Raw genomic sequence first — 72,089 nt, 5'->3', positions numbered from 1 at the left:
CACATGTTAAATATCAGCCTCTCAACCATGCCATGATAACCTTCAACCTGTTTGACCTAGCAAACCACTGGTTGGCTATGTTACCGCTTGCTTAACCCTGTTGTTAGCGTTGCTAGTTGCTGGTGCAGTTGCTTCCATGTGATAACATGGGTTCCTTGTTATATCACCATATTAATTGCTATTTAATTTAATGCACCTATATAATTGGTAAAAGGTGGAAGACTCGGCCTTTCTAGCCTGGTGTTTTGTTCCACCTTTGCCCCCTTAGTTTCGGCTACCGGTGTTATGTTCCATAAATGAGCGCTCCTTACACGATTGGGGTTGTTATGGGGACCCCCTTGATAATTCGTTTTAGATTAAAGCTGGTCTGGCAAGGCCCAACATTGGTACTATTTGCCCAACATAATAATTTTGTTAATACTGAAAGCATAGGGCGTCATGAACCCGAGGAGTAATTTGACATAGTACAGGGGGACAATGCTGATGGTGCTGGTCCAACACTAGAGCCGTTTGCGGGGCCAACCCGAGGCAACTCGGGAGATTTCTATCAGGCCACCGTACGCTGTGCTGATCCATCCTGTCCTGAGAACGAGATACGCGGCTCCTATCGGGATTGTCGACACGTTGGGCGGCCTTGCTGGATTAGTTTTACCTTTGACGAGATATCTTGTGCATCGGGATTTCGGTGAAGCTTTGGGTAAACTTAGAGTTGACGTTTTCCACTAGGGAATCTGACGAGATCGCGAGCTTCGTGACTGAGGATTTCTATGCGGCTTGTGGTAATTTGTGATGGACTAGTTGGAGCACCACTGCAGGGTTAAATCTTTTCGGAAAGCCGTGCCCGCGGTTATGTGGCAACGTGGAAACTTTTATCACTAGTTCTAGATAACTTGAAGTTAATTTAATTAAAACTTGCCAACTATGTGTGTAACCATGATTGTCTCATTCGTGAGTTCCTTCTCCGATCGAGGACACGGTGGGGTTATGTCTGACGTAGGTAGGTGTTCAGGATCATTCATTTGATCAATAGTAGTTCACGTCTGTTATGCGTAGATCTTCCCACTCTTATTTTCTTGTACTCGTAAGTTTAGGCACCAAATATATGCAACCTCACCACTTAATCATGCCTCACCCATTAAGCTTTGTTATTCTTGATACCTTTGGAAATGAGATTGCTGAGTCCCCTGTGGCTCACAGATTGCTACAACACCAGTTGCAGATACAGGTAAAGGTTACTTGACGCGAGCGCGTTGATTGTTCATTTGGAGTTGCTTCTTCTTGTTCTTCTTCATCGATCTAGGATGGGTTCCCGCCCGGCAGCCTGGGATAGCAAGGATGGACGTCGTTCTTCTTTTCTTGTTTGTTTTCGTCCGTAGATGAACCCTGCTCTTACTCTTGATGATTATGTAATGTACTGATGTGACTCTGATGTAGCTTGTGGCTAGAGTAAGCCAATTCTTTATATATATATCTCTCTTCTTTTCAGTACATGTACTTGTAACGTTATCCATTCTTGCGACACGACGAGATGCGCTTCTATCCCTGACGAGGCCCTCGTGCCAAATTGAGGATAGGGTCACATCTTGGGCGTGACAAGTTGGTATCAAAGCCATACCGACCTAGGAGCCCCCTTGATTGATCGAACATGGCCGAGTCGAGTCTAGTGAAAAACTGCTTTGAGTCTAGTTATATATCGAAGAGTAGGATTCTTTTTTCTCCTCTTCTATGCTCTTGTAAGGAATCTTGACGTAATAATTTATTCTACTCCTCTTCTCACTCAATTTTTTTAGGATCACGCAGATATTCCTGGGATCTATATGATGCCGATGTGACGGAGTTCTGTCTTGGTGCCTCCTGTCTGACTTGATTTTATTCCGGGGAGTTGAGCTCCAGGGGATTCTTGAGCACATCGTTATCATTCAGGTTTCTTAGTATCTCAGAATGAAGGATGTTCGTAATTGCTTCAATAATAGTAGTGGCGAGATAACCCCGATGTCCCAAGTACTCGCGCAGATTGTTCGGGAGTACTTCCATACTTTGTAGATGAAGGTCCGAGATTCTGGTTGTGTGTTGACGGATGTGATACAGGTGACGGGCTAGTATAGGAGTTGTTTGATTATTACTCCTTGTATCCGTGTACCAGATTGCATGACAAGAAATTTCGGGAATTTATAGGTGGGAATTCAAGTAGTTACTTATAGGATAATCTGCCAACAAATGCATGATGTTAGGTTGGGGTTCGACATCTAGTGGATTCATTTGTTGACAGTCAACTTACAACGGTTCTCGTTGTGTCTTAAAGAGTCCTTCTAGCTTGCTACGACTCGGGGATGCTTCGTATGTCGGGTGCACTGCCTTGCACTTGATGTCTACTGTAAGGTTCGAGCCCGTGCGATCCTGTCCACAAAAATATCGAACGGAAATCTTTCTCATGAGTTTGTTATGTCTTGTTTCATAAGCCACATCCCTTTGTTTTGCTGAATATGGTAATCCAAGTTGCTTCGATGTCAGGCGGTGATTTCAGATCTTTTCTAAGTAGTGTTCTCATATTCATATGAGAGTGCTAATCCTTTTGCTTAATCAAATGTCTTACCAATTCTTTTCAACCGAGTCATTGTATCAATTCCATTCAACCGGTGTGCTTCTCTGCAATGGAATTCAACCCTCTCCAATTTTTGCAGATCATTCTCTCAATTCTTTCCGAAGTTTGTCTGATTTGTCTCAAGTTGTCTTTGTTTTTCCCCGCCCTCCCACCCTTTTCTTGAGAGATTCAATTTTCATCCAAGAGTTTTCTCTTCATGTGCTTCCGTTGTCTGTTCTTTTCTCTCTTACCCGGTGATTCATTGTGAAGATTCTCGGGAGTTCTAGTGCATCATTCCTTCAACCTGGTTATTTTTTCCGGTGAATTTAATTCAGTTGTCCGTGTTCATCATATCCTTTTCATCCTTGTAATTCTTTCCTATGTTGGGAATTCTTATCAGCCTATGTTGTTTATTTATTCCTCTCTTTTCGATCCGGAGCATTGAAGTTATCTCAGTATTTCTTGTTTTCAATCCTTTCAATTATTTCGAGGTGCTCAACCTCATCTAGTATTCATTTGTGCCGGTGCAATACCAATCTTTATAGCAATCTTTTCTAAGGGTGGTTTCTTTGAGTGGGCCCATAACCCACACGTTCTTTCCCAGGATCTTACCTGGCTCTTGTAATCTTTTCCGGTGATCTCTCATTCTTTTCAACTATGACGTAAGTATGTATCTCATCAGTCATATTCCTTCTCCAAGTTCTATTCAAATTAATTCATTCTTTGACTCAACCTTTCATTCTTCGTTATTCCGAAGTGTCTCAGTAATTCTTGGTGTTGTTTCTCGTCATCATTCTCAGCTTGCTATTCGAAGGGGTGTTTCTCTCAATCTTGGTTCATTCTCTTGCAGATTCATCATTTCAGCTTTGTGCCATCATCTTAATTGTTGTCGATCATGAGTGATTCATTTCTTGCTATCCGGTGGAGTGCTGAGTTGTTTTTATTTCTCGCTCCTCCGAAGGCCATCATTTTAGAAGATTCTTCGTTCTCAGCTTTCAGCTTTCATCCTCAATTCTTCTCAATGGTTCTCTCTTCGTTCGTCTCTCGATTATTCCATTGCCTTGTTCTAGTTTCTCTTAGGTGATCATGATCTCTTCATTCACATGTATCTCCATTAATTCTTGGTATCCACATTCAATCCAATTCTCACCGGTGCTTCCTTCAATTATGCTTCATGTGGTGCATATCTCCCTCTTTCTTCAAGTTCTTTCTAGAAGAATAAGTTGTATGCTAAATCCGTTGCTTGTCATCAATTTAATTTGATGAAGGATGAGCATAACATAATTCTTATTCTTGCTTCATCAGATGGTTTCAATTCTTTTTCCGGAGTGGCTCATCATATCAATTCCTTTTTTCTCAAGTGTTCTTATCTTTTCTTTTCCGGAGTTCCAAGTTTTTTTCTCAAGTATCTCTTCGTGAGGCTTCATCTAAGTCTTTGCAAGGCTTCAATCTTATTCTTTCATCCTTCTTATCTTGCTTAATCCTTTTGAAACGGAGGCTCGTCATGCTGGTTCTTCAAGGATGTGATTCATTCTCATGTGTTCTTCAAGATTCCTGTTGGAATACCTCAAGTATTCTTTCTCTTCCATTTTCAGTGTGTTTGTTCTTCCGTTATCCTTTGAGGTGGTATTATAGCATTCTTGTTAGTGTAGGAGCCTCGAAGAGGTTTCTTTTCAAGAATGAGATAATTAAACCCACCAATTCTATGACCATGAGATATTTCAACCCATGAATTATTTATTGAGCTATCTTGGTTTAGACTTCACCTAAAGCTTTTCCTATGGATTGTGCTATCATGGTGCTTGTCATTAATCCCAGTTCTCAATGCACCCTCTTGGTGTAAGAATTTTTGATATCTTTGCTTTCAACTATCCTTGTTTCTTTTAGTGGTTGGTTGTCACCTCATAATTGTTGAGATGATTTTCATAAGCCCACTACTATCTTGTTTTTCGTTGTTGGTTTTTCCAACTACTACGTCAATTCTGTGTACGAAGGCTCTTCAATTCTATTGTGATGGTAGTTGTCACTCTTTTCTTGATTCTCTTCTTCCGCTTAAGCTAGTTCGTATTCTCTTGTTCCGGAGGCATTGTGATGTTGCTCTTTTGGGTCTGTTATGTTGTTCTATCAAGATCATGATGTTCCCTTGTTCTATTTAGTTGCTTGTTATGAATATTTTCTAATTCTCTCTTCTTATCGAATTTTTTTGTCCCATTTTCCTACCGAAGTGCTGCCGAAATTTTCCGTGAATTCTTGCTTGTTTCTCATATCAGTCCTCATCTCTTTGCAACCTTCAAGGATCGTTGGTGTCACTCGTTTGTCAAAGAAGCGACTAAGTTTTTACCTCTTGCTCTTTCTCCTCCTCTCCCCCTTTCATTCTTGGATCTCGGGGCGAGATCCTCTTGTAGTGTAGGAGAGTTGTGACAGCCCGAGACCCCCGTTCCAGAACATTCCTCTTCTATTCCGTTTTCGTTGTGTGGTTATTTTTATTTGTTGCATCATCATCGCATCATGCGCATCATCAGCATTGCATCGGCAACCCGTTGCCGCCAGTTTTCAAAACTTGCATCCGTCTGTAGTTGTCATTTCTTCTTGTTTTCTCTTTTGACCGTTTTGAGACCAAGACCTTCTTTATTTTTTTTATGGTTGGCTCATGACTTGCATGCTACGTGAGGTGTGCTTTATTTTTATTTATTTTTTCATTATGCATCATCTCCATCATCTAGTGTTTTTTTCCTTTCCGTTCAAGTCGTGGTGCACCAAATTCCTCTCTTTTGTTTTAAACTCTAGATGTGTGTATTTTAATAAATAGAATAGGAAACCTATTTAAGCTGAGAGAGAGAGAGTCCCACCCAGCAAGGAGCCCAAGCCCACCGCCACCTTTCTCCTTCCTCACGTCACCTCCTTGTACGAACCCATGGAGAACCGTCTGATCTCCTTGGCTCCGTTCTGATTGCTGCCGTACCGCTCCTTCCTCCTCTTAGCCACACCCTTGGGCGCCCGTGCAACCCTAGCTTCCTCCCTTCCCTCCTCGCGCCGCCATCTCAACTCCTGGCCCTCTGGTTCTTCTCCTTCCTCAAGAAAACAGAGGCTAAGAGAAACAGTTGGCGTCCTTTGTCGATCCCACGCCCGGGGGTCATCTTCGGCGCCTTCTGCACCGAGTTTCCGGCATCGACCCATTCTGGGTGCGAACTAGGCAACCCTGCCTTCACACTGACGGCCCCGTCATCGTCTTCCTCGCGGACCGGGAGCTACATCCGTCGCCGTCTTCCTCAGGTTTTGCCACCGCTGGTGGCCAGCGCCTCGCTTCTTCCGCTCCGTCGCCTCCGAGACCTTCGTTTTGTGTCCTACGGGGCCGAGGTGAGCTCCTGCACCTCCCATCTCTGCCCTTTTAAGGATTCTTTCCGCATGCATCAATTCCCTCGTGTCCGAGCCGTGGCTGTCGTGCTATCGCCATGGCCGATTTTGAATGAATTAGATCCTCTTTTCCGCGGTTCCTGCATCCTCTCCGAGCAGGCATAGCACTCACGTATGCGCAGGGGCCACGTCTTGCGCTGATTGCGTCTGTCGCCTGTAGCTTGTACGCCATGGTCGGGGTGTTTGGGCTCTTGCACTCTTGCACCTCCTGCACATACGCGCATGGCACACGTATATCAGAACATGTTTATCAGAACCGGAGTCCCGATTGTTTCAGCAACATGTTTATCAGAACCGGAGTCCCGATTGTTTATCAGAACCGGAGTCCCACGGTCAAAGGCTAGTTTCAGCAACATGTTTATCAGAACCGGAGTCCCGATTGTAGCACATGCAATAATGCATCAGTCTAGCTGGTTAGGTTTCCATGCACTCAGCGAGTAGTTCTTGGGATCAAATCCTAGGGAGTTCTCAATTATTTTTGCATATGTTAGTTAGTTAATTTTTTTTCCATTCGAGCACACACTCAGCCCCTCGGGCTTGATCCAATTATGGGCCTATACACTATGTTGTAATTCGACCGTGCATATTTTTTTTTTCCTTCTGCGATTTTATTAATTTCGAGGCATGCATTGTTGTATGAGTTGTGCTGTCGTCCGTTTCGTATATGCCATGTTAGCTGCACGTTGTTTCCCTTTTGTCGTGCCCCCGACACATGGGAACCCGGTAACCGGGATCACCCCATCATTATATGGCATGTCACGCACGTGCTCCCTAATCGTTAACACCGGTATCTCCTCGAGTTATCGGGACCGGAACGTTGCGTGGCATCGTTTCCATTTTGCCACCAGGGTTCCCTTTCGCTCGCCGTGGCAACACATGCTTCTATCTCTTCTTGCCCGTGTTGTTATCAACTTGCATGCATGACGCATTCATGGCATGATGTCTAGTGTTGCATGTTTCTTGTGACGTAGCTCCGATCTATGTTCCGCGTGTTAGCCGACTAGGATGACAGGTAGAATCACCTGCTTCTCCCCTTATCATGTTAACAACAATTTAATATTGCCGTGTAAATTAAAGGGAGTGAACTAAACAATTAAATGTGGAGTTTTGTCGATATGAAACTCGTTGCATATCGAGCTTCACTTAATGTGTAGTGTTGTGTGAGGTGAATTGCCATGCCATCCCTTGCATTTTGATCTGATCATGCATCATATTAGGGTATGCATCATGTCTTGCTTTTGCCGTGGTGAATATCTATGTTGATGTTTGTTTCCGGTTTGCTCCATCTCAATAGAGTTCCGCAAGCGTGTCAGAATGTGAAGACCCGTTCGACTACGTTGGTTCGCCGACTTCACGGAGTTGTTCTTCTTCCAAGCGGGATCTCAGGCAAGATGACCATTTCCCCAGATACCATTACTATCATTGCCATGCTAGTTTTATTGCTTCTATCGTTTATGTCTCATTGCCTACCACATGTTAAATATCAGCCTCTCAACCATGCCATGATAACCTTCAAGCTGTTCGACCTAGCAAACCACTGATTGGCTATGTTACCGCTTGCTTAACCCTGTTGTTAGCATTGCTAGTTGCAGGTGCAGTTGCTTCCATGTGATAACATGGGTTCCTTGTTATATCACCATATTATTTGCTATTTAATTTAATGCACCTATATACTTGGTAAAAGGTGGAAGGCTCCGCCTTTCTAGCCTGGTGTTTTGTTCCACCTTTGCCCCCTTAGTTTCGGCTACCGGTGTTATGTTCCATAAATGAGCGCTTCTAACACGATCGGGGTTGTTATGGGGATCACCTTGATAATTCGTTTTAGATTAAAGCTGGTCTGACAAGGCCCAATATTGGTACTATTTGCCCAACATAATAATTTTGGTAATACTGAAAGCATAGGGCGTCATGAACCCGAGGAGTAATTTTACATAATACAGGGGGCCAGTGCTGATGGTGTTGATCCAACACTAGAGCCGTTTGCGAGGCCAACCCGAGGCAACACAGGAGATTTCTATCAGGCCACCGTACGTTGTGCTTATCCGTCGTGTCCTGGGAACGAGATACGCGGCTCCTATCGGGATCGTCGACACGTCGGGCGGCCTTGCTGGATAGTTTTACCTTTGACGAGATATCTTGTGCATCGGGATTCCGGTGAAGCTTTGGGTAAACTCAGAGTTGAGGTTTTCCACTAGGGAATCCGACGAGATCGCGAGCTTTGTGATTGAGGATTTCTATGCGGCTAGTGGTAATTTGTGATGGACTACTTGGAGCACCCCTGCAGGGTTAAATCTTTTCGAAAAGTCGTGCCCGCGGTTATGTGGAAACGTGGAAACTTTGTTTAACACTGCTTCTAGATAACTTGAAGTTAATTTAATTAAAACGTGCCAACTATGTGCGTAACCGTGACTGTCTCTTTCGTGAGTTCCTTCTCCGATCGAGGACACGGTGCGGTTATGTCTGACGTAGGTAGGTGTTCAGGATCATTCATTTGATCATTAGTAGTTCACGTCCGTTATGCGTAGATCTTCCCTCTCTTATTTTCTTGTACTCGTAAGTTTAGCCACCAAATATATGGTTAGTCGCTGCTGCAACCTCACCACTTAATAATGCCTCACCCATTAAGCTTTGCTAGTCTTGATACCTTTGGAAATGAGATTGCTGAGTCCCCTGTGGCTCACAGATTACTACAACACCAGTTGCAGGTACAGGTAAAGGTTACTTGACGCGAGCGCGTTGATTGTTCATTTGGAGTTGCTTCTTCTTCTTCTTCTTCTTCTTCATCGATCTAGGATGGGTTCCAGGCCAGCAGCCTGGGATAGCAAGGATGGACGTCGTTCTTCTTTTCTCGTTTGTTTTCGTCCGTAGACGAACCCTGCTCTTACTCTTGATGATTATGTAATGTACTGATGTGACTCTGATGTAGCTTGTGGTGAGTGTAAACCAAATCTATATATATATATATATCTCATCTTTTCAGTACATGTACTTGTAACGATATCCATTCTTGCGACACGACGAGATGCGCTTCTATCCCTGACGAGGCCCTCGTGCCAAATTGAGGATAGGGTCGCATCTTGGGCGTGACAAGAGCGCAGGCTCGTCGATGATAAAGGCTCTGTGGCCCGACGCCGTGGAGCCGGCGTCGATGAGCCGACTCTCCCGCTGGCTTGCGGCCGGCGACGATCGCCTTGACTCCTGGCGCGCCTCAGCCCCGCGTGCTGGAGCCTACATGGCCGTGCGCTTGGCCAAGTCCTGGTACCGGAACCTAGACTTGGGCAAGCTCGTCGCGCAGCGCGACGGCCCGGAGGACGAGCTGCAGGTTGTGGAGGAGCAGCAGCGTGTGAGGGCCAGCGACATTGCCTCGTACGCCGCCTGGGATGAGCTCAACTTGGAGCAGGTGAAGACGGCAATGTGGTCCCTGAGGATCTGCATGGACTTTAGCCCTATGACGCCAATGGCAACTCCGACGAGGCGACCCATGAGGTGGAAGACGCCGCCTCCAGCAGCGAGGCATATGGCGACTCCGCCAAGGACGGAGCCGAAAGCTCTCATGGAGGAGACGGCGCCACCGCCTCAGGAGCAGCCGGGGCAACGAACGAGGCCGCCACCCCTTAGCCGGTCCTGTTTTTGTTTTGCTTGTCTGCAATGTATTGTCAGTCCAACAGTTCCACCCACTGGGGGTGTGTAATGAACTTCGGTCGTGGGCCAATGCTTTTGAATGTATGAATTCTGCATTAAATTCGTAATGCCATGTGTGCTGTTTATGTTTTCATCTTTTGATTCATGCTTGACTTCTTTTTCTCCAACCCCTTTACTCCCTGTAGCGTCTACCCCACCAGCCCGACAGTCGGGAGCCGGTTTGTGACTGGGTCGAGGCTTCTGCCTTTGGGAATATTGGACTTCGATTTTTCGAAGCCATCAAGACATAAAGACTCAAACACAAACCAGCAGAGGCCGCCTAGAATAAGATCATAAAAAGATCAAACCAACCCGAGCCGACAACCTTTTTGTAGTCGAACTTTTTATGCATCCGGCCTTACCTGGCGTCGCCTCGCAATCCGGACAGCCGAGAGCCGGTCTGTAGCTGTTACGAGACGACCATGGATCGATCTGGCGTACACTATGTGTTCTTCTCCAATTTAAGGAAGTCGTTCGAGCGGCTAGCAAACCCCTGAGCCTATTTGAGCCGGACCAAGCAACTCATAAAATGAGTGAAGACTCTAGTCATGAATCTAAAAAGAAGTATATGTGCATGCTCTTTTCATTGCATTCATTAGAAATCCCGAAGAGGGAGAAAGATACATATCTGCATGCTCTTTCCATTATAGTTACTTGCCTTCTAGCAGTAGAACGGGCGAAGCAACGCCGCGTTCCATGGACGTTCCGTGCCTTGTCCGGAGTCATCCCTCTTGCGCTTCCTTGACTTCTGGGCATCGATCAAGTAGTACGCATTGTTGTGCAATGCCCTGCTGATGATGAATGGTCCCTCCCATGGGGATGAGAGCTTGTGCTGGCCGTCCGTTCGCTGGATTCTTCTGAGCACCAAGTCCCCCTCTATGAAAGAGAGGGCTTGATCTTCTTGCTGTGGTAGTACCTCAGCTTCTGTTGATAGATTGCCGTCCGGCTCAAGGCTACGTCCCATGCCTCCTCGAGCAGATCGACGTCGTCTTCTCTTGCCTCCTTCGCTTTTGTTTCTGTGTATAGGGTGACCCGAGGCGAGTCGAACTCGACATCCATAGGGATGATAGGCTCGGACCCATATACCAGAAAGAATGGGTGAAGCTGGTTGATCGGTTAGGCGTGGTGCGGAGGCTCCACAGTACTGCCGGCAGCTCTTCAATCCAGCAGCCGGCTGACCTGGCGAGTGGTGCCACCAGTCTTGGCTGGATGCCGGCCAGGATTAGGCCGTTGGCCCTTTCCACCTGGCCATTGGACTGGGGGTGTGCCACAGATGCCAAGTCGAGCCAGGTGCCTAACTTGGAGCAGTAGAGTGCCAAAGCACCCTTGGCGAAGTTGGTACCGTTGTCGGTGATGATGCAGTGGGGGACGCCGTATCGGATAAAGATGTCCATGATGAACCTGACGGTCGTGGGGCCGTCAAGCTTCTTGATGGGTCTAGCCTCGATCCACTTGGTAAATTTATCAATGGCCACCAAGAGATGAGTCATGCCGCCTCGAAACGTCTTGAATGGTCCCGCCATGTCCAACCCCCAGACGGCGAAAGGCCATGACAAGGGGATGGTTCTGACGGCCGAAGGCGGCATGTGGCTCTGTGCGCCAAAGCGTTGGCAACCCTCGCATTTGTTGACCATGTCCACGGCCTCCTCGAGGGTTGTGGGCCAGTAGAATCCATGGCGGAACGCCTTAGCCACCAGGGTTCTAGAGGCGACATGATGCCCTTACTCCCCCTGGTGAATGTCTCTCAGGATCTCCTGTCCCTTTTCTGATTCGACGCAGTGATGGAACATGCTAGTCATGCTACGTCAAACCAGCTCGCGATCGATGATGGCGTAGGCTGCAGATCGGCACTGGATCTGCCTTGCCTCCGCCTCCTCTTGAGTAAGCTCGCCGCGAAGAAGGAAACCCAGGATGGGTTGAGCCCACGACGGAGCCGACACAAGGGTTGTCTCCGTCTCGACCTGAGTGTCGGGGGCTTCTACAGCCCCCGCGCTTGATGAAGCAGTCGCAGTCTCGATACTCACTATCTCTGATGCCGTCGTGGCAGCCGGCTCGCCGTCTACCTCCATGACGTCCACCCACTGGGTGTCGAGACGAGAGGATTCGAGGTTTGGCCGAGCCGGATTTGTTGTTGTAGCCAGCGAAGTGGTTGTAGCCGGTGCCGCAATTGGAGTCGGCAAAGCCAGTGCAGCCGGCACAGGAGTTGTAGCCGGTGCAGCTGGCATAGCCGACGATGCTTGCACCGAGGAATCAGACGGCATGAAACTTGATGCCGACTCTGGAGACAGCTTGATGGACGGCTTGGGCAGTTGCTCGAGGGAGACGCCGGCTGGAATGGCTTGTCTTGTGGAGCCACTCTTGGCCAATGTATCGGCCGCCTCGTAGTCCGCCCTGGGAACGTGGTGAAACTCGCAACCCTCGAAAGGGCCGCTGAGCTGTTGGATGAGGAAGCGGTAGCTCGCCATGTTGGCATCCCTGGCGTCCCATTCGCCAGAGACTTGCTGCACCACAAGTTCAGAGTCGCTGAAGAAAAGGAGCCGTCAGATGCCAATCTCCTTGGCAAGCCGGAGGCCGTGAGCGAGCGCTTCGTACTCGGCGACGTTGTTGGAGGCGGCGAAGTGAATCTAGAGGGCATACTTGAGCTGGTCTCCATTCGGAGACGTCAAGACAATGCCGGCTCCCAGACCAGTTCGCATCTTCGAGCCGTTGTTCTGCGACAGAAATCTTCTGTCGTCTCTTGATATTGCGTTGGTTTTTCCCTTGAAGAGGAAACGACGATGCATCACAGGAGCAATAAGTATTTCCCTCAGTTTGACAACCAAGGTATCAATCCAGTAGGAGAATCTCGTCAAGTCCAGAGTACCTAAACAAACACAAAAGAACTTGCACCAAACGCTATAAAGGGGTTGTCAATCCCTTCAAGATTGATTGCAAATTGAGATCTGAAGGCGGAAAGTGCAACGAAGAAAAAGTGTAAGGCTGAAAATATGGTGTGAAGTAGACCCGGGGGCCATAGTGTTCACTAGAGGCTTCTCTCAAAATCGCAAATATTAAGGTGGGTGAACAAATTACTGTCGAGCAATTGATAGAACCGCGCAAAGTCATGACGATATCTAAGGCAATGATCATACATATAGGCATCACGTCCGAGACAAGTAGACCGACACTTTCTGCATCTACTACTATTACTCAACACATCGACCGCTATCCAGCATGCATCTAGTGTATTGAGTTCATGACGAACAGAGTAACGTCTTAAGCAAGATGACATGATGTAGAGGGTTAAACTCAAACCAATGATGAAAACCCCATCTTTTTACCCTTGATGGAAACAACATGTTGCGTGCCTCGCTACCCCTTCTGTCACTGGGTGGGGTCACCGCACGGTATGAACCCAAAACCAAGCACTTCTCACAATGAAAGTATCATAGATCAAGCTGGCAAAACAAAACCCACAACTCGAAGAGAATTACAAGGATATGAAATAATGCATAAGAGAGATCAGAAGAAAGTCAAATAAGATTCATAGATAATCTGATCATAAATCCACAATTCATCGGATCTCGACAAACACACCGCAAAAGAAGATTACATCGGATAGATCTCCATGAAGATCATGGAGAACTTTGTATTGAAGATCCAAGAGAGAGAAGAAGCCATCTAGCTACTAGCTATGGACCCATAGGTCTATGGTGAACTACTCACGCATCATCGGAGAGGTCATGGTGTTGATGAAAAAGCCCTCCGTATCTGAATCCCTCCTCCGGCAGGGCACCAGAACGTGCCCCACATGGATCTTGCGGAGACAGAAGCTTGCGGTGGTGGAAAAGTACTTTCGATGATCTCTTGATTTTTTCTGGAATTATTGGGAATATATAGGCGAAAGACCTAGGGCAGAGGTGGCCCAGGAAGCCCACAAGCCTGGGAGGCCCGGGCCCCCCTGGCCGCGGCTAGGGGGCTTGTGGTGTCCCTGGTGGTCCCCTGCCTTGGTTCACAAGTTTCCCGATCTTCTTCTGTTTCGGAAAAAATCTTTTTGGAAGTTTCGTTCCGTTTGGACTCCATTTAAAATCCTCCTCTCAAAGGTGTCAAAAACACGAAAAAAACAGGAACTGGCACTTGGCACTGAGTTAATAAGTTAGTCCCAAAAAGATATAAAAGGCATACAAAACATCCAAAGTTTGATAGGATGATAGGATAATAGCATGAAACCATCAAAAATTATAGATATGTTGGAGACGTATCAAGCATCCCTAAGCTTAACTCATGCTCGTCCTCGAGTGGGGAAGTGATAAAAACTGAATTTTTTATGTGGAATGCTACCTAGCATAGTTGCCCTTTGCAACTTATTTCGTGTAACATGAATGTTCAGATCCGGAAGATTCAAAACAATAGATTGCTATTGACATGAAAACAATAATACTTCAAGCAAACTAGCAAGGTAATCATGAACTTTCAAAATAACAAGGCCAAAGAAAGTTATCCCTACAAAATCATATAGTCTGGCTATGCTCCATCATCCCCACACAACTAATTTAAATCATGCACAACCCTGGTATTGGCCAAGTAATTGTTTTCGCACTCTTACTTTCTCAAACCTTTTATAACTATCATGCAATACATGACCGTGAGCCATGGATATAGCACTATAAGTGGAATAGAGTGTGGTAGTGGTTGTGAGACAAAAAGGGAGGAGATGGTCACATTGACTCGGCGTGTCAAAGGGCTATTGAGATGCCCATTAATAGATATCAATGTGAATGAGTAGGGATTCCCATACAAAGGATGCACTAGAGCTATAAGTATGTGAAAGCTCAAAAGGAGAACTAGTGGGTGTGCATCCAACTTGCTTGCTCACGAAGACCTAGGGCAATTCTGAGGAAGGCCATCATTGGAATATACAAGCCAAGTTATATAATAAAGATTCCCACTAGCATATGGTGGTGACAGAACGAGAGGCTCTCAATCATGAAGAACTTGGTGCTATAATGAAGCACAAGTGTGGAAAAAGATAGTAGCATTGTCCCTTCTCTCTTTTTCTCTTTTTTTATTTAGGCTCTTGGGCCTCTCTTTTTTTCTCTTTTTTTTTATTTGGGATCTTTGGCCTCTTTTGTTTATTTCCTCACATGGGACAATGCTCTAATAATGATGATCATCATACTTTTATTTACTCACAGCTCAAAGCTCAGAACGATGATGACTCTTTAGGAAATGCCTCCGGCAGTGTACCGGGATGTGCAACGATCTAGCTTGGCGTATGACGTTGAAACAACTTGCTAGCTATCTTACGATCATGCAATGGCAATATGCGAGTGACGGCACAAGTGATGAGACGGAACGGTGTGAGTTGCATGGCAATTCATCTCGGAATGGCTATGAAAATGCCATAGTAGGTAGGTATGGTGGCTGTTTCGAGGAAGGCATATGGTGGGTTTGTGCACCGGCGAGAATTGCGCGGCACTAGAGAGGCCAGCAATGGTGGAAGGTGAAAGTGCATCTATAGCATGGACTCACATTAGTCATGAAGAACTCACATACTTGTTGCGAAAGTTTTTATTAGTAATCGAAACAAAGTGCTGAACGCATACTCCTAGGGGAAAGGTTGGTAGGTGTTAACCATCGCGCGATCCCGACCGCAACACAAAGGATGACAATCAATAGATCAATTATGCTCTGACTTCCTAACATAGCGGTTCACCATAGGTGCATGCTACGGGAATCACTACCTTCAACACAAGTATTTATAGATTCACAACACCCTACTAACATAACTCTTAATACTACCAAATCCACGTCTCAAAACTAATTGAGAGGAATCAAACTTCTCTTTCTACTCAATGCACATGAAGGTGGAGGTTTTTGTATCCTCTTTGGATACTTATCACCTTTGGGGACTACTTTCATATCACAAGCCAACTACCAAGTCACGCACCGCCGTGCTCTAAAAGATCTAAGTGAAGCACATAGAGCAAAATTATCTAGCTCAAAAGATAAAAGTTAAGCCCTATGAGTATTCTAGCAAAATCATGATGAGTGCATGTCTCTCTCAAAGGGTGTGCTGCAAGGATTATTGTGACACAACAAAAAGAAAAGACTCCTACGATACAAGACGCTCCAAGAAAAACACATATCATGTGGTGAATAAAAATATAGCTCCAAGTAATGTTACCGATGGATTGAAGACGAAAGAGGTGATGCCTTCCCGGGGCATCCCCTAGATTAGGCTTTTTGGTGTCCTTGAATTTGGCTTGGGATGCCTTGGGCATCCCGAAGCTTGAGCTCTTTCGACTCCTTATCTCTTTGTCCATGAGATTATCAGCCAAAACTTGAAAACTTCACAACAAAAAACTTAAACAGAAACTCGTGATAACATTAGCACAAGAAAACAAACTACCACCTCTTTAGGTACTGTAGCAATCTTGAATTCTATTTATATTTGTGTTATATTACTGTATTCTCACTTTTCCATGGCTAGTACCCCCCGATACTATCCATAGTTTCATCAAAACAAGCAACCAACTCAACAAAAACAAAATCTGTCAAAAACATACCAGTCTCTAGCAATCTGTATACTTCGTATACTTCTGGTACCTAAAAAATGCTAACAAATTACGACTAACTGGGCAAAAGGAATATCAACCAGAAGCAAAAAGAATCAACTCAAAATCTCTTTCTGAATAAAAATGAAAAATAATCTCGGGAGCGAAAAGTTTCTGTCTTTTTCCAGCAGGATCAAACAACCATCACCAAGACTAGTCATAAAGGTTTTGCTTGGCTCAAACACAAAAAGAAACACAAAAGACACAATCACAACAGAATTATGATAGTGTGGATGCAACAAAACAAAAAGAAAAATATAAATTCATTGGGTTGCCTCCCAACAAGCGCTATTGTTTAACGCCCTTAGCTAGGCATAAGGTGATGGAATCACATATCGTCGTCTTTGGTGCTCAAACCATAAGTAGCCCTCATCATGGATTCATAAGGCAATCTTATTTTCTTTCTAGTAAATTGCTCCATTCCCTTCTTTAAAGGAAATTGAAATCTGATATTCCCTTCCTTCATATCGATGATAGCACCGATAGTCCTTAGGAAAGGTCTACCAAGAATAATAGGGCATGTAGGATTGCAATCAATGTCAAGCATAATGAAATCCACGGGTACATAGTTCCTATTTGCAATAATAAGAACATCGTTGATCCTTCCCATGGGTTTCTTGACAGTAGAATCCGCAAGATGCAAACTAAGAGAACACTCCTCAATCTCATTAAGACCCAGAACGTCACATAAAACTTTGGAATCGCGGAAACACTAGCAGCCAAATCACATAAAGCATTGCATTCGTAGTTCTTTATTTTGATTTTGATAGTTGGTCCCCACTCATCATGAAGCTTTCTATGGATAGAGACTTCAAATTCAAGTTTCTCTTCAAGAGACTTTATCATAGCTTTGACGATATGATCGGTAAAGGCCTTGTTTTGGTTATAAGCGTGTGGAGAGTTTAGCATGGATTGCATCAAGGAAATGCATTCAATCAAGGAGCAACTATCATAATTGAATTCCTTGAAATCCAAAGTAGTAATTTCATTACTACTCAAAGTTTTAATATCTTCTACTCCACTTTCAATGCTTTTAGCATCAAGATAGATGGACTCCGAATAATTGGGGCATTTTTCAACCAAGGTGGATTCATATCCAGCCCTATCATCATTAGGTTTCACACAAGAAAACAAAGATTCAATGGGAGTCACACCAAGCACTTTAAGATCTTCGTGATTCTTATCACGAGAACACGCCCTTTTAAGCCATTCATGTCTAGCACAAATTTGGGCGGTTCTTTCTTTGCTCTCACTCATGGAAACACACATAGCTTTCAAATTTTCATCCATATTGATCTTGGGAGGAGCACATCTAACTTTCAAGGCATCAATATCGCTAGACATTCTATCAACGCTCCTAGCCAAATCGTCAATTTTGAGTAGTTTTTCCTCTATGGATGCATTGAAAATCTTTTGTGAGTTAATAAACTCTTTGATATTACTCTCTAGATTAGAGGGTAATCTATTGTAATTTCCATGAGTATTGTTGCAGGAGTTGCCAAAGTTATTAGAGGAGTTACTAGGAACATGCCTAGGAACATAGTTTCCTCTAAAAGCATTCTTGTTGCCAAAATTATTCCTACCCACAAAATTAACGTCCAAGCTAGCGCTGCTACTCTCAATCATGGAAGAGAAGGGCATATCATTAGGATCTAAAGGAGGACTTCTATAGCAACCAAATTCATGAATTCATCCATCTTAGCACTCAACGATTTAATTTCTTCTATAGCATGTACCTTCTTACTAGTAGGTGTCCTTTCAGTGTGCCACTGAGAGTAGTTCGTCATGATATTATCTAGGAGTTTTGCGGAATCTCCTAACATGATTTCCATGATAGTTCCACCGGAGGCGGAGTCCAAGATGTTTCTAGAAGCGAAATTCAAGCCAGCATAGAAGATTTGTATAATAATCCAAAGACTCAAGCCATGAGCGGGACAATTTCTAATCATCAATTTTATCCTCTCCCATGATTGTGCCACATGTTCATGATAAGTTGCTTAAAATTCATGATATCATTACAGAGAGAGATAATCTTAGCCGGCGGAAAATACTTGGATATGTAAGCATCTTTGCACTTATTCCAAGAATCAATACTTTTTTTGGCCAAAGATGAAAACCAAGTTTTTGCTCGATCTTGCAACGAGAAAAGAAAAAGCTTCAATTTAATCACATCATTATCCACATCTTTCTTCTTTTGCATATCGCAAAGCTCAATGAAGGTATTAAGATGAGATGCGGCGTCTTCACTAGGAAGGCCGGAGAATTGCTCTTTCATAACAAGATTCAGCAAAGCCGCATTGATTTCGTATTACTCTGCACTAGTGGCGGGAGCAATTGAAGTACTAATAAAATCATTATTATTAGTATTCGAGAAGTCACAAAGTTTGGTGTTTTCAGTCATGGTGACTTCACTAAGCAAGCAAGCACACAAGCGAACAAAGAGCAAGCGAGAGAAAAGGGCAAACGAAAAAGGCAAACGACAAAGGCAAATATTTGTTTTTGTAAATGTTTGTTTTTAAGAAGTGGGGGAGAGGAAAACGAGAGGCAAAAAAGGTAAATGCAAGAGATGAGTTTGCGACACTTACTTGGATGAGTTCTTGACTTGATCCTCCCCGGCAACGGCGCTAGATTCTTCTGCTACGGCGACAGAAATCTTCTATCATCTCTTGACCTTGCATTGGTTTTTACCTTGAAGAGGAAAGGGCGATGCAGCACAGGAGCAGTAAGTATTTACGTCAGTTTGAGAACCAAGGTTTCAATCCAGTAGGAGAATCTCGTCAAGTCCAGAGTACCTGCACAAACACAAAAGAGCTTGCAACCAACGCTATAAAGGGGTTGTCAATCCATTCAAGATTGATTGCAAAGTGAGATCTGAAGGCGGAAAGTGCAACGAAGAAAAAAGTGTAAGGCTAAAAATATGGTGTGGAGTAGACCCGGGGGCTATAGTGTTCACTAGAGGCTTCTCTCAAAATAGCAAGTATTACGGTGGGTGAACAAATTACTGTCGAGCAATTGATAGAACTGCGCAAAGTCGTGACGATATCTAAGGCAATGATCTAGCATATAGGCATCACGTCCAAGACAAGTAGACCGATACTTTCTGCATCTACTACTATTACTCCACACATCGACCGCTATCCAGCATGCATCTAGTGTATTGACTTCATGATGAACAGAGTAACGCTTTAAGCAAGATGACATGATTGTAGAGGGATAATCTCAAACCAATGATGAAAACCCCATTTTTTTACCCTTGATGGCAACAACACGATACGTGCCTCGCTACCCCTTCTGTCACTGGCTGAGGTCACCGCACGGTATGAACCCAAAACCAAGCACTTATCCCATTGCAAGAATCATAGATCAAGCTGGCCAAACAGAACCCACAACTCGAAGAGAATTACAAGGATATGAAATCATGCATAAGAGAGATCAGAACAAACTCAAATAGGATTCATAGATAATCTGATCATAAATCCACAATTCATCTGATCTCGACAAACACACCGCAAAAGAAGGTTACATCGGATAGATCTCCATGAAGATCATGGAGAACATTGTATTAAAGATCCAAGAGAGAGAAGAAGCCATCTAGCTACTAGCTATGGACCCGTAGGTCTATGGTGAACTACTCACGCATCATCGGAGAGGTCATGGTGTTGATGAAGAAGCCCTCCATATCCGAATCCCCCCTCCGACAGGGCACCAGAACATGCCCTAGATGGGATCTTGCGGAGCCAGAAGCTTGCGTCGCCGGAAAAGACTTTCGATGATCTCCTGATTTTTTCTGGATTTATTGGGAATATATAGGCGAAAGACCTAGGGCAGAGGTGGCCCAGGGAGCCCACAAGCCTGGGAGGCGCCCCCCTGGCCGCGACTAGGGGGTTTGTGGGGTCCCTGGTGGTCCCCTGCCATGGTTCTCAAGTTTCCCGATCTTCTTCTGTTTTGGAAAAAAAATTGGAAGTTTCGTTCCGTTTGGGCTCCGTTTAAAATCCTCCTCTGAAAGGGGTCAAAAACACGGAAAAAACAGGAACTGGCACTTGGCACTGAGTTAATAAGTTAGTTCCAAAAAGATATAAAAGGCATACAAAACATCCAAAGTTTGACAGGATAATAGCATGAAACCATCAAAAATTATAGATACGTTGGAGACGTATCAGCCGTCGAAGTGCATCCGCCAATGAGTGGAATCTGGAGGCGGCGGCTCAAAATGGGTTTCAGCCCAGTCGACAAGGAAGTCAGCCACCACCTGCGACTTGATGGCAGTGCGAGGCTCGTAGCAGATGTCGTGGTCAACCATGGAGATGGACCACTTGGCGATCCTGCCAGTCGCGTCAGGGTTGCCCATGATTTCTGAAAGTGGAGCAGTGCTCACCATAGTGATGGCAAGCTCTTGTAAGTATTGCTTCAACTTCTTTGCGGCAAGGTAAACACCATAACACATTTTTTGGTAGTGGGGCTAGTTTTGATTGGAGGGGGACAAGACCTCGCTGAGGTAGTAGATAGGATGTTGCACTAACAGTACCTTGCCCTCCTCCTTGCGCTAAACTATCAGCACTACACTAACCACGCGAGTGGTCGCTGCATTGTATATGAGAATGGGTTGGCGAACGTCTACCGCAGGTCGTCGAGGAGGCTGAAGTGCTGCTTGTTCTTGACGACTATGTCATCCACATAGACATGGATGTTTCTGCCAATCTGTGGCAGTAAGCACTGCTGCATGCAGCGTTGGAATGTCGCACCAGCATTCTTCAGATCAAACGTCATGGTGGTGTAGTAGTAGGCCCCGAAGGGCGTGATGAAGGAGGTCTTCAGGCGATCAGCTGGATCCATCTTGATTTGATGGTAGCCGGAATAAGCATCCAGAAACGATAGCAGTTCGCAACCGGCTGGGGAGTCGGTCACTTGATCGATCCGGGGCAAGGCAAATGTGTATTTTTGGCATGCCTTATTCAGGCTTGTGTAGTCGATACACATTCGCCAGGTGTTGTTTTTCTTGAGCACCAGGACTAGATTGGCTAACCAGTCTGGGTGGAAAACCTCTATGATGAAGTCGGCTGCAAGGAGCCGGGCAATCTCTTCTCTGATTGTGCGCCGCTTCCCCTCGGCAAAGAGGCGCAAAGGTTGTTTCACCGGCTTTGCATCCGGTCGCACATGAAGTTTGTGCTCGGCGTACTTCCTCTGAACACCAGGCATGTCCTTGGGGGACCATGCAAAGATGTCCCGATTCTCACGGAGGAAGTCGATGAGCTCGTCTTCCTATTTGGGGCTAAGGCCAGCCCCGATGGTGACGCAGTGCTTGGGGTTTGCAGGGTCGCCTGGCACCTGGTTGGTGTGTTTAGCCGGCTTGAAGGAGCCTTCGCCGGCCGACTGGGATGGAGGAGTAGGGATCGCCGGCTACTCGGTAGCCTGAGCCACGAGCCGGTCAATCTGCGTTTTCTCCTCAGCAATCACCATGGCGTCGATGAGGCGGCTCCTATCATGTGCACACTCGAGCGACTTCTTGTAGTCGCCAGCAATGGTGATGATGCCCCTTTGGACCTGGCATCTTCATCTTCAGGTAGGCGTAGTGGGGGATATCCATGAACTTGGCCAGAGTCGGTCTGCCTAGCACCGCGTGATCCGGGCTGCTGAGATCCACCACCTCAAACCATATGGACTCACGGTGAAAGTGAGCCTTGTCACCGAAAAGGATGTCCGGCTGGATTTTGCCGATCGGCGAGCATGACTGTCCCCGCACGATGCTGTGGAAGACAGTGCTGGTCGGCAAGATGTCCTTCTCCTTGAGCCCGAGCTTGAGGAGGGTGTCGAGGTAGAGGATATTGATGCTCCTGCCCACGTCGACCAACACCTCAGAGAACCGGCAGGTAAGCCTCTGCGAGGCGAAGGTTGGGTCGAGGACGAGCGCGTAAGAGCCCGGGTTGGGCATCACCACATGATGGTCGACCCTGCTCCATGTGATGGGCTTTTGAGACCAATGCATGTATTGAGGAACCGAGGGGATCGTGGCATTCACCTCACGCCGGTGCTGGCGCTGGTTATGCTTGTCGTCGCCTTCACTGGTGAAGACGATGAATGCTCCGTCTTGATGAGGGTAGTCGTCATGGAGGCGACCATCGTCCCGAGGTGGCGGTGGTGGAGCCGGAGCGGGACCGGGAGCCGGAGCTTGAGGCGCGGCCTGTGCACCTGGGGCAGCCGGCAGGCCCTCCCCTTGCGACAATCGTTGTGCAAAGCTGCACTATCGATGGGTGTGGGTAGAGGGCTGTGCCCCATAATGCATCTTGCAGGGCGCATCAAGCATCTGCTCGAAGGTCTGCTTGGGCTGCTAGTTGCCTTTGTTGGTCCGCCTCCGTTAGGAGCCGGCCTGAGTAGCCGGCGCCTCTCCCTCCATGTTGGCTACCAGCTTGTTGTTGGATCACGAATCTAGCTGATCCGCCTTGCGCTTGTTGTTGTTCTCGGAGCATCGATTGTCCCCAACCGGCTTGGGAGTAGCCAGTGTGGGAACATCCTTGTCCGAGGCGGTCACCTTGACCCACATTGCGGAGTCGGCCGTGGCGTACTTGTCCGCCATGGCCATGAGCACCGCCAGAGAGGTGGGCTCGGAGCACATGAGCTTGTGCTTGAGGAGAGTGCCATCTCGGCAACCGTCGATGAAGTACTGGATGGCCTGTACCTCATGCACTCCCTCGCAGGGGTTTCGAAGCTCCACCCAGCGCGTGACGTAGTTGCGAAGGGGTTCGTCGGGCCTCTGGACGCACATGGCCAGCTCGCGAGGCAGGCCAGGGCGCTTGTAGGTGCCGGTCAAGTTGCGGACGAACGCCTCCTTGAAGTCAACCCATGAGTTGACGCTGCCGACTGGAAGGTTGTTAAGCCATGTCCGAGCCGAGCCGGCCAGCATGAGTGGCACGTAGCAGACTGCTACGCACTTGTTGCCCCTGGCAATGCCAACGGCGGTGGTGTAGTCGATCAACCAGTCTTCTGGCTGGGCGGTGCCATTGTACTTGGTAGTGTCCCGAGGCAGAGTGAAGCCTCGGGGAAATGGCTCCCCTCGGATCCGGGGGCCGAAGCACGCCGGACCAATGGGACCATCCTCCTCCAGAAGAGCTAGCTGTGCCACTGCATTGAGACGCCTGCGGGCGTCGTGATCGCCCTCGGGGACGCGAGCGCCGATCCGAGCCACGATCGGAAGGGCGCCTTGTGAGCCGGTAGCATGGGTCCTCCCCGGACGAGGAACCTCATACACCGAGTCACTCTCATCACCTGCACGACGTCGGCTCGAAGTATGCTCGCTCTAGCGCTGAGAACGCCTGTCGTGGCTGCCCTCGCCCTTCCGGCCGGAAGTGCGATGCGAGGAAGATCCTTCGGCTTGTTGATGACCGCTCGGGTTCCGACGCCCCCCGGGTTAGGTCCTGGAGACTCCGATTGAGCTTGACTGGGATCAAGCCGTGTCTGCTGCTCATTGGTGGCTTCAAGGAGATCCTTGACCCACTTCTCCTGGAAGGCGCGCTCCTCGCCCTCCAAGCTTGGCATTTCTGCCATGACCGCCTGGGCCGCCCGCAAGTTGACCACAGGAGTCTCGCAGATGGGCTCCTTGCCGCCTAGAATCTGGGCGATGACCCGGTCGTGGCCGCTCATACGTCTCCAATGTATCTATAATTTTTGATGGTTCCATGCTATTATCTTTTCAACTTTGGATGTTTTTTATGCATTTTATATCTTTTTTGGGACTAACCTATTGACTCAGTGCCAAGTGTTAGTTCCTGTTTTTCCGTGTTTTTGACCCTTTTCAGAGGAGAATATTAAACGGAGTCCAAACGGAAGAAAATCTTCGAAATGATTTTTTCCGTAACAGAAGATACACGGGGAACTTGAGAACCAAGGAAAAGGACCCCGGGGGAGGTCACAAGCCCCCTAGGCGTGGCCTGGGGGCCGCCTAGCAGGCTTGTGGGGCTCCCGTGGCTCCTTTGCCCTACCGCTTCCGCCTATGAATTCCCTAAAAATCTGAAACCACGGGAGAGAGCCACGAAAATACTTTTCCACCGCCACAAGGTTGTTTCTCCGCAAGATCCCATCTGGTGCATGTTCTTTGTGCCCTACTGGAGGGGGGATTCGGACACGGAGGGCTTCTTCATCAACACCATTGCCTCTCCGATGATGTGTGAGTAGTTCACCACGGACCTTCGGAAATTACAAGACCTACCCCATGACGTGCCCCAGATAGGATCTTGCGGAGACAAAAGCTTGCGGCGGTGGAAAAGTGATTACGATGCTCCCATGATTTTTTTGGGTATATTTGGGAATTTATAGGCGCAAGATCTAGGTCAGGGGATCTCCAGGGGGCCCACAAGCCTGGATGGCGCAGCCCCCCTGGCCGCGGGGTGGGGGCTTGTGGGGCCCCTGGGGCTCTTCTGGCTTGGCCCCCAAGCTCTCCGATCTTCTTCCGTTCCAAAAAATATCTTTTCGGGGATTTACTTCCGTTTGGACTCCGTTTCAAAACCTCCTTTCAAAGGGGTCAAAAACATGGAAAAAACAGGAAATAGCACTTGGCACTGGCTTAATAAGTTAGTCCCAGAAAATAAATAGAAGGCCTTCAAAACATCCAATGTTTGACAAGATAATAGCATGAAACCATCAAAAATTATAGATACGTTGGAGACGTATCAGTGAACAACCCCGCCGACGATGGAGGGCCGTCGAAGACGAGTACGTTGCTGGGGCACGTCGAATGTAGGCGTCTCAGCGATAGAGAGCCTGCTGAAGCTGGCGCATAACGCCTCAACATCGAAGTCCTAGCCAAAGTAGCGATGACCATCGTTGAGGCGCAGATCGCTAAAGAGAACGTTGAGGTTCTCCATAGCAGCGACGACGACGCTGGGAGGAGCCTCGTCATCAGACTCCCCGTCCGAATCCGTGTGACGGATATGGACGTCGATCATCATCGGTGAAGCGTCATTGAAGGAAGGCTCCATGGGCATGCAGATATGTCCGGACGCGATGTATCCGGTGGAGTAAGCACGCGGCCCCGCCCAGCGCGTGAAGCCAGCCGTTGCCGTGGATGGCCCCACGGTGGGCGCCTAATGTCGGTGAGTACTCACAACATAAGCCATGAGTAGGCTAAAGATGGTGGGAACCGAAGTGGCACTGGAGGGCGCTGGGAACGAGGTTGGTACAAGCATGGAACGCACGATGTACCCAGGTTCACGGCTCTCCGTAGAGATAAGACCCCTAATCCTACCGGAGTGTATGATGTATGAATGGGACTACAAAGTGCTCCTGGAGCTATATTCGGAGGAGGAAGAAGGAGCTCCCGGCTCGTGTCTGCCTCTCCTATGTGGTTGGTGTGTGTGCTAAGTTGACCGACCCTCTGGATGGAGGGGGGCGGGGGGTTTTATAGACGAACCCACCGACCTACAATGTGGATAAAACTACAAGAGTGGGACCCGACTGGCAGCCTTGCCGGCTGGCCACGGGGCCCACAGGGGTCTTGTCTTGTCGCTGGAGGGGCCCGCCGGGTGCGAGGTCCCGTCTGGCTATGGGACCCACCGGCTAGCCAATAAGGCTCTCGCGTAAGGTTGACGCAGGACACGTGTGGTACGTCCGGCGTCGTCCAGCGAGATTCGTCATGGCCGACGGTACGACCTTCTCCACTGTTCCCACGCCGAGTGGAGTAATGGAGTGGGAGTTTGACGGGACGACACTGTGCAGGGTGATGGATCAGAGCCGGAGGAAGTCAGCGGTGTGGCCGCTGACGCTAGTACGTGCCGTGAACTCCCATCCAGTACCTCTGCTGATGCGTAGCCACCTTTAACCGTAGGGTCTCGTCATGACCTACGGTCTGATGTGACTTGAGATCCCCAGCCGGCTAGCTTGCTTGACTAGCCGGCCTAGGCACGACCGTCTCGTCCCTAGCCGGCTCACTTGGCCTAGGGAGCCAGGGGGAGGTAGCCGTCTCGCCTCTGGCCGGCAGGTGCTTCCTGGCCGGGCAGAGAGTTGGCCGCCTCACCCCCCAGCCGGTAGGTGCTTCGTAGCCGGCCAGGGGACTTGGGTTTTGTAGAATTGTTTTGGTTATTCCTTCTTGGTTGAAGGCAAAGGAGCAGGCTCGTTGAGCCTACCCCAGGGTTATCCCCCCTACACATCATGAGCTAGGTTCATGCGTAGATGTTATCTCGAGTAGAACACAAAGGGTTTTGTGGACGGTGATGTTCAATTTGCTGCCCTCCTTAGTCTTTTCTTGATTCGGTGGTATTGTTGGATTGAAGCGGCCTGGACCGACATTATTCGTACGCCTAAGAAAGACCGGTTTCATCGATTGACATGCAACCTCGTTGCATAAACATGACTGGCGGGTGTCAGTTTCTTCAACTATAGTTGAATTGGTTTTGATCGAGGCGGTCCTTGGAAAGGTTAAATAGCAATTTGCACATCTCCGTTGTGGTTTTTACGTAAGTAAGATTCAATCTACTACATACCCATAGCAGCCACGTAAAACATGCAACAACAATTAAGAGGACGTCTAACTTGTTTTTGCAGGGTATGCTTGTGATATGATATGGCCAATGACGTGATGTGATATATTGGATGTATGAGATGATCATGTTGTAATAGTTAATATAGACTTGCACGTCGATGGTACGACAACCGGTAGGAGCCATAGGGTTGTCTTTAAACTAACGTTTGTGTTTGCAGATGCGTTTACTATATTGCTAGGACGTAGCTTTAGTAGTAATTGTTGGAAGTATGCCCTAGAGGAAATAATAAATTAGTTATTATTATATTTCCTTGTTCATAATAATCGTTTATTATCCATGCTAGAATTGTATTGATTGGAAACTCAAGTACATGTGTGGATACATAGACAACACACTGTCCCTAGTGAGCCTCTAGTTGACTAGTTCGTTGATCAAAGATGGTCAAGGTTTCCTGACCATAGGCAAGTGTTTTCACTTGATAATGGGATCACATCATTAGGAGAATCATGTGATGGACAAGACCCAAATTATATACGTAGCATATTGATCGTGTCATTTTATTGCTATTTTTTTCTGTGTGTCAAGTGTTTGTTCCTATGACCATGAGATCATATAACTCACTGGCACCGGAGGAATGCCTTGTGTGTATCAAATGTCAGAACGTAACTGGATGACTATAAAGGTACTCTACAGGTAACTTCGAAGGTATCCATTGAGTTAGAATGGATCAAGACTGGGATTTGTCACTCCGTGTGACGGAGAGGTATCTCGGGGCCCACTCGGTAATACAACATCACACACAAGCCTTGCAAGCAATGTGACTAAGTGTAAGTGACGGGATCTTGTATTACGGAACGAGTAAAGAGATTTCCCGGTAACGATATTGAAATAGGTATGCGGATACCGACGATCGAATCTCGGGCAAGTAACATACCGAAGGACAAAGGGAATGACATACGGGATTATATGAATCCTTGACACTGAGGATCAACCGATAAGATCTTCGGAGAATATGTAGGATCCAATATGGGCATCCAGGTCCCGCTATGGGAGTACCTCGGGGCATGTCTACATAGCTCTCGAACCCACAGGGTCCGCACACTTAAGGTTTGGCGATGTTTTAGTATAGTTGAGTTATATGTGTGGTTACCGAATGTTGTTCAGAGTCCAGGATGAGATCACGGACGTCACGATGGTTTCCGGAATGGTCCGGAGACGAATATTGGTATATAGGATGACCTCATTTCATTACCGGAAGGTTTTCGGGCATTACCGGGTATGTACCGGGAGTGACAAATGGGTTTCGGATGTTCACCGGGAGGGGGCCAGCCCACCCGGGGAAGCCCATAGGCCCTAGGGGTGGCGCACCAGCCCTTGGTGGGCTCGTGGGACAGCCCAAAAGGGCCCTATGTGCCAACGATAGAAAATCAAAGAGAAAGAAAAAAAAGGGGAGGTGGGAAGGAAGGAAGGACTCCACCTTCCAATCCTAGCTGGACTAGGATTGGAGGTGGACTCCTCCACCTCCTAGCCGGCGCACCATAGGGGTCCTTGGCCCTCAGGGCAAGCCTCCCCTCCTCCTATATATACTGGAGTTTTAGGGCGGATTTGAGACAACTTTTGCCACGGCAGCCCGACCACAAACACCACGGTTTTTCCTCTAGATCGTATTTCTGCGGAGCTCGGGCGGAGCCCCGTAGGAGTAGATCCTTCACCACCACCAGAGCGCCGTCATGCTGCCGGAGAACTCATCTACTTCTCCGTCTTGCTTGCTGGATCAACAAGGCCGAGATCATCGTTGAGTTGTATGTGTATTGAACGGGGAGGTGTCGTCCGTTCAGCACTAGATCGGAGCGGATCGTGGGACGGATCGCGGGACGGTTCGTGGGACGGTTCGCGGGGCGGATCGAAGGATGTGAGGATGTTCCACTACATCAACCGAGTTTCTTAACGCTTCCTGCTGTGCGATCTACAAGGGTACGTAGGTCCAAATCTCCTCTCATAGATGGACATCACCATGATAGGTCTTCATGCTTGTAGGAAATTTTTAGTTTCCCATGCGACGTTCCCCAACAGTAATAAGCATAAGTATCACGACAACCCCGATGGCGACACGTTGATGGAGATCATGATGATGGAGATCATGGTGTGGCGCCAGTGACAAGAAGATCGTGTCGGTGCTTTGGTGATGCAGATCAAGAAGCACATAATGATGGCCATATCATGTCACTTATGAATTGCATGTTATGTTAATCCTTTTATGCACCTTATTTTTCTTAGAACGACGGTAGCATTATGAGGTGATCTCTCACTAAAATTTCAAGACGAAATTGTGTTCTTCCCGACTGTGCACCGTTGCTACAGTTCGTCGTTTCGAGACACCACGTGATGATCGGGTGTGATAGACTCGACGTTCACATACAACGGGTGGAAAACAGTTGCACACGCGGAACACTCGGGTTAAGCTTGACGAGCCTATCATGTGTAGACATGGCCTCGTAACACATGAGACCGAAAGGTCGAGCATGAATCGTATAGTTGATATGATTAGCATAGAGATGCTTACCACTGAAACTATTCTCAACTCACGTGATGATAGGACTTGAGTTAGTGAATTTGGATCATGTACCACTCAAATGACTAGAGAGATGTAGTTTTTGAGTGGGAGTTTAGCAAGTAATTTGATTAGTTAAACTCTAATTATCTTAAACTATAGTCTAGGTCCACTTTGAAAATATTTGTGTTGTAGATCAATGGCTCACGCGACAGTCACCTTGAATTTTAATACGTTCCTAGAGAAAGCTAAGTTGAAAGAAGATGGAAGCAACTTTGTAGACTGGGATCGTAATCTTAAGTTGCTCCTGCAAGCTGGGAAGAAGGATTATGTCCTTAATGCTGCGCTAGGAAATGAACCACCCACCGCGGCTGACCAAGATGTTAAGAATGCCTGGTTAGCACACAACGAGGACTACTCAGTAGTTCAATGTGCAGTTTTGTATGGCTTAGAACCCGGACTTCAATGTCGCTTTGAGCGTCATGGAGCATTTGAGATGTTCCAGGAGTTGAAGTTTATGAGACCTCCGATAAATTCTTTGCTTGCAAGATGGAGGAGAATTCATCTATCAGTGAACATGTGCTCAAAATGTCTGGGTACTCAAACCGTATAGCTGAGCTGGGGATTGAACTCCCGCAAGAGGCTATCACTGACCGAATTCATCAATCACTGCCACCAAGCTACAAGAGCTTTGTGTTGAACTATAACATGCAAGGGATGAACAAGTCACCCGACGAGTTATTCACGATGCTGAAAGTCGCAGAGTCAGAACTCCGTAAAGAGCATCAAGTGTTGATGGTGAATAAGACCACTAGTTTCAAGAGAAACGGCAAAGGAAAGAAGGGTAATTCAAAGAATAGCAGCAAGCTTGTTGCCAATCCGATGAAGAAGGCCAAAGCTGGACCTAAGCCTAAAACGAAGTGTTATTATTGCAAGGCTCTGGGTCACTGGAAGCGCAACTGCCCCAATTATCTGGCTGATAAGAAGGCGGCCAAGGAAAAATGAGGTATATTTGATATACATGTTATTGATGTGTACTTAACGATCCCTCGTAGTAGTGCCTGGGTATTCGATACCGGTTCTAGTTCTCATATTTGCAACTTGAAACAGGAACTGCGAAATACACGAATGCTGGCGAAAGATGAAGTGACGATGCGCGTGGGAAATATGCCCTAGAGGCAATGATAAATAGTAATTATTATTTCCTGTTTAAAGATAATCATTTATTATCCATGCTATAATTGTATTAAATGAAAACATAGATACATGTGTGGATACATAGACAAAACAATGTCCCTAGCAAGCCTCTAGTTGGCTAACCAGTTGATCAATGATAGTCAAGGTTTTCTGACTATGTGCAAGTGTTGTCACTTGATAACTGGATCACATCATTAGGAGAATCATGTGATGGACTAGACCCAAACTATGAACGTAGCATATTGATCGTGTCGTTTTATTGCTATTGTTTTATGGATCAAGACTGGGATTTGTCACTCCGTGTGACGGAGAGGTATCTCGGGGCCCACTCGGTAAGACAACATCACACACAAGCCTTGCAAGCAATGTGACTAAATTTAAGTCAATGCATCTTGTATTATGGAACGAGTAAAGAGACTTGTCGGTAACGAGATTGCAATAGGTATGCGGATACCGATGATCAAATCTCAGGCAAGTAACATACCGAAGGACAAAGGGAATGACATACAGGATTATATGAATCCCTGACAGTGAGGTTCAACCCATAAGATCTTCGGAGATTATGTAGGATCCAATATGCGCATCCAGGTCCCTCTATTGGATATTGACTCAGGAGTACCTCGGGGCATGTCTACATAGTTCTCGAACCCGCAGGGTCTGCACACTTAAGGTTCGATGATGTTTTAGTATAGTTGAGTTATATGTGTGGTTACCGAATGTTGTTCAGAGTCCTGGAGGAGATCACAGATGTCACGAGGGTTTCCAGAATGGTCCGGAAACGAATATTGATATATAGGATGGTTTCATTTGGTTACCGGAAAGTTTCGGGCATTTCCGGGAGTGTACCGGGAGTGACGAATGGGTTCCGGGAGTTCACCGGGAGGGGCCCACGCACCCGGGAGTGAGCCCAAGGGCATAGGGTGGCGTCACAAGTCCCTAGTGAGCTGGTGAATTACCCTAAGAGGCCCATGGCGCCACTTATAGAAATACGAAAAAGAAAGAAAAGGAAAAGGAAAAAGGGGAGGTGGGAAGAAAGGAGTGGACTCCTTCCCCCAAACTGAATTTGGGTGGGAGTCCACCTCCCCCTGGCCGGCGCACCCCTTGAGGGCTTGTCCCTCAAGGCAAGCCTGCTCCCCCCTCCCTCCTATATATAGTGGTGTTTTAGGGCTGATTTGAGACAACTTTTGCCACATGCAACTCAGATCTAGACACCATAGTTTTACCTCTAGATCGTATTTCTGCGGAGCTCGGGAGGAGCCATGCAGGAGTAGATCATCACCACCACTGGAGCACCGTCATGCTGCTGGAGAACTCATCTACTTCTCCGTTTTGCTTGCTAGATCAAGAAGTCTGAGATCATCGTTGAGCTGCACGTGTGCTGAACGCAGAGGTGTCATCCGTTCGGCACTAGATCGGAACGGATCGTGGGACGGATCGTGGGACGGTTCGTGGGGCTAATCAAGGGACGTGAAGACATTCAACTACATCAACCACGTTTCTTAACGCTTCCTGCTGTGCGATCTACAAGGGTATGTAGATCCAAATCTCCTCTCGTAGATGGACATCACCATGATAGGTCTTCGTGTGCGTAGGAAATTTTTTGTTTCCCATGCAACATTCCCCAACATTACTTCACTCCCGAGTGGAAAAAATAGTTCAGTCGACTGAATCGCGGCCTGCCGCCCCACCCTACACCCCTGCAGATCTCATCTAATGGTTGATGGAAATAATGTCCATGAAACCAGCAAGATCAATCCCTGAGGAAATTATGTCCATGAAACCAGCACTAAGTTCAAACCCTACACCCCAGCACTACACCTGCAAACGATGGCATGTAGTCTCGGGGACTACACCAAGTGGGTGCACTCAGTGTGCCCCTACTGGATATAAAAACACTCGACCAGGTCCGTCCTGTCCGATACAAAAAAATTCATTGTCTCTATCACACCCCTGCCGATGCAAGCATTCGACAGTGGTCTCGAGGACTACACCCAGTGGGTTCACTCAGCGTGCCCCCACTGGAATAGAATTCACTCGACCTGTCGAGTAATATGTGGCTATAGAAACCACCTAAGACCTGAGCCGATGGCATCACTATTCGACATCGGTCTCGGGGACTACACCCAGTGGGTGCACTCAGCGTGCCCCCACTGGAACAAACTTCAGTCGATCAAGACCTTATCAACTCAAGAAGGAAACACCCGCTGCATGTAAAAGCCAAGATGGACAAAAATTTAATCAGTAACGCACTTACAAATCGCAGTTACTCGAACATTAGCTTGAAGAGCCAAGTTGGCGTTGTAGACCAACTTCCTAGCCTCTTAAGCTTCCTTTGTCCGCATTATTATCTCCTTCGCCTGGATCATGGCCTCCTTGTTGGCTCCAGTCAGGTCCTCTGGGACGCGGTGATTCACTTGACGGTGTCCAATGGGTGCTAAGGCCACAATAGATGAGGCAACCAGTGGGGCACTCGACACAGGTGGGATTTCAAGTTCAGTGAGGGCTCGTGTAGAACTCACAAGTTCATGAGTCGACACAGCAGTCGTCTGTACAGGCTCCCTCCCAAACGATGCCCTCAGAAGCGGACCCTCATCATCATCTAGAAGGATGACTTTGGTGGGGTTGACATCCAAAGCTATCATTCTACAGCATCAACTTATCCAATTGACAAATAGTTTACAAAGAACAGAACAACATAGAATGAATATTTTGTTGTACCTCTTTGAGAAGTGGCCACGTCTGCAGTGTCCACATCCATATTATTGTCATCGGTTCGTGGAGGTTGAGTCACCGAAGTAGCAGCTCTCGCGAGAAGGTTTCACTCGGTCAACAAAGGTGGGAAAGTACACAACAACTAGAGAAAGTGAACAGAGAACTTACATTGAGGCAACAGGCACAACAATCCTCATTGAGGGCAAAGCCTTCTGAGGCTTTGCAGCACAATACTTGGGCTTCTTTGCGGCCTTCTCGGTCGACTCAATAGTGGCAACCCGATCGCCTTTCGGATTTCGAGAGCCCGAAGGGAGGGTCTTGTCCTGAGTACTGGCTGGGTCATGACGCAGCTTAGTTCGAGACTCATTGCATGGAGGGGACTGAATCTCCTCCTCCCTCTCTTCCGGTTCATCTTCATCACCCTCGCTATCATCGGCATAGTCACTGTCTATGCTGCTGCCTTCACTCGCCTCTCTGCCATCAAGATATTCCCCGTTTCGCACCATGGAGTACATATTTGTTATCTCCTGCAAGATGAAAACAAGTGAATCAGTCGACCAAAGGCCCAACCAGTCGACAAGCAATATTAAAGTACTCAACAGATGATGTAACTCATCACATTTGGTGGTTTGTTGTCAGCGGAGAAAGGCAAGACGCGTTTGGCCCCCAAAGGATTATCGACAGTCGCCGTGATGCTCCTAAGCCAATGGGCCACCGTTTCCTCAGAGACATCCTCCGGGTGAGTGTGAGTGGTATTCTGAGGACTTGAGTAGTGCCATGATACGTCTCCAATGTATCTATTATTTTTTTTGTTCCATGCTATTATATTATCTGTTTGGATGTTTTATATTCACTAATATGTTGTTTTATATTATTTTTGGGACTAACCTATTAACCTAGAGCCTAGTGTCACTTTCTGTTTTCTCCTTGTTTTTGGGTTTTTCAGATCAGGAATATTAAACACAGTCCAAATGGAATAAAATCTCCGGAATGATTTTTCCTCGAACGAAAGAGACCTGCGAGGCTTGGAGTAGGGGGCAAGGCGCCTGCTGGGAGGCCACAAGCCTACATGGCGCGACCAGGGGGTAGGACAAGCCCCTGGCTTGTGGGTCCCCTACAGGTCTCCAACCCTAATTCTCGTCCTATAAATTCCCAAAAAATCCATCATTATCAGAACGACACCAACAAATACTTTTCCGCCGGTGGAAACCTCTGTTTCTGAGAAATCCAATCTGGGAGCCTTTTCTGATAATCTACCGGACGGGGATTCGATCACGGAGGGCTTCTACATCAACATCATTGCCTCTCCAATGATGCGTGATTAGTTTACCATAGACCTATGGGTCCATAGCTAGTAGCTAGATGGCTTTTTATCTCTCTTTGATCTTCAATACAATGTTCTCTATGATCTTCATGGAGATCTATGCGATGTAAAACCCTTTTGCGGTGTGTTTGTCGAGATCCAATGAATTGTGAGTTTATGTTCGGATTATCTATGAATATTATATGAGTCTTTCCTGATTTCTTATATGCATGATTTCATATCTTAGCAAGTCTCTTCGAATTATTGGTTTGGTTTGGCCAACTATTTTGGTAGTTCTTGCAATGGGAGAAGTGCTTAGTTTTGGGTTCAATCTTGCGGTGTCGTTACCCAGTGACAAAGTAGGGGTAGCGAGGAACATATTGTATTGCTGCCATCAAGGATGAAAAGATGTGGTTTTCATCATATTGCTTGAGTTAATTCCTCTACATCATGTCATCTTACTTAATGTGTTACTCTGTTCTTCATTAACTTAATACTCTAGATGTAGGCAGGAGTCGATCGATGTGTGGTGTAATAGTAGTAGATGCAGAATCATTTCGGTCTACTTGACACAGACGTTATGCCTATATGCATAATCATGGCCTTAGATATCTTCATGATTATTTACTTTTCCATCAATTGCTCGACAGTAATTTGTTCACCCACCGTATTATTTTCCTTCATGAGAGAATCCTCTAGTGAAACCTATGGCCCCGGGTCTATTTTCCATATATTATTTTCAGATCTATAAACCAAAAACACCAAAAAATACTTTTCTGCAATTTATTTACTTTTTATTTACTTTCCATCCTTTATATCTATCTCTATCACATCTCATCCTTGCAAATAACCGTGAAGGGATTGACAACCCCTTTTTTGCGTTGGGTGCAAGTGTTTGATTATTTGTGTAGGTACTATATTGTGGCTTGCTTGTTCCTCCTACTGGATTGATACCTTGGTTCTCAACAAACTGAGGGAAATACTTATCTACTTCGTTGCATCACCCTTTCCTCTTCAAGGGAAAACCAACGCAAGCTCGAGAAGTGACAAGAATGATACATAGCAAGATCTGGCGCTGTTGTCGGGGAGGATACATAGCAAGATCTTACCAAGTACCCATCACAAACTCATCTCTTGCATTTAAATTATTTGCCTCTCATTTTCCTCTCGCCCACTTCACCAATTTGCCTTTTTTTTCTTCCTTCCTCCACTCGTCTTTCTCGTTTGTTCGTTTCCATGGCTTAGCCCAAAAATTTGATCTGTATCCTAGTAAGTTAGAAGATATTTACAATAATGCTAAGGGATTCATGACAGACCAATTTGACCATAATAATTTCTTTAAGAGTGACCTTAAAGAACAAAGGTTTATGCTGGAATACATGAACAAAGAACTTGATGGTATGACCAAGGAATTTTTTGGTTTGAAATCTCAGTTTGCTCACCTTGAAAATTTGGTAGGCCAAATTTCTGATAAACAAACAACCTTAGTTAATAAAATGGCCGTGAAGCCAGAATTTTTAAATAATGATGAAGATGTAAAAGTGATTGGTCTTACTCCTAATGAATATTTGTTTTATAATATAAAACTTGAAAGGATGGGACTAGAGATGAGTCAACTTTAGCTAAAAGGCGTCGAAATGATTTAGAGTTTTTAGATGTTAATGCTAAAAAGATAAAAGTGGGATTGAAGAGGTCAAAACTTTAAATGGCAATGAACCCACTCTTTTGGATTTCAAACACTTTAATTATGATAGTTTCTCTTAGATTGATTGTATTTCGTTGTTGCAATCCATGTTGAATTCTCCGCATGCTTAAAATCAAAATAAAGCTTTTACCAAACATATCGTGGATGCAATGATGAAATGTTTTGAAGAAAAACTTGAGTTAGAAGTATACCTAGAAAGCTTTATGATGAGTGGGAACCTACTATCAAGATTAAAATTAAAAATTATGAGTGTCATGCTTTGTGTGATTTGGGTGCTAGTGTCTCCATGATTCCAAAAATTATATGTGATGTGCTAGGTTTCCATGAACTTGTTGATTGATCTTTAAATTTGCATCTAGCGGATTCTACCATTAAGAAACCTATGGGAAGGATTAATTATGTTCTTATTGTTGCAAATAGGAATTATGTGCCCGTAGATTTCATTGTTCTTGATATAGATTGCAATCCTACATGTCCTATTATTCTTGGTAGACCCTTCCTTAGAACGATTGGTGCAATTATTGATATGAAGGAAGGAAATATTAGAATCCAATTTCCATTAAGTAAAGGTATGGAAAATTTTCCTAGAAAGAAAATAAAGTTACCTTATGAATCTATTATGAGAGCTACTTATGAATTGCATACCAAGGATGACAATACCTAGATCTATTGCGTTATGCCTAGCTAGGGGCGTTAAACATTAGCGCTTGTTGGGAGGCAACCCAATTTTATTTTATATGTTTTTTGCTTCTGTTTTTGAGTGCTGCACATATTATTACCTCTGTAATAATTGTGTTTTCATGTTTTCTTTGAGCCAAGTAAGACCTTTGGGATGGTCTACGGTGTTTGCAATTTGATTTTGCTGGAAAACCAGAAACTTTCACCCTCAATCTAGGAATTTTGTAAATTTACTAGAACGTTCTTTTGATCTGAAATTTTTACACAAGATTTATATACCAATTTCCAAGATCTTCGTAATTTTTTAGAATGTTTGGAGTTACAGAAGTATTCGAAGTAATCAGATTGCTACAGACTGTTCTATTTTTGATAGGTTCTATTTTCCTTGTGATGTTTGCTTATTTTGATGAAACTATGGGTTGTATCGGCGGGGGGGGGGGTATGAACCATGGAGAAGTTGGAATACAGTAAATATTACATTAATATGAATAAATAATGAGTTCACAACAGTACCTAAGTGGTGATTTCTTTTTCTTATACTAACGGATCTCACGAGTTTTTTGTTGAGTTTTGTATTGTGAACTTTTCAAGTTTTGGGTAAAGATTTGATGGACTACGGAATAAGGAGTTGCAAGAGCCTAAGATTGGGGATTCCCAAGGCACCCCAATCCATATACAAGGATACCAAATAGCCTAAGCTTGGTGATTCCCCGGAAGGCATCCCCTCTTTCGTCTTCCATCCGTCGGTAAATTTACTGAAGGCTATATTTTTATTCACCACATGATATGTGTCTTGCTTGGAGCGTCTTGTATGATATAAGTCTTTACTTTTTAGTTTGCCACAATCATCCTTGCTTCACACATATTTTGAGAGAGACACGCTGAATCGTGAATTCATTAGAATACTCTATGTGTTTCACTTATATCTTTTGAGATATGCAATGTTGCTCTATGTGCTTCACTTATATCTTTTAGAGCATGGCGGTGTTTTATTTTGTAGAAATTATTGAGCTCTCATACCTCGCTTATATTATTTCGAGAGTCTCTAAACAACATGGTAATTGGTTTAGGTGATGAATTTGGTCCTAATATAATAGGCATCCAAGAGGGATATAGTAAAAAAATTCATATTAAGTGCATTGAATAGGATGAGAAGTTTGATTCCTTGCATATAGTTTTGAGATATAAAGATGGTAATATGAGATTAATGCTAGTAAAATAATTTTTAATTATAAGAAATACTTGTGTTAAAGTTTGTGATTCTCGTAGCATGCACGTATGGTGAACCGTTATGTGATGAAGTCGGAGCATGATTTGTTTAATGATTGCCAATCTTTGTGTGAGTCGGGATCGCGTGATGGTTAACTTCTACCAACCCTTCCCCTAGGAGCATGTGTCTAATACTTTGCTTAGATAACTAGCAAAATTTTGCAATAAGTATGCGAGTTCTTTTCGATTAATGATGAGTTCATGGATTATACGCACTCTCACCCTTCCACCATTGCTAGCCTCTCTAGTACCGCGCAGCTTTCGTCGGTGCATTAAACCTACCTTCCTCAAAACAGAAACCATATATTTTCCTCAAAACAACCACCATACCTACCTATTATTGAATTTCCATAGCCATTCCGAGATATATTGCCATGCAACACCACCGTTCCTTATGACACGCACCATCATTGTCATATTGCCTTGCATGATCGTAAGATAGCTAGCATGATGTTTTCATGGCTTGTCCGTCTTTTTGATGCTATTGCTATGCTAAATCGTTGCACATCCCGGTGCACCATCGGAGGCATGCATATAGAGTCATATTTTGTTCTAGGAATCGAGTTATAATTTTTGAGTTGTAAGTAAAAAAAAGTGTGATGATTTGTGTTATTAGAGCATTGTCCCATGTGAGAGAAAAGGATGATGCACAGCTATGATTCCCTCACAAGTTGGGATGAGCATCCGGACTTTACGAAATAAAATAAAAGAGGCTAGCGAAGCCCATAAAAAATAAAAGCGACCAAAAATGCCCACATAAAAAATGAGAGAAAAGAGAGAAGGCACAATGCTACTATCTTTTTCCACACTTGTGCTTCAAAGTAGCACCATGATCTTCATAATAGAGAGTCTCCTATTTTGTCACTTTGATATACTAGTGGAAATTTTTCATTATAGAACCTGGCTTTTATATTCCAATGACGGGCCTCCTAAAAGTGCCCTAGGTCTTCGTGAGCAAGCAAGTTGGATGCACACCCACTTAGTTTCTTTTTGAGCTTTCATACACTTATAGCTCTAGTGCATCCATTGCATGGCAATCCCTACTCACTCACATTAATATCTATTGATGGGCATCTCCATAACATGTTGATATGCCTAGTTTGTGTGAGACTATCTTCTCCTTTTTCGTTTGAAACCTCCACCATATTCTATTCCACCTATAGTGTTATGTACATGGCTCACGCTCATGTATTGCGTGAGAGTTGAAAAGGTTTGAGAACATAAAAAGTGTGAAACAATTGCTTGTCTTTCATCGGGGTTGTGCATGATTTGGATACTTTGTGTGGTGAACATAGAGCATAGCGAGACTATATGAATTTGTAGGGATAACTTTCTAAGGCCATGTTATTTTCAAAGAGACACAATTGCCTTGTTAGTATGCTTGAATTATTACTGTTTTTATGTCAATATTAGACATGTGTTCTGAATCTTATGGATCTGGATATTCATGCCACAATAAAGATTATTACATGGATAAATATGTAAGGTAGCATTCCACATCAAAAAATCTGTTTTTACCATTTACCTACTCGAGGACGAGCAGGAATTAAGCTTGGGGATGCTGATACTTTTCCAACGTATCTATAATTTTTTATTGTCCCATGCTATTATATTATCTGTTTTGGATGTTTTATATGCATTAATATGATGTTTTATATTATTTTTGGAACTAACCTATTAACCTATAGCCTATGCTAGTTTCTGTTTTCCTTGTTTTGGGGGTTTTCAGATAAGGAATATTGAACGGAGTCCAAACGGAATAAAATCCCCGGAAAGTTTTTTTCTCGAACGAAAGAGACCTGACAGGCTTGGAGTAGGGAGCAAGGAGCCTACCTGGAGGCCATAAGCCTGCATTGCGCGACTAGGGGGTAGGTCGCGCCCCCATGGCTTGTGGCCCCCTGCAGGTCTCCTAACCCTAATTCTTGTACTATAAATTCCCAAAAAATTCATCATTATCAGAAAGACACACAGAAATACTATTCTGCCGCGGGAAACCTCTGTTTCCGATAAATCCTATCTGGGAGCCTTTTTCGGTAATCTGCTGAAGGGGGATTCGATCACGGAGGGCTTCTACATCAACACCATTGCCTCTCCGATGATGCGTGAGTAGTTTACCATAGACCTACGGTTCCATAGCTAGTAGCTCACTACTGGAATCTGCTGGTTTGCCGACAGCCAGAGCTGACGGCAAAGGAAAGTTTAACTGATGGCAAAGGCTTTGCCGTCAGTGTGCTGTCGGCAAAGGAACCGGCCAAGACTTTATCGGCAATCACCTTCTTTGCTGTCAGCTGAAGGTCGACTGACGGCAAAGACTTTGCCATCTGCTTTGTGGCACGGGCTGACGGCAAAGAGCAATGGCGGCAACGGCGCAGGCCGAGCCCCGTTAGAAGGTTAACGGCAGGCTTTGCCCACAGTCATAGCAAAGCTGACGGCAAAGCCGAAACCCCTGGGTCCCCTAGGTCCCCTCTTTGCCCACAGCCATAGCAAAGCTGACGGCAAAGCCGAAAACCTGGGTCCCCTTGGTCGCCTCTTTGCCCACAGCTGGAGCACAGCTGACGGCAAAGCCGAAAATGTGGGAAAATTTGTATTCCCAGAGTTGCCAGGATACACAGGCTGCCGCCACGTGTCTTCTTTGCCGTCAGTCCACCGACGGCAAAGCCATTGCCGTCTGTAAGCTGTAGGCAAAGACCCTCTCTGCTTTTTTCTTCATATTTGTTTTCTGTTAATTCCCTGCATTTGCAAAACATAGATACAAACAACAACATATATATATTTGCCCAGCCCCTAAACAGCACCACAAGTGCATCACAAAGTGCAAACAGCACAACACAAGTGCATCACCAAGTGCAAACAACACAAATATATGTAATTAAAGTGCAAACAAGATCACAAAGTATTACAAAGCATCACAAGTGCATCCACAAATACAAGTGCATTACAAAGTTCATCTAAGACTACACAAGTGCATTACAAAGTCCCTCGAGCATCCATCCATATGCCATGCTGCTTTATCAAAAGCTGCATAATGACAAAGAAGTTAGAAGAAGAATACAATAAGAAAGAAGTTATCTAAATTAAGCTAAGCAATTAGAAGAAGAAGTGGAAGAAGAAGAAGAAGAACAAGAACAAGAACAAGAACAAGAAGAAGAAGTGGAAGAAGTGGAAGAAGAAGAAGAAGAAGAAGAAGATGGAGAAAAAGAAAGAAGAGAAGTTATCTTTTTCTCCTCTTTCTTCTTCTCTTATTTCTTCATCTCTTGTTTGTTCTTCTCTTCTGGTTTCTTTTAAAACTTTCTAAACTAATTATATCATTTTTGAGCTCTAATATCAACTAGAATTTACTAAGCTAACTAAAACATGGCTAATATCAACTAGAATTTACTAAGCTAACTAAAGCATGGCATAATCTAAGTTGATCGAAACAATAAGAAGAATAAGAAGGAGAGGAATAACTTACCGAATGCTAAGAAACGGAGGAGAAGCTCCATCTCCGTTGGTCGCTGGGTTGCTAGGGCTCTCACCAGGAGAAGTAAAGGGATCGTGGGATTCAACTCTGGAATGATGCTGCAACAAGGCAAGAGTTAAAATATGTGGTTAGCACGGCGACAGACAATGGTATAAGACCGTGGAAGGTTGGTCATTGAAAGGGAGCTCACCGTTCCCACCGGAGAAGGCATCGGCGGAGGGGGCGGCAAACCTTGCTTCTCACACATAGCCTGCAAATTAGTTTTCGAGGAGTCAAAGAAATAGCCTTGTTGCGTCTCACACATAGCCTTGCTTCTCACACAACTCACTTACCACAACGAAGTCATGCATGGCCTTCGCATGGGCATTATTGCGTGCCCTCTCCTCCTCAAGCAACCTCTGCGTATTCCGGTCCCTCTCCTCCAACAAGAGCCTGGTGGCCTCCCTCTCCTTCATAAGTGCGGCCCGCAACCACTCCTCAAAAGGAATTTTCGTCATCCATCCAGGGACAAAAGAACGAAAGAGTAAATGAAGAAAACTAAACTCGATGGCAAGATCAACTGGCCTCGCGCGTTGTCGTATTACAGGAGCGGAGCTCGTTTGCCTCACCTTGATCTGAGATAGAGTCTCAGTGATAGGGACGAAGCCATCACACATGGCCAGCGTGCCATGACTCTTACCGCCACCAGATATCATTAACGCCTCTGGATCGATAGGATTCTGGCTCGGGTCAAAGTCAGGCCCGCGCAGCTGTTTGACCAACTCAGAATAAGACGTCATCTTGTTGTAGGCGGACAGGCTTGTGTACGCTGACGGCCTGTCCCCCTCAGAATATGCCTTCGCCGTCTTGTATGAGCCCTTATGGGCCATGCTAAACATGGCGTATCCCTCAGGCTCGGGCTGGTTATTGTGTTTGGCCTACACGAAAAGACAAAGAACTAGTACAACAAAAATCATGAACGAATGAATTATTGATGAAACAAAACAAGACACACATACCCATTTTTTGCCGTATTGCTTGATGTTGGCATTGCCTTGGTGGTGTGGCACACCAACCAATTGGGCACGACGGTCCTTGTCCATAGTGTGGGTGCTCAACCAAGCCTGTGTACACCACCTGTCCACTATCATCTCCCAACAATCCATCTTATCGGCCAACCATCTCGGGGGCACCTATGAATGTAAGTTAATGAAGAATGAAACTAAGTATTATAACTAAATAGACCTAACTAGCCCTAAGAATTGATCTTTGGAATGTACATACCTCCATGTACTCGGTCTTATCAAGGAAAATCTTTCGACATTCAGTCTTTGTCTTCAGCTCCCCTTGCTTGGCGTACCAATCTCGAACAGCCTGAACACGCAGCTCGTGCCTCGTGTTATTCAATAAACTCTTGCACTCTTTCACGAGGTTCTTCTTGGCCGCCTCCTCCGTCCCCTCCTCGACCCTAAAGCAACTCTGCAATTATGCCAAATAGATGCACAGATGAATAGTGAAATGATTTGGAAGGAAATAACAATATATAACATTGTATACTTTTTATTGGGTAAAATAATAGTTACCCAAAAATCAGCCAACACCTTGTCGGCCACGCTCACGCAAACAACACCATTGATATGTGTGTTTTCACTTGGTAGTGCTCCCACTTGAGTCCTGGCTCGGGAACCATACCCTCACCGGGCAACTGCACTATCCTGGGGAAGTGCTCCCTAAGTAAAGCACCAAGGAGCCAGTTTGGATTCCGGGTATTCTGCGGGTAATCCCACCCCCTATATAATGATAAGGCAAAGACATTAGCTACATGGTGAAATATAATGATATAAGGTACACAATATATATCAACTTACTTCTCGCCATCTGGCTTAATGAACGCCCTGTGCTGCAACTCCAATCGGTCTGGAATTCGTGTCATACCACATTGGTAGACCGACTTGTTGGCAGCCCCCTCAGCCTCAGCCTCTGCCTCAGCCCCCTCCGCCTCAGCCCCCGCCTCAGCCTCCGCCTGAGCACCCTCCGCCTCAGCACCCTCCGCCTCAGCCTCCGCCTCAGCACCCTCCGCCTCAGCCTCCGCCTTAGCCCCCTGCATCGGTGTCTGCTCCTGGACGGGAGGATCCCGCACCGGTGACACCCTCGTCTGCAAGGGTGAAGTGGCTGAGACAGAAGTAGCCGAGGGTGGTGGGGACTGGCTCCTATCATGCAGCCTCCCTCTCCCACGACCATGTCCTCTGCCTCTCTTCTTTCCTACACCTCTCCCACGGGGCTCCTCGGCAAAGCTCTGCAACAAAGTTCTCCGTAGCTGCCCAGGTGCTATCCTCAACTTATCCCCGCCTGCCATGTCTCACCACCTGTAACGATAAATAGTTAAATAATTAGTACAAATTCAAGGACAATAATTTAATGAACAATAATAAATACATGAATAATTCAACTAATAATTGAATAATTAAACAACAATGTTTGGATGCATACAAAGTACTAATAGTCTGGATCATCTGTCTCTTCTCAATGGTCAATTGAAGCAAAATCATCATCAGTATCACACGTGTCGTCATGACTGATATCGTCATCGGGTTCAGGGACATCATGTGGAAGGCCTTTTTGTAACCGATCAAGCATTGATAGCTCATCGGCATTGGTAACTTCTTCTACTTCCACTTCTTCCTCATCATCACGTGAGTCTTGTTCCTCCGTGTTCAGGGTGGACGTAGAGCAGGTTCGCGTACGACGTCTGATGCCACGTGATTCTTGGAAGAATTCTCCATCATATGTTATTGGGTTAATTTGAGGTTCATAATCGTCTTCATTTGGGGGAGGTGGTCTAAGATGTGGCGGCACATCGAACACGACATACCAACCTTCCAGGTTCTTAACACTTTGACGACAGTACGGCAGATGGAAAACTTGGGTGGCCTGTTGAGCCACAATATAGACATCGGCACCGCTTAACTGCCTGTCTTGTCGAATTTCGACAATCCCAAGATGTTCATGAGTCCGTCTTGTCTTAGTAGGATCGAACCAATGGCATTTGAACACAACAACGTTCGGAGGATTTTCACCATAATAATGAAGTTCGTAGACTTCTTCAAGTCTTCCATAATACTCGACACCTCCCTCGCCTATAGCAGAGACACAGGAATTGTTTGTTTTTGACTGGCCATTGAAAGCTCTTTGCTAGCAGTACGAAAGCGATACCCGTTGATGTCGTACTTCTGAAATGTACGGACCTTAATGTCAAAACCATTAGCTATTTGTCTCAATTCATCGTTGACTTGCTCATCTGAATTAGCCTAGAAGTTAAGAAAAGATAGAGTTTGATGTGTTACTCATGAGTAATAGCAACAAAGGAAATCACTTATTATATATAAGGGAGGTACCGTTTTTTTGAACCAAGAGATGAAACCGGGATAGCCGCCTCCTGTCTTTTCAAGAAGTTCATACTCGAGAATGGATTCTTTTTGAATTGCAACACCATTCGAGAATTGTTCGACGTATCGACTGTATCAATTAATAATAGTTGTTAGACATAAAACTTGTTAAAAGTTGCGAAACAATGTACAGAGCACTTACTCGATGTATGGCCGAACTTCTGTTAAGTTGTTCGATATATACATCGTTAGTGTGCGCCACTCCTCGACGCACAACAACTTTGGTTTTCCCACACCAAAAGGTGCGAGCTTCCCTTTGAAGAGGCTGAGATTGGATTCACGTCGTTTGGGGTCGCCCAGATTGTACCGAGGCTTTGGATTATGCAAGCTGTGCATAGTGGCATCATACTGTGCTGTTACGAAGTTTGCCGCCTCCTTTCAGTTGCGTCTTCCTCGAAGTGTCTTCTGCATTCTCCTCGAAGTGTCTTCTGCATTCTTTCAGTTGCGTAGCACCAATTATTTTGCACAGGGCCACCCAATATTGCCTCGGTTGGGAGATGCAAAATCATGTGTTGCATCGGATTAAAGAAGCCCGGTGGAAAAATCTTCTCTAACTTGTAGAGAAACTCAGGCGCCAACTCTTCCATGTCATCTATCAAGGCACGCGACAACTCTTTAGCACAAAGAACACGGAAGAAATAGCTCAACTCGGCCAATACTAGCCATTCAGCCTCGGGGATATAGCCACGCAACATCACCGGCATTATCCGCTCAAGCCATATGTGCCAATCATGACTCTTGAGCCCAAAAATTTTCATTTTTTCAATGCTCGCTCCCCTTGCTAGATTCGCAGCATACCCATCAGGGAACAACAACTTTTTTTGCACCCACAAGAGGATTTCCCTTATTGCTCCCTTCTCAAGATTCTACCAGGCGGGTGGTTTGGACCAATTTTTTCTTCCTTTCGGTTCTCGCTTGTTTAGTGATGGCCTGTCACACAGAGTCTCCTGGTCAACTCTAGCCTTTGTATTATCTTTGCCCTTATCAGTGCCGAAATATGTGCCAAGAAGGGCCTCGACGATATTCTTTTCAGTGAGCATCATGTCAATGTTGTGTGGAAGTAAGAGGTCTTCGAAGTAGGGGAGATCCCACATGCATGGCTTGTGGGTCCAGGCGTGTTCCTCATAATAACCCAAGAAATACCCTGGACGGTTTGGATCAGACTCCATAGATTTTAACTGTTCATTAATTTGTGCCCCCGTCAACGCAGGTGGTGCTGAGTGTTTGACAACTTTACCTTTCATGAAATTCTTCTTGTCTTTTCTGAATGGATGGTCCATAGGCAAGAACTGTCTATGCAAGTCAAAGCAGGAATACTTCCCACCCGCCGGCAACCAATGAAACTTAAGAGCTGCCTTGCATTGTGGGCATGGGAACCTTCCATGCACAGACCAGGCAACGAAAAGCGCAAATGCTGGCAGATCATGCAACGAGTATTGGTACCAAACATAGATTTGAAAGTTCTCTTTCTTAGCTGCGTCGTATGTGTTGACCCCATTCACCCAAGCTTCTTTCAAGTCATCCATCAGTGGTTGCATGTACACACTCATATTCTTCCTCGGGTAGTTTGGCCCTGGAACTATCAACGTCAGAAATATGTGCTTTCTTTGCATAATGGATGATGGTGGAAGATTGAGGGGAATGACAAATACAGGCCAACAACTATATTGGGTAGCCGTCATACCAAAAGGATTGAACCCATCGAGGCTGATGGTGATTCGACAATTCCTTGGTTCTTTAGCTTTTTCCTTATGTATACTATCGAATGCCTTCCATGCGTCACCATCTGAAGGGTGTACCAACATCGGAACTCCGTGTTCATCTAATTCTTTCCTAATTCCATGTTTGTGCCATGTCATCTATTTGCTGTTTCTTCGAGCATGTAAAGTCGTTGAAGTCTTGGTAGGATCGACAGATACCGTAGGACACTCACGGGGATTTTGCTCTGCTTCTTCTCACCTTCACCGTTTTCTACCTCAACATATCTGGAGGACTTGCAAAATGGACAATATGTTTCGTCCGCATACTCTTTCCTAAATAAGGCACATCCCTTCTCACAAGCATGTATCTGCTCATACGGCATCTTGAGTGCACCAAGGATTTTGTCTCACTCATATAAGTTTGAAGGCATAATATGACCTTCTGGTAGAAAGCGCCCAAAGAGGGTCATCACTGAGTCAAACAGGTCTCGTCCAATGTTGAACTGGGCTTTCGGAGCCATTACTTGTGCGATGGCATCTAGCTGAGAAATCTTAGGGTGCTCGTGAAGAGGACGTTTTGAAGACACCAACATGGCATAAAAGGCTTTCGCGGATTCCTCCATCTCTTCGTCCTTGTTCCGAGCATCATCAAAGTCATTCACCATGTCTTCAATCCCTGTACCATAATCATCGGTGCGCCGACGCAACACCTCGTCTCTGTTACGTTGGGCCGACACACCATGAAATGTCCACAAGGTATAGCCGGGAGTAAAACCACGCATCTGCAGGTGTTTACCCATTACATCCTTTGTCTGTCGCGAATAATTCTTGCACTTAGTGCAGGGGCACCATGTTTTTGGCTGGCCTTTAGAAAACGCCGTTTCCACGAATTCATAGGTTTTGCTCAACCATTCATCGGTCACATCTCTCTGACTATGGTGACCAGTGTACATCCATTCACGACTAGCTACATAGTATCCACGTATAAAACAATATAAATTATCAATTCATCAAGTATGTTAAATTAATTATGGCTATTTTTTAATCATGGTTAATACATTGGGATGCAGGGCATGCACACCTACTAGCTACTAGGTAAAGATGGGTCCTAATCCCACCAGAGTGTGTGTAGATTGGGTCATTTCCCCATGCTCTGCTCTCGACCCAACGCAAAATTTCGGCAGCACCTCCCCGCGGTTCTCCTGATACACGTCTCGGCAACTAACCGAGAGGATGTGTACTGGGAGAACAACAAGGAGGAGCTGTCGAAACTCTGCATGGGATCTGGAGCAAAGCGTGGGAAACGACCCAATCTACACATACCGTGGCTGTTTATGGATAACGTTGGACAATTCGAAAGAATCACCGTTATAAATATGCAAATGCATGCATATTTATGACAGGAACCCTTTCGAACGGGAGACGCATATTGGTTACGCAACACCTTTGCATTTTAATACTAAAAATACCTAGCTAGATAGAGTCATCAGCACGAAGGCCGGAACAGAGCAAAATAAAGGGGGTGGAGGAGGAGTTAACAAATGTGCTCACTTTCGAATGCAGGGGAGGTCGTCGAAAACCAATCCCTCGCGGAGAAGCTACTGCACATTTAAATGCACTCAATCAACACAAATACACACTCACGGTAATTAAATAATTGCTAACTAAATTTAACTTTTCTCCCCCTTCTACTTTCTCTTTTTCCTTTTCTTCTTCTTCTTTCTCTTTTTCTACTCGCGGTAATTAAATAATTGCTAACTAAATAATTCTCCCCCTTCTTCTTTCTCCTTTTCCTTTTCTTCTTCTTCTTCTTCTCTTACAGCGTGTTTGGTTGGGGGAGTTGGAGGTAGGGAATGGGAGTTTAAGATTAACGAGACGAAAAATTTGTTGATTGGTTCAGGGACTTGGGAATTAACCAGGGAAGGAGAAGGGGAATTACTAGGGCCAACTCCCATCGATCTCTACCCTGGGGAGCCCTGGTAATTCAGCGAATGAATGGGAGTTGACGTCTGAAAGCATATTGTTACAGATTTTGTGACCCACCTCCAGAAGCAAAAGAAAGAAAAAACTACGAACAAACTAGCTAAATGCATGCGGCAGCATAATTTCTCCTCTAAACAAACCGGCCAACGCTAACTACTTCGTGATCTACGTCAAATAGGAGCCCATCTCTCGTAACCTACCCTTCCTTTCTTTGTTCATAAGAATTATTCCCACAGATAATTCCCAACCAATACCAAACGCTGGATTGGGACTAAATAGTCCACTACCCATGTAAATCCCTCGGCCAACTCCCTCTCACAAATTCCCAGTCCCTTTCCCATAAACTACCAAACACGCTAAGTATCTCCTTCTAATTGATAACTAAATTTAACTAAAAATCTACCACTGAAAATCTACCATTAAGTAATTGCTAACTAAATTTAACTAAAAATCTACTACTAACACAGCTAACTAACATAGAAAAATAAACTAAATAAAGAAAAAAGGGGAGGAGGAGCTCACCGGCGAGTCGGGCAGGGATGGCTCGGGGCAGCGGCGGGGCGGGGTTGGCGCGGGGTGCGGCTGGGCTGGGCCGGCACGGGGCGGGGCTGGCGCGGGGTGGGGCTGGTGCGGGGCGGCGCGGCGGGGCGGCATGTGGTGGGGCTGGTGCGGGACGGCGCGGCGGGGCTGGGCGGGACGGGGCGGCGCGGCGGGAAGGGGCGGCGCGGGGTGGGGCTGGTGCGGGGTGGCGCGGCGGGGCGGTGCGGGGTGGGGCTGGTGCGGGACGACGGCGGTGGGTCGGGAGAGCAGGGAGAGTAGGGATAGCAGGGAGAGAGAACCGGCCGTTAGGGCATGCAGTTAGGTCGTGTGCACGGGGGAAACAACCGAGCTATGCCGTCAGCTAGCTGTCGGCAAAGACAACCGTTAGGCTTTGCCGTCAGCTGGCTGTTGGCAAAGCGGTGCCCCGTTAAGCCGTGGTCGGACGTGGGACCGGGGAGCTCCCTATGCCGTCAGTCTCCCTATGCCGTCAGTGTTTTCTGCGTTTGCCGTCAGTTGGCTGACGGCTTAGACAAAGCGGACGGCATAGATTATCTATGCCGTCAGCCTCTCTATGCCGTCAGTACTTATTTTGGCTGAGGGCAAAGTCTCTTTGCCGTCAGCCCCGTGAAATTGCTGACGGCAAAGCTGAAAGCTGTCGGCAAATTATGTTTTTCCAGTAGTGGCTAGATGGCTTCTTCTCTCTCGTTGATCTTCAATACAATGTTCTCCATGATCTTCACAGAGATCTATCCGATGTAATACTCTTTTGCGGTGTGTTTGTCGAGATCCGATGAATTGTGAGTTTATGTTCAGATTATCTATGAAAATTATTTGAGTCTTTCCTGATTTCTTATATGCATGATTTCATATCTTAGCAAGTCTCTTCAAATTATTGGTTTGTTTTGGCCAACTAGATTGGTAGTTCTTGCAATGGGAGAAGTGCTTAGTTTTGGATTCAATCTTGTGGTGTCCTCACCCGGTGACAAAGTAGGGGTAGCGAGGAACATATTGGATTGTTGCCATCACGGATAAAAAGATGGAGTTTTCATCATATTGCTTGCGTTAGTTCCTCTACATCATGTCATCTTCCTTAATGTGTTACTATGTTCTTCATGAAATTAATACTCTAGATGCAGGCACCAGTCGGTCGATGTGTGGAGTAATAGTAGTAGATGCAGAATCGTTTCGGTCTTCTTGACACGGACGTGATGCCTGTATGCATAATAATTGCCTTAGATATCTTCATGATTATTCACTTTTGTATCAATGCTTGACAGTAATTTGTTCACCCACCGTATTATTTTCCTTAATGAGAGAAGCCTCTAGTGAAACCTATGGCCCCGAGGTCTATTTTCCATATATTATTTTTAGATCTATAAACCAAAAACACCAAAAATACTTTGCTGCAATTTGTTTAGCTTGTTTTACTTTCGGTCCTTTATATCTATCTTTATCAGATCTCATCCTTGCAAATAACCATGAAGGGATTGACAACCCCTTTGTTGCGTTCGGTGCAAGTGTTAGATTATTTGTATAGGTACTATATTGGGGCTTGTTTGTTCCTCCTACTGGATTGATACCTTAGTTCTCAACAAACTGAGGGAAATATTTATCTGCTTCGCTCCATCACCCTTTCCTCTTCAAGGGAAAAGAAACGCAAGCTCGAGAAGTAGCATGCCGCATGGGATGGTCTCGGGCCTAAAGAGGCTGAATTATGCGACCAAGAAATGTCTCCAGAAGGTCCATTCCAGTCACCCTGTTGCTGACCAATTGGAACACAGTGTTCACCAGTATGCCTACCTGGACCTTGTCCCCCTCCGTTACGGTCAACATTCTGGGAGCACTCGGACACTCCAACGTGAAGGGAGGAAGACCAGTCAACGCGTTAGGAGGCGCGGCATCCTTGCAATAAAACCACGTTGATTGCCATCCCCAAACAGACTCGGGAAGGGTCATTTGTGGGAACACGCTCTTACTCCTTTTTTGGATTCCTAAGCCGCCACACAACTGGATGACATGGGTTCTACTGTCACTCGCATTGTCTTTCTTCACCGACTGAGATCGTACGGTGAATATATGTTTAAATAAACCCCAATGAGGGGGGCTGCCTAAGAAACACTCGCATAACGTGATAAAGGCAGTAAGATAGGCAATGGAGTTTGGGGAGAAGTGATGGAGTTGGGCCCCGAAAAAGTTCAAAAAGCCACGGATGAAAGGATGAGCTAGTAAGGAGAAACCTCGCTCAACGTGTGTAAGGAGGAGAACTCTCTCCCCCTTGCGTGGCGCCGGATCTGTTTCCCCGTCCGGCAGCCTCCACGCATCAGCAGCAATCAGCCCGTCATCGAGGAGATTCATCACATCGACTTTCTTGATGGTCGACCAAAGGAAGTCTCCCTGGATCCACCCGGGCGGCGTCGCGGCTCGGACGCTCGTCCGCTTCTTTGCCTCGCCGCCCTTCTTGGCACGCTCCAGCTTTCTCGTCTGCCCTTTCGTCATTGTGGTGGCGGTGGAGGAAGCAGATCTCAGCAGAGATCGTGAGGCAGAGGTAGAGGGGGGAAAGAGGAGATAAATGAGAAGTACTGTTCCGGCTCCAGCGCCATCCTATTTATTATCGCCCGACTGAATCGCTGCCACGTGGGTCCGGCAGATCATAGTAAATCCTGGTAACAGAGGAAACGTGATACGTGGCGGTAAGGGCGGCGCGATAATCAAGGCGTCGGGTTCCCACTTGCCCCAAACGTCGCATTTGTTCCGCACGGCGCGCGCTTACCAAATTTTCAAATCCTGTGAATCCGGATCCGGCGCAACGACCCATCACAACAAAGTTCTCTGGAGAATTGAATCCTGAAGCATGGTTATATGATTACCGAGTGGCAATTTAGATCGGAGGAGGCAACGACAATGTGGCTGTGAAGCATTTGCCTCTAATGTTGGATGGGTCGGCCCGAGCATGGCTGAATCAGTTGGCACCTTCCAGTATCCATTGCTAGGAGGACCTTTCTCGACTGTTCGTCAAAACTTTTGAGGGCCCATGCAAACGCCCTGCTGGTTTGTCTGACCTGCAGCACTGTGCTCGGAAGCCGAGTGAGACTCTGCAAGACTATGGAGCTGTTTGGTTCCCAGCCTAAGGTTGCCACACCTAACCTTAGTCATGCCATAATACTTTAGGCATGTGTTTGGTTCATTGCCACAATTGTGGCTTGCCAAACTTTTATAGGTATATGGTCCACATGTCATAGACTCAATTTTTTGCCAAATCTTGCGACACTTGTGGTGTTCATTTTGTTAGCCACACTTTTTGTGGCAGCCACACTTTGCCTAAGGTTAGTTGTGGCAAAGTTAGTCATGAACCAAACATACTCTACTTCCTGCGTTGGAACACCCTCCATCACACGGTGGAGAACGTTTCCGAGCATTAGGCCGTCTATTTCTTTTCAATTATGTCTCAGACTCTTCTTTCTCCTATACTATATATGTTGTCTCAAACCCCGTCTATTTTGGAGTGTGAGAGGGCAACCCCAGCTAAGCCTCTCGGCCTATAGTGTCTCTTGCCTCTACTTTTCTTCCTCCTCACGACCTCCCCCTCTCACAGTAAAGAAAAACAGGGCACCAACACATGGCCTCGATGGCAGGCCACGACGGTGCCCCCCTCCTATATAGAGCAACCCGACACCCCTCTAGGGTTCCTCCTTTCCTCCCTCGTGCGGCCGCCACCTCTCTTCCCTTCCCATCGCTCTTCCTAATAGGGTTTAGAGGGAGAGATATAGATAGTGCAGAGAGATTCAGTGAGCAGGCCGGCCTTCGTCGCCATCGTTGTCGTCTACGGCGGTTCCCTTCACTGCTTTCAAGATGTCCACAAGAACCCCGGGGCCTTCCTCAACAGATTCCCGGAGCTAGAAGGAGGGGATCGCCTCCATGCCGTTGTTGGAAATATGCCCTAGAGGCAATAATAAATTAGTTAGTATTGTATTTCCTTGTTCATGATAATCGTTTATTATCCATGCTAGAATTGTATTGATTGGAAACTCAAATACATGTGTGGGTACATAGAGAACTCACTGTCCCTAGTGAGCCTCTAAGGACTACGTTGATCAAAGATGGTCAAGGTTTCCTGGCCATAGACATGATTTGTCATTTGATACCAGATCACATCATTAGGAGAATGATGTGATGGGCAAGACCCAAAACTATAAATGTAGCATATGATCGTGTCAGTTTATTGCTATTGTTTTATGCATGTCAAGTATCTGTTCCTATGACCATGAGATCATGCAACTCCTGGACACCAAAGGAGTGCCTTGTGTGTATCAAACGTCATAACGTAACTGGGTGACAATGAAGGTGCTCTAGTTGGCAAGGATCAAAACTAAGATTTGTCACTCTGTATGACAGAGAGGTATCACGGGGCCCACTCGGTAATACAACATCACAACAATCCTTGCAAGCAATGTGACTAAGGAATTAGTTATGGGATCTTGTATTACGGAATGAGTAAAGAGACTTGTCGCTAACGATATTGAACTACGTATAGAGATACCGACGATTGAATCTCGAGCAAGTAACATAAAGATGGACAAAGGGAATAATATACTGGATTAACTGAATCCTTGACACAGAGGTTCAACCGATAAAGATCGTCGTATAATATGTAGGAGCGAATATGAGAATCTTGGTATGTCTATTGGTTATTGACCGGAGAGTGTCTCGGTGATGTCTACGTAGTTCTCGAACCCACACGGTTTGTACACTTAAGGTTCGGTGAGTTTCGATATTATTGAGTTATGTATCTTGGTGACTGAAAGTTGTTCGGAGTCTCGGATGAGATCCGAACATCATGAGGAGCTCCAGAATGGTCTGGAGGTAAAGATTGATATATAGGAAATGTGCATATGGCTTTCGGAAACATTTCGGACAATATCGGTAAAGTATCGGGAGTGACGAATGGGTTCTGGGATTTTACCGGGAGGGGCCACCCATCCGATAGGGGGGATAATAGGCCTAAAGGTGGCACACTAGCACCTAGTGGGTTGGGCGGCCACCCAATACGGCCTATTTCGGCCAAGTACAAGGAGGGAAAGTGAATCCCACTTAGGACGGGGAATCCCACTATGAAGGGGAGTCCTCCTCCACCAAACCGAATTGGAGGAGGACTCCTCCCCTTGGGTTCGGCTGAACCTCTCCTCCTTGGAGGAGAGGGCAAGCCAGCCCACCTCCTATTCCTCCTATATTTAGTGGAGGTTTTGAGCGCAAACTTCACTAGAAAATAGCCACGTGCTTCCCTCTCCTCCATAGACCGTCTCCCTCGTCTAGATTAGTCTGACATATCTTGGTGAAGCCCTGCTGGATTAGTTCACCACCACCACGCCATCGTGCCGCTGGAGAACTCATCTACCTCTTCGCCCCTCTTGCTGGATCAAGAAGGCGGAGATCGTCACCGAGCTATACGTGTGCTGAACGCGGACGTGCCGTCCATTCGGTGCTAGATCGGGACGGAGTTCGTGGGACGGGTTGCGATTTGGATCATGAAAACATTCGACTACATCAACTGTGTTTCTTAACGCTTCCCGCTTAGCGATTTAAAAGGGTATGTGGATCTGATCTCCCCTCTCGTAGATAGTCATCACCATGGATATGTATTTCATGTGTGTAGGGAATTTTTGTTTCCCATGCAACGTTCCCAACAGTGGCATCATGAGCTAGGTCTATGTGTAGATGACATCTCAAGTAGAACACAAAGGAGTTTGTGGGCGTTGATATTCAGATTGCTGCCCTCGTTAGTCTTTTCTTGATTCGATGGTATTGTTGGATGAAGCGGCCCAGACCAACCTCGTACGCTTACAAGAGACTGGTTTCATCGACTAACATGCAACTTTTCGCATAAAGATGACTCGCGGGTGTCTCTTTATTCAACTTTAGTTGAATCAGATTTGACCGAGGCGGTCCCTGGAGAAGGTTAAATAGCAGCTTGCATATCACCATTGTGGTTTTGCGTAAGGAAGATGCGATCATACAAGATACCCATAGCAGCCATGTAAAACTTGTTACAACAAATTAGAGGACGTCTAACTTGTTTTTGCAGGGTATGTTGTGATGTGATTGTTGGTGAATGTCGCATGGGAAACAAAAAAAGATTCATACGCACATGCAATACCTATCCATGGTGATGATCATCTACGAGAGGGGAGAGTGAATCTGCATACCCTTGTGGATCGCTAAGCGGAAGCGTATACAATGCGTTTGATGTAGTGGAACATCTTCGCGATTCAAATCGCATCTGTCCCGTGATCTCATCACGATCCGTCCCACGGTCCCATCACGATCCATCTCGGTCTAGTGCCGAACGGACGGCACCTCCGCATTCAGCACACGTACAGCTCGATCATGATCCCCGCCTTCTTGATATAGCAAGAGGGGTGGAGATGTAGATGAGTTCTCCGGCACGGAAGTTTGGTGGTGGTGGTGGTGAACTTATCCAACAGGGCTTCGCCTAAGCACCGCCGAACTAGACTAGAGGAGAAACATATCTAGAGAGAAGTAGAGGGAGCACGTGGCAATTAGGGTTAGCCCTCACCTCTAAAACCTCTAGTATATATAGGAGGGAGGGAGAGGAGGAGTCAGCCTGAAAACCTCAAGCTTTGGCCGAAATTGTAGGTGGAGGAGTCCTACTCCAATCCTACTAGGAGTAGGATTCCTCCTCTCCACTTGGAAACCTTTCCACCTTTTTCACCTTTGGGTTTCTTTCCTTCCCACCTCCAATCCGCATTGGGATTTAGTGGGGGCTTCGGCCAGCCCATTAGAGGCTGGTCCACATCCTCCCACAGCCCATGAGACCCTTTGGGCTGGGTGGGCCCACCTAGTGGACCCCCAGAACCCATTCGTCACTCCCGGTACACAGTCGGAAATGTCCAAAACTTTCCGGAATTCAAAACCCACTTTCCTATATATCAATCTTTACATCCAGATCATTCTGGAGCTCCTCGCGGCGTCTAAGATCACATCTGGTACTCCGAACAACCTTCGGTTACCAACACTATAACTAAACTATAATGAATAAGTAACAGAACCTTAAGTGTGCAGACCCTGCGGGTTCGAGAACTATGCAGACATGACCCAAGACACTCTCCGGTCAATAACCAATAGCAGGAGCTGGATGTACATATTGGCTCCTACATATTCTACGAAGATCTCTATCGGCTGAACCTCCATGTCAAGGATTCAATTAATCCTGTATGTTGTTCCCTTTGTCCTTCGGTATGTTTCTTGCCCGAGATTCGATCGTCGGTATCTCCATACCTAGTTCAATCTCATTATCCGGCAAGTCTCTTTACTCGTTCTGTAATACAAGATGCCATGGCTAACTCCTTATTCACATTGCTTGGAAGGCTTGTTTGTAATGTTGTATTATCGAGTGGGCCCCGAGATACCTCTCCGTCACACGGAGTGACAAATCCTAGTCTTGATCCATGCCAACCCAATAGACACCTTCGGAAATACCTATGGAGCACCTTTATAGTCACCCAATAATATTGTGACGTTTGATACACACAAGGTATTCCTCCGGTGTCCGGGAGTGGCATGATCTCATGGTCATATGAATAGATACATTGACATGTAGAAAACAGTAGCAATAAACTGACACGATCATATGCTACGTTCATAGTTTGGGTCTTGTCTGTCACATCATTCTCCTAATGATGTGATCCCGTTATCAAGTGACAACACTTGTCTATGGCCAAGAAACCTTGACCATCTTTGATCATCGATCTAGTCAACTAGAGGCTCACTAGGGACAGTTTGTTGTCTATGTATCCACACATGTATTTTAGTTTCCAATCAATACAATTTTAGCATGGATAATAAACGATTATCATGAACAAGGAAATATAATAATAACCAATTTATTATTGCCTGTAGGGCATATTTTCAATAGTCTCCCACTTGCACTAGAGTCAATCATCTAGTTCACATCACTATCTGATTGTAATGATTCTAACACCCATAGAGTTCTGGGGTTCGATCATGTCTTGCTTGTGAGAGAGGTTTTAGTCAATGGGTCTGAACCTTTCAGATCCTTGTGAGATCTACAAATCTCTATGTCATCTTATAGATGCTGCTACCATGCACCATTTGGAACAATTCGAAATGACTGCTCCACTATACGAATCTGGTTTACTACTCAGAGTCATCCAGATTAGTGTCAAAGCTTGTATCGACGTAACTCTTTACGACAAACTCTTTAATCACCTCCATAATCGATAAAATTCCTTAGTCCACTAGTTACTAAGGATAACTTTGACCGTTGTTCAGTGATTCAATCTGGGATCACTCTTTGTACCCCTTGAAAGACTCATGGCAAGGCACACATCACGTGCAGTACACAACATGGCATACATTAGAGCCTATGACTAAGGCATAGGGGACGACATTCGTCCTTTCTCTTTCTTCTGCCGTGGTCGGGCTTTGATTCTTACTCAAATTTACACCTTACAATACAACCAAGAACTCCTTCTTTGCTGATCTATTTTAAGCTCCTTCAAAAACTTGTCAAGGCACGCATTTCGTTGAAAGTTTTATTAAGCGCTTTGATCTATCTCCATATATCTTGATGCTCAATGTTCAAGTAGCTAATCCAGGTTTTCCTTTGAAAAACTCCTTTCAAACAACCCTTTATTCTTTGATCGTATCGTTCGTTGCGAGCTCAAACCATTTGCATCCTTGAATCATACTTCTTGGTTCTTGTTTGGTGTTTCTCTTTGTGAGTTTTAGAGCTTACGGTCATCTTCATGACAAGCTCGAGTTCATCGAAAACGGAGTCCATATGCATCTTCTATGATGTTTTCGATGTTGGGATTTTTTACCGGTCTAATTCGAAGAAGGGTTCTCACCACTTTCTTATGAGACTTTTCTCACTTGCTTCTTATTGATATTTCTATCAAGATTGTGTTAGCCCATGTCGTTATCTTTCCAACAAACTTGGTTTCGTTGAATTCGGAGTCTGTATGCCAAAGTTACAGCAGTTTCAGTATCCAGCGGTGGTACCGCTCCTCGTGGCAGTGGTAGTACCGCTCGTGTAGCAGTAGTACCGCCCCCGGAGAGGTAGTACCGCCCCCGGAGCGGTAGTAATTTTTTACTACCGCTCCCTAGTGGTAGTACCGCTCCAGGAGCGGTAGTACCGCTCCGTCGGACTGTTTTTTGCATCCTCAGCATGGTTGGTGAACCTACCGAGCGGTAGTACCACTCTGTGCGGGCTGTGAGGCTTAATAGTTGGATTTTTCCCCACCTATAAAAGGGGGTCTTCTTCCCCATTGAACCTTATCTCTTGAGCTCGTGTTCTTCCCCCATTGTTGACCTTCTTCGAGCTTGCTAACTCTCAATCCCTCCAATGATTCTTGCTAGTTCTCGAGGGAAAAGAGAGAGGAGATCTAGATCCACATTTCCACCAATCATTTTCTGCTCTAAGTGAGGGGAACCCATTGGGTCTAGATCTTGGAGTTCTTTGTGTACTTCTTCATTCTTCCTCTCATTTTCCTCCCTAGCATTAATTGCTTTGGTGGGATTTGGAAGAGAAGGATTTGGGCACTCCGTGTGCCCTTGCCATTGCATTTGGTGCATCGGTTTGAGTGGTGATACGTGGAAGTGAGAAGTTGAGAAGCTTATTACGTTTGGGTACTTGGTACCCCTAGAAGTTTGGTGGTGCCTCGGAGCTCAATCATTGTGGTGTAAAGCTCCGGGCAAGCGTCGGGGTCTCCAATTAAGTTGTGGAGATTGCCCCGAGCATTTGTGGTCACCTCGAAGCCATATGCCATTGTGGTGAAGCTTCTGGTGTTGTTGGGAGCCTCCAATTAAGTTGTGGAGATTGCCCCAACCTTGTTTGTACGGGTTCGGTGACCGCCCTCAAGGGTCCTTTAGTGGAATCACGACATCTTGCATTGTGCGAGGGCGTGAGGAGATTACGGTGACCTTAGTGGCATCTTGGGGAGCATTGTGCCTCCACATCGCTCCAATGGAGATTAGCATCCGCAAGGGTGTGAACTTCGGGATACATCATCGTCTCCACGTACCTCGGTTATCTCTTACCCGAACTCTTTACTTATGCACTTTACTTTGTGATAGCCATATTGTTTCTTGTCATATATCTTGCTATCACTTAGTTGTTTATCTTGCTTACCATAAGTTGTTGGTGCACATAGTTGAGCCTAGTTGTTTTAGGTTTTGTGCATGACATATTAAACGTTAGTTTTATTCCGCATTTGTTCAAGCCTAAACCGTAATTATTTCAAAGCGCCTATTCACCCCCCTCTAGGCGACATGCACGTCCTTTCAGAAGTGTTATGACCTATGTAGTATTCTGAGTGTTATGATGTTAAACTATGAAGTTTTTATCTTCTTAAGTATGAAGTATGAAGTATGAACTATGAACTATGTTTGTTGAACTATGAACTATGTTTATTGAACTATGAACTATGGTGTTATGCTGAGTGTTATGATGTGAATTATGGTGTTATGCTGTGAATTATGGTGTTATGTCTTGTTAGAAGTACTTTGCAGGTTAGATGTCTTGTTAACCATTGTTTTAGTCTTCGTAGCTTTGTTAGCATATTAACATGTCATTTGCTTTTCCTTGCGCAGAAGGTAGCCAATCGGTGTCGCACACTAACCGCTTTACTTTCTTGTCATGGTGTTTCGTCCACCGATGTAAGGGCACGTGAGCAGTACAGAATGGATGTGCTCTCTTCCGCTCGTCCGTCTTCCAGCCGTCCATGGGCTACTTCCGCTCATCCATCTTCGAGACGACCACGTGCTTCTTCTAGCCGAGCACATGTTGAGGAGTTTGAAGAAGAAGAGGAGACAAATGATGAGGCCGCGGATCTGGACTTCTTTGAGTTTGGGGCTTCGCAGACGGAAGATGCTCCGCAGCCAAGTCAACCCACTCAACCAACAGAGGAAACACGCCGAGCTAGCTCAAGGAACATCAGACGTCCTGGCCGACAGAACACTCCAGTGGGCTACGTTACTATGGGCAAGATGGCTGCAAAGAGAGGGAGGAAGTGAAGTGTTATGACCTATGTAGTATTCTGAGTGTTATACTGTTAAACTATGAAGTTTTTATCTTCTTGAGTATGAAGTATGAAGTATGAACTGTGAACAATGTTTGTTGAACTATGAACTATGAACTATGTCTGTTGAACTATGAACTATGGTGTTATGCTGTGAATTATGGTGTTATGATGTGAATTATGGTGTTATGCTATGTATTTATCTGTTGAAGTATTTTTTCTGAACTGTCCCGTCCTTAAGAAACGCCACTTCGAGGGGGCTCAAATCATCTACTAAGAGTTGGTTCAAGTCAACATGAAAAAGAGGAGCATTGACCACCATACTAGCAAACACTTCGAGTGACTTGACTATCGAGGATGCAACGGTCTCCTTGTATGCAACCCAATGCAAATTGGACTTGATAGGCATTGTCTTTATTCAACACTTGTGTGCCGACCCAACATCATATCTTCCTAATAATTCTACTTGGTCACTTGGATCAACCCACTTCAATCTTATCCGAGTTTCTGCCACAACCTCTTCATAAGTAGGACTATCAAGAAATGTCAACACTTCCTCATATTTGTCAACAATATCAACATTCATGAATTCCTCTTTGTCAACATAATGAATATTCACAATCTTGTTCATCTAAAAAAGGGAACAAAATTACGAATACTAAGTATAACACATTTCTAACAAAACAACTAACAAAACATTACCCAAACCCTAACCCTTGTCCATCCAAATTAGGCATAACCCAAACCCTAACCCTAACCCTAAATCTTATCAATAATCATAAACCAACCAATACAATGCAACATAAATGGAACAACATACTCATTAGTAGATAAACAAAGAACATCTGTACTAATTATTGTAAAAACTATACTCATTATTAGGGCTATGACAAATGAGAAAAAAACACCCAAATAGATAATTACAACCAATAAAAAATGGGGAGATGAAGGAGATTACCTCAAGCAATGCAAATGATACCGGATCCACGGACCAAACCAATCCTTTTGAAAGGACTTGAAGGGGAGAAGTGGGGGAGAAACGGGGGAAAAGTGGCTGCAGCTCGGGGGTGGAGGGTGAGAGTGGTGGAAGAAGAGAGTGACTCGAGGGTGGCCCCATAATAAATAGGCTGGTAGAAACGCCATAGTTGTTGACGTTGCGGCTCTTGTCAGAAACGTCACACTTGCATGGCGTTGCAGGGAAATCAAAACACCAACGCCACACTTGAGTGACCTTTGGTATTAGGGCTGCAATGCCACGAGTTATGGCTAGATCGTGAAATCTTTTCAAACTGGATACATTTTTTGCTCAACTTCAAACAATAGGTTAGAACAGTGACAAAATCCAACCGTCGTCACCGTGGCCACGTTGTCGCTCAGATGGAACCTGAAAAACACGATCGGCTAATGAGCTCGCAACTAAAAATAACAACCACATGGTGGTGGTGGCGTGGTGCTGTCCTTTCTTGACCCTGCCTGTGGGTCTTGTCCTTAGTGAGGAACTGTAAGAGTGGGCTCGCGGCGGCCTTGTGTGGACAGAAGATCGGATGACACTATAGGCTCACACATATGGTGTGTTAAATTGTGATCCAAATTCTATCGTATTGGACCAGACGTAGTACAAATGGTGTGGGTCTTTACGTTGGTACCGACGCGTAGGAGTATAACTCGTTTACTTCTCCTCCAAGGACTCTCATGTATTGCCCCTCATATATATTTCATGTAGTCGCACCTAAAGACGGCCTATCGTCTCGTGCCTGTAATACTCCACCCTTATAGTGATTGCGTCTCCGTGCGTTCTTGGTTTTCTCCCGCAAGGATTTCCACGTAAAAATTCGTGTTTTTCGTGTCTCATTGATCTCGTTTTATCTAACAAATGATAACAGAGCTATGGTTTAGTATACGAGATTTTAGAGGAGAGGACTAGGATTCGGCGTCCTGCCGCAACCGACGTGACCTGGCCATCCGGTTCCTCGTGTCGTCCGCAGCCACCTGTTACTGCCGCTGCTAGCTGACGTTGTTCATGCTCTGCTCTGCTGCTAACGTTGCTGCTGCCGCTTAGCTAGTCGCTGCTCCTACTAGCTGTGCTGTGTTGTTGCCGATGCCATGGACGAGTGAGCATGGCGTGTGGTGTGTGTGGCCGGCCCAAACTTAGGGCTTGTTCGCTCTGGCTTCTCAAAACTCCGAGGCGGGTAATATTGCTCAACTCCAGCTTCTCCGTTTTTTCGGATCTGGGAAATCCCAGCTCCCTCAACTCCTCATTTTTTGCACTAGACGCCTCGCTAGCTTCTGAATCGCAGCTTCTGGAGTTCAAACCGTTCGGTCCAGCTCCGGCCACGGAGTTGGAGGAGCCAGGAGCTAGAGCACATCCGAACAGGCCCTTAGTTTAGGGTCTAATTTTATTAGCTAGATTATTAATCAGTGGTTAGTTATGCTACTTAGTAGTTAGGATAGTTGCTACCCTGTGACGTGTGGCCACCATCTCATTAGCCTAATTTAAGCAATGTGTTAGACTAACAGTCGATGACACCTGGGCCCCATTGAATAGTAACCACTAACCACTATGGACAAGTCAACTATTGACTGGGTCAACCCAAATTACAGCCCTTTTGTTGTGTACATTCCCTATGTGCACTTAGCATTCATTCAATTAATTTCGAATTAATAATACTCCTGAAATTCCTGAATATTCGTAAAACTTCAGAAATTAATAGAAAATAAATACTAACTCCGATGAAAATAATTAATATATGAAAAATGATTAATAATTAATAATTAATATATGAAAATAAATACTAACTCCGATGAAAATAATTAATAATTAATAGAAATATATAACGAATTCAAATATACCATCCATATACATGTCACACTTCTCTAACACGACGAACATGGATATTTTACATGAGGATCATATATCCAAAAATACTTGGAGCCGGGAATATATCATCGGATATTTTCCCTCTTCTTTTAAAATGCTTATGGATGCATTAGAGCATGTCACCCACACATCTTGCAGTGCCATTGCATTTGTGTTGCATTTTGATTGCTCCGTTATTTATCTTTCTTTTTTCCTTCGTTACTTCTTTTCCGGTAGACCTTGATACTGCGATAGACCCCGAGACCTGTGATGATCTGGTGATTGACTACTTCAACGTTGAGGATCTGTATCTATCTCCAAAGCAACAAGGCAGGCAAACCCCCTTGATCATCTCTATATCGCCTATTCTTCCCCCCTCATGCTTGCATTAGAATTTTGCTACTGTTGTACATAGATCCTATTCTAATGCATAGCCTGTTTTGATGAACTCCTACATTATTTTACTGCACCTGAAAACTGTTTAGTATAGGTGGAGCAGTCATCCCCTCCGACCCTTAGTCTAGTTGCCCAGCTTTATCATCAAGTCTTGATCCCTGATCGACGAGTCAAGACCCGACACAACACTTACACCCCCCTAAGTTGTACGACACTGCAGAGCTACCATCGGATACCGAGGGTGACACCTCGTGAAGTACTCATGATGATATCTATGTAGTGCAGTTAGTCAGTCGTGGTCATCGAGGGTGATTCTTCCTTCATGACTCCCGATGGTGACTCTGTCGTGCGACCCCACAAGTGTGAGACCCTCGAGGGTGATTCCTCTAAGTCCACCTTGACGGTTAAATCATTCGGACTCCAACGAGGGTGATACCTCGGATCCCCTTGATGTTACAACCACACAGTTACTTGACCGTGTTACTGGGAACATTGTTGAATAACGTTTGGCGGGTGGATTCCCGCGTGGATTTGTTGATTAGTTAATTAAAATGTTAATAGATTTGGGTATTTGATGTGGGTTGGTCGGAGACCTAATTCGCACTAACCGTCTACGTGAGAGGAGTTATGGGTTCTCGACGTCGTGGTATCAGTCGAATCTCTTCAGACGTCCGCAATGGAGCGACGCGTGCCCGAGTGGTCCAGATAGGCATCACGCTTGTAATAAGGGGTGCTAGGACAGACATCGGCTGCCCTCGCATCGTGCAAGAGTGCAAAGGGTGATGGGCCCTTGACCCCCGCGTGCTTAGGATTTAGACCAGCGGGCGGGCCTCTCTGTTGAGTCTAGGTGGGGCTGCGATGTGTCGATGATTCGAGGCCGGGCATGACCCAGGAAAGTGTGTCCGGCTAGAGTTTATCGGGCGTGACAAGGAATATGTGGTGCACCCCTGCAGGGAAGAAATTATCTATTCGAATAGCCGTGTCCACGGTTACAGGACGACTTGGAGTTGTGCCCCGATCTTATACAACTACATCTGTTACTTAAATGCAATGTTGCTCCGGGATTGCTTCCTCGCAGGGAGTCGAGGGAGAATCTCTGGGCGTGACCTTATATTAATATTGTGATACCTGTTCTACTCCCGTCTATTGCTCCAAGACCCCCCTAAATATGCTAGTCTTCGATAGGACTAGGCTTCGATAAGACTAAGCCTTCTCTCTCTTCCTCACATTTCTTAAGTCAGTCCACATATAAACCCCTTCCTTTGATATTGATGCATACGTAGCATAGTTTTGATGTCAGTCTTGCAAGTACTTTGGATGAGTACTCACCGTTGCTTTGCTCCTCCTTTTCCCTTTGATCCATTGCTGCGACCAGATGATGGAGCCCAGGAGATGGAGTATCCCGCCGACGACGACTGCTACCCCGACGGTGCCTACTACTAGGTGGAGGCCGCTGAAGACCAGGAGTAGTTAGAGGCTCCTAGGCAGGAGCCTCGCCTCGTTTGATCGTTGTATCTTTTGTGCTAGCCTTCTTTAAGGCACCTCATGTTTAATGTCTGTACTCAGATATTTCTTGCTTCCGCTGACTCGTGTGTTTACCGAGCTTCTGTATTCTAGCCCTCGAGGCCCCTGGCTTGTAATATGAAGCTTGTATGTTTTATTTGTGTCTAGACTTGTGTTGTGATATCTTCCCATGAGTCCTTGAGCTTGGTCGCACGCATTTGCGTGTATGATTAGCGTACGATCATATCAAGGGCATCACAAGTTGTTATCAGAGCTGACTGCCTGTAGGTAGCCCCATTTCCAACTCCTTGGCCGAAGTTGAGTCTAGTACTTGAAAAACTTACTAACTTTGATGTTGTGCCTTACGGGCCCACATCTCAATCGGGTGGTATTAGTTTCTTTTACTCCTCTTCTATACTCTGGGTTCTAATCTCTCTTATCTTTCGGGTTAAAGATTTTACTAACTCTAACTCTAGGTTCTTGTAACTAATTCCTTCCGTAGATCCCCTCATTCCAGATGATGGCTTGATTCATCAGAAGACTCCGAAGATACTCTCTGATGTTCTCTCGAGAACTTGTGCTCCTCGCTTTTGCGATTTCCCTTCCTCCGTCAACCACTATGGATGACTACATACAAATGTCATTCAAAATTTATTTCGAGTTGCTCTTGTTATACAAGGTACGACGAATCATATCATCGGGGATTCATTTGTCCTTAGTGTTTCATGTCTTTCACAAAGTACTTCGAATTACTATTCGATCTTCCAAAATCCTCAATAGCCTCTAGTTCATGACCTTTCTCACCGCTTGTGTTATGGTTAAATCCATATGTCTAGCAGCATTCATTAACATCCTTTGTGATTTTCCGGTGTTCTTATTGATTCAACCTTTGTGTCAATGCACACAGTCATCTGTTGATTCTCATAAATTATCTTTCTGGCTCAGACGTCCTTCCAGACAGAGTTGGTTATCGACAAATCAAATTTGGTTGGTTGTCCATCTAAGTCCATTCAACTTACTTGTATTTGATTGGAGCATCTGATTGTGATACACCAACTTGGAAATCCTAATTCCTTTGGTAGTTAAGTATCGATATTTTTCAGATGTTCTATACCTGATGCATTGCATCCTATCTCCCTCTGATTGAGTACCAATACTCACATCAAGTCCTTTGTGGACTGCCAGACCCATTGCTGGGTTATTATCCGACGTCATCCTTTACCTTCAAAAAATTCTTGTGATATTGTTCCCCTGATACACAATGCCATTGGTAAGTTGTGTCTTCTCCTTCTGATGAGTTGTATACTATGCCCTTGTCAGCCATGCTCTTCAAGCATGTGTTAATTACTCTTGAAGTTTGTGGTATATGTTCCAAAGATGCCCCGATGGGTTGAACCACTACAACAAGAACCCCCTTTCAGCAATGCATTGATGTGTTGTTGTATGTCCATATAAGTGTTGCTAAGGCCTACACCAACATATTAATATGCATTGCTGTAGGTGGTGTTGGAAGGGCCTACAACAACGTATATAAATGCGTTGGCAAACGACATGAAAAAATGTTGCAAGCTGGCAATGTATATAACTAGATTCTAACAACACTTTGTATGTGTTGCTCGCTGCATTGTACAACAGGATTTCCAAATGGACACAACAGATCATTACAACATATAGAGGTGCTGCTAAAGTTTATGAACTGCAATTCCATATATTGTTATCAAAATGATATGGTTAGTGCTGACAATGCATGGAGCCGCAATATAACAAACATAAAGGTCTCATACATTAATTTACTTTGTTGCTTTACAAAGAACATGATCCAAAGGATACAATGAGATACTAACATAGTAGGTAAGTCTGGACGTTTCAATCAACGTCTCAACCATTCTAAAACATAATGTTTGAATTATCCAGACTAGAGATGACATCCTAAAACACTACATAAGACCATCGAATAGCAGCCCGATTCTCCACCTTGCAATCAACATCTGGGCCATGCATCATCAATTTATCTTGGCAATCTACAATAATAAAGAAATGATATTAGCAAGTTATTGTAGAGAAAACAAGGTTAAGAGTGGCAAAATTAAAAGAGGAGGTACATACAAAGGTTGAAGGCCATGCAATAATAAATCCTACTGCATGACCAATAATGTTGACCTTTCTTAGAGGTCGTATTAACTGATCTGATTTTGCCAATGTAGCATCAATTCGCACTGCCCAGAATTGATTACAAAGACGAACACCCTCAACATTGTATTCTAGGTCAGTGCTTTGGAGTGTACCAAGAGCAACATTCTTGTTTGGATTTCTCAAGCTCTTTAAAAATACTATAGTGCCAATCTGTTCATAAATGAGAAAACCATTTGTACTATAAGCAAATTGAAACATGCACATAATCATGTGTAACATAAACTTAATACCCATACATCTATCGAGTCGGCACCCAAGAAATTTCTTGTAATGCATTGTTGTTTTTGTAGATATTTTTTGCAACATCAGTATGGAAAATACTTAAAGCCTAAGAACTGAAAGAGAGAATAATAAGATTTAGAAGATGTATGTCATACATTGGCATTCTTTGTTGCGCTACCTCCTCTTGACCACCATGCTAATGCTCTGGCCACCATGCTAAGGGCAAGATGCAAAATAATCAGAGTAACTTAAGAAGAAAAAGTTGAATATAGATTTAAACATGATGAATCACAATTAAGTTTTCATCTATGATGTCTGGAACATTATGCAAAAGAAATACTGAAATAACAATGTGAAGGGATTTTTCATCTTGGTGAAAGTGGCTGCACTTTATCTGTTAGGTTGTTATCTCAAATAGTTTTACTCAATATTAAAAATTTTATATATGTCAGACATCATTTCTAGCATGCGTACACACTAGAAATGTGCAAAAAAAAATCTTGACGCATGAGAGCAGAGATGCAGTGTGAAAATGGGCTTTAGAAGCTTAGAAGATATGTAGTGGAGTAACCTTATTTTCTCTAGAGTTTTCCTTCTCTCGTTGCACATTTTCATCATGGATAGAAGTATCTTTGTTCTGTGACAGAATATATATCATAAGCTTTGGAAGAATTGTAATAAACATTCCTATAATGAGACGAGGAAGTAACAATTGATTGTTGCTCAACCATATTGGACTCCAAACTATACATAAATGAGCATACCTTATCCTCAGAAAGGCGTTTGTTTGATATTTGCATCTCCATGTCACATATAAACTTTTCCTTGCTCCGTAATGAATGGCAAGAGGTGATTAATTTCAATAAAAGCTAAAAGAAATATACTAATGCATGCATACACTACCATCACATTCTTCTTCTTCCCAACCGTACCAAATTGTTGACTACGAATGTCCTTGTATACTCTTTGTCGATTGAAACAAAATAATAAACTGGCAATATTTATCTAAATAACTTGGACTTTATTATTGTAATATTCTAGTGATAAATACTTTTTGTTTCGATAGGTATTGCCAACACAAAGAGCATCTTGAGATGTAGACTTCTCACCAAAAGAATCATGTAACGAGAACCTAACAATTAGTACATGTATTGACTAATGAAGAACATTCTAAAGATAAACAATTTGCTCTTTTTGAAACAGATTCAGAGTTGAGAATAACAAAGCAACAACAGATACGCAATGAGTATCTAGTGTTTTATATCTGATTTTGTTGGTGTATCATCATAAAAGTTTGTACGGTAATCTTCTCGAGATTCGCGACATTGGTAATAAGTTCAGAAAGGTAAGGAGTTAGCAACCTTATCTGCACTAGTGTTTTCCCACTCTTCCTGCACATTTTCATCATGGACCGAAGTTTCATCGCTGTGTGACAAAAGATATACTATCAAATTCGCAAGAACAATAAACATTCGTACTGGAAAAATGTGTGAGTAATTCCAAATTTCTACTCAACCATATCCGATTCCAAACAATATATCAATGAGCATACCTCATCCATAGAAGGACGTTTGTATGATGGTTGCATCTCCATGTCACTGAGAAATGTTTCCTTGCTGTGTAATGAATGTCAAGAGATGATTATTTTCTTTAAGAAGAAAACAATAATGTATTAATGCACCCATACACTACCATCACATTATTCTGCTTCCCAACAGTACGAAGTTGTTCACTATGACCATCGCCATAAATTCTCTATCGATTGAAACCAAACAAGATTAAGAACATACTTGTAAAATGGCTTCAAAATATTTATTATACCTTTCTAAAGACACATACTTTTCTTTTTGAATTTGTCTTGGAAATAGAAGGAACATCTCAAGATGCACATATATGATCCAAATAACCCTATAACTACTACCTAAGAATTAGTACATAAGAATTAGTACATATATTGAATAATGGATAAATTCTTCAAATTTACCTGTCCTTCGGAGTTTTTATTCTTCCCTTTTAGTTCCAAAATCTCAGCGTCTTGCTTTTCCACTTTGTTCTCCAACTTCTCCATCTTCAGTCAAATAGCCTAAAGATCTTCATTCGATGTATCCTGCAATGAACTAAGGTGTATATTCTGAAAGTGGCATGAAGTTGACACATCAAAGACTTGATTTGGATCCGGAACACGTCCCAGGCCATGAATATGTCCAGGCTCGTCTGCGCCATGTACCGCATTCAAAATACCTGCTTTCCATGCTATCTCTCCTGTACTAGTATCTACTAAATATGGATTCTCCGCTATATGCTCCTTCAAATCAACCTATATACATGAATAGTGTATGTCAAAACAATGTGCTAAACAACACTATAATTTTGAATAAAAGTGTCAATACTATACCACTTGTTCATTCATTTTCTTGTCGCTTTTATGCTTATGAGTATGAATGTATAATATAGCCCTGTGTGGGTACTTATTTTCTGGATCCTTTAGTCTCTATTGGTCAAACGGTTAACCTATTAAATACCTGCAGTACAAATGGGATCTAGATGCATATAGTTTGAGTTCTCATAAACTGACCAACTCTTCTCGAACTCATGGAAAACTCTTAGTTCCAGATGTGTGTTTGGACTTCCTCATCGCACAATTTCTCCTATTTGTCTCACTTATCCCCTATCAAACAATTGTATAATGCATGCACAAGTATGTTTCAGAATCTTGCACCATGACTTTGCAACATATACATAACAAATCTGATGATTGTATACATACATGTTCCTTCGGGGTCATCCAATTACTGACAAGAGTAATCCACTAGTCCTTAATCACACCCTTTAGAACATTGGTGTTATTCGCTTCGATGCTCTTATTTGCATCGAAATACAATGCTTTCAGATCTGACTTATGTTCCCTGGCATCTCCATGGGTGAAGAAATTGGATGACCTCCAGTTTTTTTAAGATAATATTTTCCATGCGAGGAGGGTAAAGAAATCTCATCTACATTTCAAATAAAACTATGTTTATGATAATGCTAGTATGTAAAGAATAATGATGTCAGCAAAAGAGATTTAATGTACTCTGAATATACCTTTACTTGAGCTAGTATATCCCTTTTGTTTCTTTGTTCATTTGTCTTTTTTTCTCTCTCTCCTATTAGCTTTCTCCAGTCCTTGTAGCTCAAACTACACAATTTTCCATTCCTAGCAACTGTGCCTAGAAAATTCCCAAGACGTGGAGCTTCTTTTCCAATTGGCTGGTTTATATCATTGCACTGGACCACAATTCTCTGTCCTTTCAGAAGATTCCATGTTTCTTTTAGCCTTGTCCTCCCACGCTTGGTTGTTTCTCCATTTTCATCTAATCATGCATAAATTTCCAAAACATTTATAATTAATTACACATAAACAACTATGTTAACTATATTTAGATCTACAGTCTAAGGAACAACTGATAGAGTCATTCACCAGTTTATAGAGCATTAAATTGATACACTATCACATCTAAAGGGATACCATTCGGTTCTGTTTTGGAAAAGATGGTACTGCAATGTTGATTCTAATTCTATTTTTTCAAAATGTCTAGGGTAGTGTCAAAAGGTAATTACCTTGTTCATTAGCAACAGTGTCGTCCTGGTACTCTTCATCATCACTATCATTCAAGCCTTCTTCAACATTACAAGATGATGGTTGAACATGAGATGACTCAACATCTTTGCACATGGTATTATCATGTTCAATATGTTCCTCAGTCATTTATTCATCATTGCATTCAACAATATGTAGTTTATTTTGTGCCATATCAACTCCAGGAGGAAAACCAACGCAAAAGCTAAAAAAATGTAAATGAAACATCAATACGTTCCTCTGAATCACACCCGCATAAACCAATTTGATAGGGAAACATCAATATGTACGTAGGAATTAACACTATATAGTGCAGCCAATGACGCTTGTCTATTTTTCAGTTACGGATAGAGTGATAGTCAAAAACTACTGCGATGTATGTACAACCGAGGATCACTAGCGAGTGTACACAAAGAAACAAGATTCAGTAAACTCAACGTTCTGCTTGGTTTCTTGCTCATTCAGAAAGATACAATATTCATAATTGTTTACATTAAGGAAGATGATTCACGGTACAGTGAGAGAACCCTCTAAATTCGCAGATAGAGAATTCCACCGCCGCCGCCGAACCAATCAAGAAGAATGGCTAGTAGGGGCGAGGAGTGGTGCACTGATGCAGGTGTTAGGTCGGGGTGGCGGAAGGGCGTCAAATCTGTGGCGGCGACGGCGGCAGCGGTGACAGCGGGAGCGACAGGTCGGAGGAAGGGCGCATCCAAGAGAGAGCCAGGGGGAGGCACTGACCTACAATCGGAGAGATGGCCGGAATCGTCTGTTGCCGCTAGTTGCCAGAGATGGCCTAGAATCGCGTGCCACCACGAGCCGGCAGAGATGACCCACGACTTGTGTTCATCACGACTTGAGGTGTTGAGATAAATGGGGGGAGGTGCGTAAGATTTTTGGTCAGTTGCCTTAATTTGGAGGGAAATAGAAAAACTGGAGGGAAGAGACCGAGGGGAACGGGAAAAATAGAAGGAA

The sequence above is a fragment of the Hordeum vulgare genome, chromosome 5H (assembly GCF_904849725.1).
Source record: "Hordeum vulgare subsp. vulgare chromosome 5H, MorexV3_pseudomolecules_assembly, whole genome shotgun sequence".
NCBI classification, from domain to species: domain Eukaryota; kingdom Viridiplantae; phylum Streptophyta; class Magnoliopsida; order Poales; family Poaceae; genus Hordeum; species Hordeum vulgare.
The sequence above is the reverse complement of the archived record's forward strand: the minus strand, read 5'-3'. Positions refer to the sequence as shown.